The sequence below is a fragment of the Pongo abelii genome, chromosome 1 (genome assembly GCF_028885655.2).
Source record: "Pongo abelii isolate AG06213 chromosome 1, NHGRI_mPonAbe1-v2.0_pri, whole genome shotgun sequence".
Taxonomy (NCBI): Eukaryota; Metazoa; Chordata; class Mammalia; order Primates; family Hominidae; genus Pongo; species Pongo abelii.
The window spans coordinates 232,626,499-232,686,746 of NC_071985.2; the positions used below are offsets into that span (position 1 = coordinate 232,626,499).

Below are 60,248 nucleotides of genomic sequence, written 5' to 3' on the forward strand. Positions count from 1 at the left end.
CAGCTGAGAAAAGTTAACATTCGAGTGCTACTTCTTTTGTGACACCGAGAATTTAGATAAAACACAGTGAGCCGCTGAGATCTCGCCACTGCACTCCAGCCTGGGCGGGAGTGGGACTCCGTCTAAAAAAAACAAACAGGCCGGGCACGGTGCCTCAGGCCTGTAACCCCAACACTTTTGGAGGCTGAGGCAGGAGGATTGCTTGAGCCCAGGAGTTGGAGACCAGCCTGGGCAACAAAGAGAGACCTCATCTCTACCAAAAAAATAGGAGGAGAAAAACCAAATGAGTTCCCCAGCTGTACCCCCTCCCCCCAAAACCCATCCCAACCCCCCGCCATGGCCATCATCAAGGGTTTGGTTTTATTTTTATTTTTTAATTTATTTTGAGACAGGGTCTCACTCTGTCACCCAGGCTGGAGTGCAGTGGTGCGATCTCGGCTGTCACCTCTGCCTCCCATGCTCAGGCGATCCTCCTAGCTAAGCCAACAGGCTGAGACCGCAGGCACATGCCACCAGGCACCGCTTTTTATTTGAGACACAGTTTCACTCTCGCTGCCCAGGCTGGAGTGCAATGGCGGAGTCTTGGCTCACTGCTACCTCTGCCTCCTGGGTTCAAGTGCTTCTCCTGCCTCGGCCTCCTGAGTACCTAGGATTACAGGCACCTGCAACCATGCCTGGCTAATTTTTGTATTTTTAGTATTGACGGGGTTTCACCACATTGGCTGGGCTGGTCTCAAACTCCTGACCGCAGGTGATCCACCCGCCTCAGCCTCCCAAAGTGCTGGGATTACAGGTGTGAGCCACAGCACCTGGATTTTTCTTTTGGGCTTCATCAAGGCTTTGTTTTTGTTTTTTTTTTTTTTCAAACAGTTCCGTTGCCCAGGCAGGAGTGCAGTGGTGCGATCTCGGCTCACTGCGACCTCCGCCTCCCAGAGTTTCGCCATGTTAGCCAGGATGGTCTGGAACTCCCGACCTCGTGATTCACCTGCCTCAGCCTCCCAAAGTGCTGGGATTACAGGCGTGAGCCACCTAGCCCGGTCGAACTTGGCTTAATTTTAAATACAAAGTATCGATTGCTGGTTTAAGATTTAGGCAATTCCTTTACAGAGGAACTGAGGCCAGGCTTGGTGGCCCATCCTGTAGAGGTGGGAGGATCTCCTGAGACCAAGAGTTGGAGACAGCCTGGGCGATATAGCAAGACTTGGTCTCTACAACAAATTTTTACCATTAGCAGGTGTGGTGGTGCACGCCTCTGGGGCTAATTCGGGCTTAGTAGGGTGTGGCTACTGGACAGGCTGAGGCAGGAGGATCACTTGAGCCTGGGAGGTCGAGGCTGCAGTAAGCTATAATGACACCACTGCACTCTAGCCTGGGCTCAGAGTAAGAACCCATCTCTAAAAGGAAAAAGAGAGAAATGGAGAGAGCGAGCAGAGATAGAGAGACAAATGGAGAGAGTGAGCAGAGGTAGACCGCCTCCCTCCAAGCACTGCAGCTCCGAGGGGTCTGCTCTCCGATGGGCCCTGTTGCGTGCCCAGGCCGAGGGGTCTGCTCTCCGATGGGCCCGTTGCGTGCCCAGGCCGAGGGGTCTGCTCTCCGATGGGCCCGTTGCGTGCCCAGGCCGAGGGGTCTGCTCTCCGATGGGCCCGTTGCGTGCCCAGGCCGAGGGGTCTGCTCTCCGATGGGCCCGTTGCGTGCCCAGGCCGAGGGGTCTGCTCTCCGATGGGCCCGTTGCGTGCCCAGGCTCCTCTTCTGTTTCCTACTTCAACCAACAGCCTACACCCTTCCTAAGGACACAAAGTTCAGAAAGCATTGTTTCATCGACCAGTATGAGGCTCTGCGCCATCACACTGTGCTGTTTCGCTGTGATCCCCCCGACCCCTGCACCCCGCCCTGCCCCCAAAGCAAAGGTTTCCTGTCTGAGAGAGTCCTCCAGCAGTGAGGACCTGGAGGAGTGACCGTGCAGGTTCCAGAGGCAGGTGGACAGCCTGGCCTCCAGCCTGACCTTGAGCCAAGACAGGGACGCAGCTGCCTCCGGAAGCCCGGGCCAACGGGGACAGGGGCTGGAGTCCCAGAGCAGGCCCCAGCCAGGCAGTGGGTACCACGCTCTGCTCCCACAATTCAGGCAGCGAGTGTGGTTCCTGAGCTCTCTGCATCTGAGCAGACCTCTGGGGACAGGGAGCTGCATGGCCCGCCAGGACTGTGGTCTCCCAGTGTGGCCTGTGGCCCCCAGTCACCCAGCCCCAGGGCATCCCAGGACCGACGCTGCAGTGGCTGGCTAAGTGTCTTCCATGGACGATGCCTGGGCAGAAGCGTGCCCTCTTACACCTGAGCACAGTGTGGTCATGAGGTCACCGCTGGCCCCCACATCACTCTGCAGCCTCGTTCTTCTTGGGGTGCCCGTCCTTCACGAGGGAGAGGCTGGTGGGGCGCAGGCGGCTGGTCCTGGGTAGCATTCAGATCCCAACCCAGCCGTGGCGTGAGGCTGATGTGAAGCGCACCACTTTGTGATCAGTAGATTCTCCAGAAAGCTCCAGCCTCTGCCTCTTATGTCACCTTTGACCCCAGGAGGACGCTAGGGTGCCCCTGAAACCCCGAATAGTGTCAGGCAATAGAGAGACACGGCAGTGAGGCACCTGTGGGACTTTATTAGATAAACAGACACCAGCTCCAACCACAGGCTTGGACCGGCCAGCTGACAGTGTGGCCTCAGACACCCCTGCCAGGTTCCCTGCCCTCTGGCAATGGCTGGAAGCAGGGTTCAGGCTGCCCCACCTCTGTCTAGTCCTGGCAGGCCCCCCTCACCTGGCTCTGCTGTGGGAGCCGAGGACAAAGACCCCGCCCGCCCCACTCCTTCTGCCCCAGGGGCTCAGCCAGCACCCACCCTCCCAGTGGCCTGGGCAGGGGCTGGGGTGCAAAGCCTCACCCTCCGCCTCTGAGCGAGGGAAAATGCATCTCCCAAGAGTGTCTCGAGGGGCGGGAACGAGGCCTGCCCCTTCCTAGCCAGTGCCTACAACAGGGGGTGTCCTGGGGGGCAGAACGGCTGACCCCCACCACAAGACATCCTGGTGCAGAGGCCCCGAGTACAGCCCAGTCCCCACCGAGGAGCATATCCTAAACGTGCAGGGGCAGGAGGGGTCCGCTGCCAGGCTCCATGAGGTGCCGGCCTCGCCTTGGACTCGGGATAGGGGGCGCTCAACCCCGCGCCCAGGCCCCTCTGCCTTCAGCCAGCGCATCTTCTGTCGGTACTGCCGGACAGCATCTTGCACACAGGCGTCCATCATGGCCTCAGTGAGGATCCCGTCCTTGGAGGCATACGCCGTGGCCTAGTGGGGAGAGAGGGAGCTGAGGGAGGCCGCCATGGGAACCCCCCACCCCAAATGCACACCAGGGCCCCGAGGTGGGGAGGGGCCAAACCAGGGGCTCCAGCATGGCCTGAGGGTGAAACACAGGCTTCCCGCACCTCGGCAGAGCCCAGCACATGTGTGGACACCGGGGGCGGCCCCTGCAGTGCCCACAGCCCTGCCTGCGTCCTCAGCACTGCTGTTGCTCAATGACTTTCTAATAATAAAAAAGCCCAAGGCGGAGCCTCACTGAGGGCCGACCCAGGGCAGCTTCCGAGAAGCAGGTGGGAATTGCAGACCCTCTGCGAGTCTCAGCCGTGGCCAGGCAGCGCCTCCGGGTCACAATGCACCTCAGACCCTCAGACCCTGACCCTCACAGGCCTCCAGGGCAGAGGCAGCCACTGCCCACCTTGGGACATCAAGGCCACCTCTGCCTCCATTTCCCTGTCCTCCTGGGCACAGGGCTTGGCATCTAGCACGCGGAGGCTGGAGCTGCTGGGGCTGTGGCCCTCGGTGTAGCTTCAGGCAGCCTCAGGTCCAGCCCTTCTGCCACAGACAGGTCACTCTCCATCCCAATGCCAGCAAAGGGCATGGAGTCCCCAAGGTGAGGCACCCGTGGGTCACGGTGAGGGTGTGGGGACCCCCACTGGGCGCCGTGCTCAGGAGCGCACCAGGACGCCTGGAGGAAGCACAGGACAGGGGACCCTTCCCGGACAGCTGAGTGGGTCCCTCGCCCCATCCCGGCTGTGCCTCCCAGAGGCAGGATTCATCTCACGGGGTGCAGGGGCAGCAGCACACCGTCCTCCCACAACACCGTCGCCACGACGGAACCTGCCATGGGGATGACCCCATGGTGCCTGTCCCCTCTGCCAGCGCCCACCCCTCGCCAAGCCACTGTGTGGGGAGACACTGACCAGAGCCGGACCGCCACCGTGGGTCAGGGGCCCGGGAGCGCAGGAGACACTGACCAGAGCCGCACCACGACTATGCATCAGGGGCCTGGGAGTGCTCAACATCATTTTTGGTCTTGAGCCCACCCAAGAGAGGGCAAACAGGTGCAGGGACCCTCAGGGTCCACCCGAGTGGCTGCACCTCACCCAGGGCCCAGCGGAGGAAAGGGGCTGAGCAGATGCTCACGGGGCCAGCCCTCCGGGAAGCACGGGGACCTGGCAGGAGCCCACCAGAAGTGACAGCTAAATGTCACGTGGCCTCCTGGGTGGGATTCTGGGGCAAGACCCAGTAGCGGGTGGGGCCAACAGTGACACATGATGTTCACCATGTGGCAAGGCCCCGGGCCCGGGAGCTCTCTGTGCTATCCTTGCAATTTTTCTGGGAACCTAAAATCTTCAAGCTATAAAGAGGTCAGCATTACCCTCATATCAAAGCCAGACAAAGACACCACAAGAAAAACCGCAGGTCAACATCCCTGATGAGCATCCCTGGGAAAGTCCTCAACAAAATGCCAGCAAAACGAATTCAGCAGTATAGTTAAAGGACTCTACACCCTAACCAAGCAGGATTCATTCCTGGAACACAAGGATAGTTCAACATATGAAAATCAATCAATAGTGGCAGAGTGGAGGAAGGAAATCACATGACCCTCTCATCTGATGCAGGAAAAGCATTTGACAAAATTCAACACACTTTTATGATAAAAAAAAAAAAAAATTCAACTGGTCGGTTGCGGTGGCTCACACCTGTAATCCCAGCACTTTGGGAGGCCGAGGTAGGCAGGTCACCTGACGTCAGGAGTTCGAGACCAGCCTGGCCAACATGGTGAAACCCTGTCTCTACTGCACTCCAGCCTGGGCGGCAAAAGCGAGACTGGTCCTCCCCCAAAAAAAAGAAAAGAAAGAAAAAAATTAACAAACCAGGAATTGAAGGACATGCCCTAAACACAAAGACGGCCAGCGATCACAAGTCCACAGCTGACATACTCAGTGGTGAAAAACTGAAAGCTTCCTCTGAGAAGGAACCAAGCAAGAATTCTTACCACTTCTCTTTCACACATCGCTGGAAGCTCTGGCCAGAGACAGGAGAAAAAGAAAAGTCATCCAAACTGAAAAGGGAGAGGTAAAATCACCCGTTCTCAGGTGACATAATCTTATATGTAGAAAATGCTACATATAAGAGCCACCGTGCCCAGCCAAATTATTATTGTTATCATTTATATTTTGAGACAGTTTTGCTCTGTCACCCAGACTGGAGTGCTGTGACGTGATCTTAGCTCACCGCAACCTCCACCTCCCGGGTTCAAGCGATTCTCCTGCCTCAGCCTCCCGAGTAGCTGGGACTACAGGCGCCCGCCACCACGCCCGGCTAATTTTTGTATTTTTTAGTACAGATGGGGTTTCACCATGTTGGCCAGGCTGGTCTCAAACTCTTGACCTTGTGATCTGCCCACCTCGGCCTCCCAAAGTGCTGGGATTACAGGAGTGAGCCATGGTGCCCAGCCTTTTTTTTTTTTTTTGAGATGGAGTCTCACTCTGTCACCCAGGTTGGAGTGCAGTGGTGCAATCTCGACTCACTGCAACCTCCACCCTCTGAGTTCAAGCAATTCTCCGGCCTCAGCCTCCTGAGTAGCTGGGATTACAGGTGCCTGCCACTGTGCCCAGATAATTTTTGTATTTTTAATAGAGATGAGGTTTCACCACGTTAGCCAGGCTGGTCTTGAACTCCTGACCCTGTCATCTACCCGCCTTGGCCTCCCAAAGTGCTGGGATTACAGGAATAAGCCACCACACCCGGCGCCACACGGTTAATTTTTGTATTTTTAGTAGAGATGGGGTTTCGCCACACTGGCCAGGCTGGCCTCGAACTCCTGAACTCAGTTGATCCAACGCCTTGGCCTCCCAAAGTGCTGGGATTACAGGCATGAGCCACTGTGCCCAGCCCAAATTATTATTATTATTATTACTATTATTTTTTTTTTTGAGACAGAGTCTCACTCTGTACCTCAGGCTGGAGTGCAGTGGCCTTATCTCAGCTCACCGCATCCTCTGCCTCATGGGTTCAAGCAATTCTGCCTCAGCCTCCGGAGTAGCTGGGATTACAGGCGCCCACCACCACACCCAGCTAATTTTCGTATTTTTAGTAGAGGTGGGGTTCATCATGTTGGCCAGGCTGGTCTTGAACTCCTGACCTCAAGTGATCCTCTCTCCTTGGCCTCTCAACATGCTGGGATTACAGGAGTGAGCCACCGGGCTCATTCCAAATTATTCTTCGTTTTTAAGACAGGGTCTCGCTCTGTAACCCAGGCTGGAGTGCAGTGGCACAATCACAGCTCACTGCAGACTGGACCTCCTGGACTCAAGTGATCATCCCACCTCAGCCTCCCAAGCAGTTGGCATTACAGGCATGTGCCACTAGGTCCGGCCAATTTTTTCATTTTTTGTAGAGATGGGGTCTCGCCTTGCTTTCTAGGCTGGTCCTGAACCCCTGGCTTCAAATAATCTGACTGACTTGGCCTCCCCAAATGCTGGGAATACAAGCATCAGCCACCACCATACCCGGCCTCTGCTTTCTTAGTTGTGGAAACAGACCTGGTTCCAAGTAGAGATTGCCTGGAACAGAGACCTCAGCTGACCCACAAGGACGGGGTTTGAGATCTGGGGCTCTTTGTCACAGCGGCATAACCCAGCCTGTACTGACTAGTACAGCTCCCTACATACCTCAGCTCCAGCATTCAAATCAAGGTACTTGGCTACTTCATTAAACTGTCACACATTCATTCAAAAGCACTGCTAGATTGAGGAACTAGGTTGTCACACAGACCCTGCGGACCCCAGAGGCGGCGATACCTGTGCGCGGCGAGGGCGCCTTCTACCCCACAGACCTGGTTTTGCTTTTCCAGCAACCCCCAAAGACTAAAGCTTTCTTTTATTTTGAGATGGAGTCTCAATCTTTGGCCAGGCTGGAGTGTGGTGGTGCGATCTTGGCTCATTGCAACCTCCAACTCCCTGGGTCAAGCAATTCTTCTGCCTCAGCCTCCTGAGTGGCTGGGATTACAGGCATGCACCACCAAGCTCAGCTAACTTTTGTATTTTTAGTAGAGACGGGGTTTTGCCATATTGGCCAGGATGGTCTCAATCTGACCCCGTGATCCGCCTGCCTCAGCCTCCCAAAGTGCTGGGATTGCAGGCGTGAGCCACTGCGCCCAACCTCATCAGAACTCTCTGTATGGCCGTGCCCACACTCCTGTGAGTCTCGGTTCCTCGGCCCTGGAGTATCTGCGGAGGAGCAGGAGGGGTGCCTCCGAGGAACAACTGGCTGTGGGACAATCAGAGGCCACTCCCACCGTGTGTCTGAGCCCGTCAAGCAGGACCAAGCCAAGGGACCTGGTCCAGGAAACACAACGTCCCTCCACCCCCACCACCCAACTCACACGGGGCCTGTCCTGACGACCATTCGCACTAGGAGGTGCCTGTTGACCAAGATGAGAGTCAGAAACCTCCCAACACACGCGGAAGAGCTCGGGCACCTGGGATGCTGGACTGGCTTCCAGAGAGCCCCGTGTGACTGTCAGCCGCCGACGCGGCCCCACCCTCCTGAGGGCATGAGCGGGTGTGCGATGCCGTGTGGAGTGGCCCGACTGGGGCAGGAGGCCCTGTGTCATGTCTGTGCACAGAAAACCCCTTAACAGAAGCTCCCGTGTGACACCGGTGCTGGGATAGGCCTGGCGCAACCGAGCATCTCCACAGCAGCTGGGGTCCCGTCTGGATGGACGCGCTGAAGCCTGACTCACCTGCCAGGACACGGCCAGCTGAGCGATCTCCCGTCCCGACATGCCCTCCGTCAGCCGAGCGACCTCCGAGCACTTCCTCCCGAAGTCAAACTGGGCCAGCTTCAGGCGCCTGCGGAAGGAGGTCCCAAGTGGGCCGGCCGAGGCCGCGGATCCCATACCACGAGGTGGAGGCTAGAAGGCAGGCAGCCGGGCCCACACCCACGCCATATGGAGCCTGGATTGGGGGCCAGGTGGGGTGGGACACTCACCGTTTTCCCTCTGTGGCCGGCTTAAGAACGTAGTTGTCAAAATACATTCTCACCAGGCGCTCCCGCTCCTCCTGCTGCGGCAGGTCGAAGTGGACCATCACGTCGACGCGGCTGTTGATGGCGCAGTCGAACTGCTCAGGCAGATTGCTGGCCAGGACCAGCATGAATCTGTAGGACAGGGATGGGGAAGGAAACGCTGGGGCTGCCGGCTGAGCTGCCCCGAGGGCAACGGGGGCTCCTCAGCCCCCTCAGGGAGACTTTTTGGGAGAAACTAAAGCGGCAGCTTGTGAGCACAGGAAACACGGGGAGAACGCGGCCACAACCCTGGTCACCCGCCTGCCTGCCCCACCATGCCCAGCTGTCCCCCCGCCCGGCTTCCTGGGCCTCTGTTCTCCCCGTGTGCCACTTCCCTGCTGACCCTCACCCAGCCTGGTAGGCAGCACGGGGAACACCACTCCCTCCTGCTACCTGAGCCCCACTGTGCTTGGAGCAGGGATGCGGGACCCAGAGTCCATATGTCAAGATTACGGCCATGCAAGCCAGGAGCAGGACCTCGGGGGCCCGGGTTCAGCGGAGGCTCAGTAGGGCCCCAGCCTTGCTTCTCTGGGAAGGACCTGAGTCAGGGCTCCAGGGAGCATCAACCGGCAGCAGCTGAGCCAGCAAGCCCAACGTGCCCGAAGAGTCAGTCATGGCCAACCGGCAGGACTTGATCCTCCGTGTGACATGTGACTGGGGCTGGAGGGGCCCAGGAGACTAATAAAACTCAAAATTGAGGGATTTGGGAGGGACGAGGGAGCCTGGACATAGGGCCGGTCACCCTACTGGAGATCTCTGGGCGGCAGCAATCAGACCACCTCCCTTGCAGGCACAGGACCGCAGAAACCTAGGGGCACGGGGACCTGCAAGCTGGGGCGGCGCACAGGGCTGTGAGGACAGGACTGACCCCAGCTCTGCCCAGGAGGCCCCCGCATGTTCCTCAGTGACACCCCGCGCTGTCCCGAGCTGGGCCGTTCCCGGGGGACATCCGAGGTGGGCACACTGAGGCCACGGCAGCTGCCCAGCACTGTGAGCCAGGGACCCTCAGTGGGAACCAAAGGCGACGGCTGCACAGCCGTGCCCGGGGGCCCAGGACCCGAGGGGCTCCCTCACTTGTTGCTGTGCTGGCCCGTGCGGTACAGGAAGGCGTTCAGTGTGGCCCTGAGGTCCTCGCTGATCTTCTCCTGCAGAGAGAAGGTTCCAGCCTTAGGCACCAGGAGCAAAGCCTTGTAAACAGCCACAGCAGAAAGTCCCACAGGCCTCCCTCCTGCAGGGAGCAGGGACGTGGCGACACTTTCATGAAATCTAAACTCAAAATCCTGACCAGGGCCAGGGGCAGTGGCTCACACATGTAACCCAGCATTTGGGAGGCCGAGGTGGGCAGATCACCTGAGGTAGGGAGTTTGAGACCAGCCTGGCCAACATGGTGAGACCCCGTCATGTACTAGAAATTCAAAAATTAGCCACACATGGTGGCACACCTGTAATCTCAAGCTACTTGGGAGGCCGAGGCACGAGAATTGCTAAAAAATAAAAAATATATTTAAAAACAAAGCCTGACTGAGGGCTCACGTCTTTAATCCCAGCACTTCAGAAGGTCGAGGTGATCAAATCTCTCGCTTTTTTTTTTTTTTGAGACGAAGTCTTGTTCTGTCTCTCAGGCTGGAGTGCAGTGGCACGATCTCAGCTCACTGCAACCTCTGCCTCCTGGGTTCAAGCGATTCTCCTGCATCAGCTTCCCAAGCAGCTGGGATTACAGGCGTGCCCCACGATGCCCGGCTAATTTTTGTATTTTTACTATAGACGGGGTTTCACCATATTGACCAGGCTGCTCTTGAACTCCTGACCTCGTCATCCACCTGCCTTGGCCTCCCAAAGTGCTGGGATTACACACGTGAGCCACTGTGCCAGGCCAAGGCCGGTAAATCTCTTTAGTTCAGAAGTTTGAGCCCTGCCTGGACAATGTGGGGAAACTCCATCTCTACTAACGTTACAAAAAAATTAGCCGGGCGTGTTAGTGTGCCTCTGCAATCCCAGCTTCTCGGGAGGCTGAGGCAGGAGAACTGCTTGAGCTCGAGAGGTCAAGGCTGCAGTGAACTGTGTCGCCCCTGCACTCCAGCCTGGGCGACAGACACCCTGTATTAAAATAATAATTGTATGGCTGGGCGTGGTGGATCATGCATGTAATCCCAGCATTTTGGGAGGCCAGGTGGGCAGATCATTTGAGGTCAGGAGTTCTCGACCAGCCTGACCAACATGGTGAAACTCCATCTCTACTAAAAATACAAAAAACTTAACTAGGTGTCGCGGCAAACACCTGTAATCCAAGCTACTCAGGGGGCTGAGGCAGGAGACCAGCTTGAACCCAGGAGGCAGAGGTTGCAGTGAGGCAAGATTGCGCCACTGCAAGCCAGCTTAAGGGCTGCAGCCTGGCCCAGGATGACAGCCGCACCCACCCGACCACCCTCCTGTGGCCAGACAGAGGCTTAGTGACACTCACAGTGGCTCGCTTCTGAAGGAAGGCGTCCGCTTCATCCATGAAGAGCAGGAGGCTGTGAATGAGAGGGAGGCCAAGCAGGGCGAGAGTGACGCCAGGAGCAGCCCACAGCAGCGTCCGGCCGCGGTGGCAGCAGTCCAAGCAGGCAGATCCCCACGGGGTACAGGCCGAGTGGGCAGATCCCCACGGAGTCAAGCTCTGCCCCATCAGGAGCCATAAGTCCTGGACTCAACAGAAGCCGATCAGCCTGGCCTCTGGGCAGCTGACCACGACCCGGCCTCATAAGGCCATGGGAAACCAACCACACAGGGGGCGACAGACTCCGCCCTGCAGGCTTCACCCACACAGCGACCCAGTGCAGTGCACAAGAGTCCACGCAAGGGGCAGGGTCTTCTTTTTTTTTTTCTTTTTGAGACAGAGTCTCGCTCTGTCGCCCAGGCTGGAGTGCAGTGGTGCGATCTCGGCTCATTGCCAGCTCTGCCTCCCGGGTTCACGCCATTCTCCTGCCTCAGCCTCCTGAGTAGCTGGGACTACAGGTGCCCACCACCACACCTGGCTAATTTTTTGTATTTTTAGTAGAGACGGGGTTTCACTCTGTTGGCCAGGATGGTCTCGATCTCCTGTCCTCGTATCTGCCCGCCTCGGCCTCCGAAAGTCCTGCGATTACAGCCGTGAGCCACCACTCCTGGCGCACGGGCAGGGTCTTCTAAAGTGAAAGGTCAAAGGCCAGAGGGGAGGGTGCCAGCCGTGAGGATCGTGGTTCCAACGAGAACAGCCGAGGCCGCAACGGTGCCCAAACTGTGCCCTGCATGGGGTCACTGTGGGGCCTATTGAAGGGTGCGTGCCATGCTGTCTTCAGCTAACTTTCAAATGGTTCTACAAAAGGGAACCAGTGCCCACGTCCACCTGCACGCGTGTTGGAGGGAGGGCGGCTGTGGAGGAGCCTCCCCTGCAGCTGTGAAGACCCCTCTCCCCCTGCACCCACCCACCTCCCTTCTGCCCTAAGTATCCCACTGGCAGCTTCCACACGCTGGGGGCCTCGTGTTCACCAGGGTCCACACTCAGGGGACTTTCCCTCCGAGGGACCCTCCACTGGGCCTCCTGCGTGGCCACAAGGACAGAGCTGCAGAAAGACAAGGTCCCCAAAAGACACCTGGACCCCCTTCCCAGAACGCAGCCTGCTGGGCCGCAGCAAAGGGCCTGGTGCGTGCTGTGGGGACGTCTCACCCGCGCCGGCTGGTATTGGCCCAGTCAAAGAGCTTGTGCATGGCGGTCACGCCTTCCCGCCCCATGGGGGCCACGTCCCCGCCTGTCATGATGGCGTAGTCCATGCCTGAGTGCAGGGCGAGTTTCTGGACAGGAAGGGTGAGGGGAGACAGAACAGATGTTCCCTCCGCCTCTGCAAAGCCTGCACACTCTGCCTGGAGTGTGGAGCCCCTGCCGGCGTCCCTCCCTGGAAGGCACCGCCTGCCAGACAGGAGACGTCCCCTGCCTGGAAGATGGGAGGCGCTGCTGCCCACACCAGCACCCTGAGCCTACATGAGGGTGAGCAAAGGCCTAAGGGGGGTCCATTCCCCAGGCGGCTGAGCCCCCCAGACACCTGCAGGCAGGTAAGACCCCAGCGGCCCCTGGCCCACCTGCGCAGCCAGGCGCTCTCACCTTGGCAAACAGCGTCTTCCCGGTGCCTGGTGGCCCGTACAGCAGGACATTCCCGTACAGGCCCCGGTTCTTCTTGGTGTTCCTTGTTGCTATGGCGATGTCGCGCACCCGTGCTTCCAGGCTGGGCTGCCAGGGAAGACGGGGGCTTGGGGGACACACATTGCACCCACAGAAGCCTCGGGGGCAGGGGCTGCGGGAATGCCCGGGTGCGGACTCCGCTCCTCGGAGAGCCGCCCAGCTCACGGGCAGCCTATCTATCCCCGGCACGATCCCAGCAGTCACATCTCAGGAGCCAGAAGCTCCTGGGCGCCACCACGAGCGCCAGCAAGGGCCACAGCCCGGCCCAGCTGCGGGGTCCCCTCCCTGCGCCTCCCCAGTCCCAGGCACACCGACTTACACTGAGCACAACACCCTCCAGCGCGTCCTGGGGCCGACTGAGGAGCCGCCGGCTGACCTGCCAGAGGGGAAGGGGAAGCACCATTGGGTCACCTGCCACAGCCACGGGACAGCCACCAACGCACAGACACACTCAGTAACACACAGAAACGGAGCTGCCCTGAAGCACAGCCAGGACTGGCCTGGAGCTGGAACCCCGCCCCGCCGGGAGACCAGGCAGCTATTGCTGGGATTAGGGACATTTTCCGGTTCCTTATTGGCTTTTATTTTCTTAACCACCCACCGAGTGACCTGTGGAGACCCCGCCACCCCTGTGTGGAGAGCAGGCACCTTGGGGGCTGGCGAGTGGCGCAGCTCCCCAGGGAGGCCACCAGACACCGTGGCCTGTAGCAGCTTCCCCGACAGACGGCCGCACACCCAAGTCCCGGATCTTGCAAGGACCCCAACGTGCTCCCAGGCCCCATCAAGAGCCCTGAGCAGGGGACACCAAGGCAGACAGGTGAAGGGTCTCACTGATGCAGACCCCTAAGGTACAGTGCCAGACAGGAAAACCCACCCGTGAAGCAGCGTGCGGGTGCCCGTTATCTGGGAAAAGGGAAGGGACAGGAGTGTATGCGTGGGCTATGCTCGTGGGGCAGAAGGGACTCAGCCAGGAACTGCACTCAGGGAGGGCCAGGCCCGCGCCGCTACCTGGATGGGGTGCCGCAGCGCCTCCAGCACCGTGATGCGGGACGTCTCCCTCACCAGGGACGGCTTCCCCAGCCGAGCTTCGATGAAGCGACCGGCGACAAGCGTGGCATTCTTGGCTGAGTAGACCCCGACAGCCAGCAGCGTCAGCCCAGCCACCTGCAGCAGAGACACCGCACTGGCGCACCAGCCCCCACCCTCCCTCCCTCCTAGAGTGGGAGATGCACGGGGCTGCCCCCACCCTCTCTCCGCCCGAGGGAGAAGCACAGGGCCGTGCGCTGGCCCCACAGGAACCCGAATTCTCGGCCCCGAATCCCACAGCCACGTGGTTACAGGAGGCAGGTGGGGCAGTCATAGCGCCCTCACTCAGGGCCATTTTCTCTGCAACTGGCAGCATAAATCCTACAAAGCCCCGGTCGCTGAGCAGGGCCCTGGGCAGACCCAGCCGGATATGTCACAGGGCCACACCCTCTGGTACATTCTTGGCCACTGAAAATGGTACTTTATTCCTGGAAAACAAGACTAACCCAAAATCTCTAACTCATTTTAAAACTCGTTTAGGCTGGCCGGGTCTGTAATTCCAGCACTTTGGGAGGCCAAGGCCAGTGTATCACCAGAGGTTGAGAGTTCAAGACCAGCCTAACCAACCTGGAAAAACCTCGTCTCTACTAAAAACATGAAAAAATTAGCCGGCTGTGGCGGAGCACGGTGACTCACGCCTGTAATCCCAGCACTTTGGGAGGCCGAGGTGGGCAGATCATGAGGGTCAGGAGATTGAAACCATCTTGGCTAACACGGTGAAACCGTGTCTCTACTAAAAATAAAAAAAAAATTAGACAGGCATGGTGACAGACGCTGTAGTCCCAGCTACTCAGGAGGCTGAGGCAGGAGAATGGTGTGAACCCAGGAGGTGAAGCTTACGGTGAGTCAAGATCGCGCCACTGCACTTGAGCAGCGCACTGGAGAGTGAGACTGTCTCAAAAAAAAAAAAAAAAAAAAAAAAGACCCAGAAAGTGAACCCAACTCCATTTTGCAAAAACCTTTATTCGGAATAAAACCCTGAGAGTTTCACGCTGACAGATTCTTCTCTCATTTAAAACCTCACTCTTTTGTGCGCAGTCTTTGGCCTGCTATGGTGACGCACCACGTCGCACATGGCTGCATCCTCCGTCCCCCACCCACCCAGCACACAGTGGGTGCCTGGCACTCAGTGGGCACTTGCTCTGCCGTGGTGCCGGCGCCCAGTGCTGTGACTGCAGCACCTGCTGGTAGCCTGGTCAGTGTGACGGTGAATGTCGCAGGTGGTGTTGCCGTGTTGGTGAGATGGTGTCACGTGAGGACATGACGGAGCTGCTTAACGCACCCTTGACTTTGTTTTTAGAGACAGGGTTTTGTTCTGTGGCCAGGCTGGAGTGCAATGATGCCATCTTGGCTCACTGCAACCTCCGCCTTCCGGGTTCAAGCAGTTCTCCTGCCTCAGCCTCCCATGTGACTGGGATTACAGGCTCACTTCGCCACGCCAGCTAATACAGGTGTGTGGCAACACACCTGGCCAATTCTCCTATTTTTAGTAGAGATGGGGCTTCACCATGTTGGCCAGGCTGGTTATGAACTTCTGACCTCAAGTGATCTACCCATCTTGGCCTCCCAAAGTGCTGGGATTACACGAGTGAGCCACCGGGCCTGGCTTTTTTTTTTTTTTTTTGAGACAGAGCTTTCCTCTTGTTGCCCAGGCTGGAGTGCAATTGTGCGGTTTCAGCTCACTGCAACCTCCCCCTCCTGGGTCCAACCAATTATCCTACTTCAGCTTCCCAAGTAGCTAGGATTCCAGGCACACACCACCTTGGCCTGCTAATTTTTGTATTTTTAGTAGAGATGGGGTTTCACCATGTTGTTCATGCTGGTCTTGATCTCCTGACCTCAGGTGATCTGCCCGCCTCGGCTTCCCAAAGTGCTGGTATTACAGGCGTCAGTCACCGCCCCCAGCCACTTTTTTTTTTTTTTTTTGAGATGGAGTAGGCTGGGGTGCAGTGGCTGGATCTCGACTCATTGCAACCTCCACCACCCGGGTTCAAGTGATTCTCCTGCCTCAGCCTCCCGAGATTACAGGCACGTGCCACCAGACCCAGCTAATTTTTTTTTTTTTTTTTTTTTTAGTAGAGACAGGGTTTCACTCTGTTAGCCAGGATGATCTCGATCCCCGGACCTCATGATCCGTCCACCTTGGCCTCCAAAAATGCTGGGATTACAGGCCTGAGCCACCACCGCCTGGCCATTTTTTTCTTGAGACAAGGTCTTATTCTGTCGCCAAGAATGGAGCGCAGTGGTGCAACGTCAGCTCACCGCAGCCCAAACCTCCTGGGCTTAAGTGATCCTCCTACCTCAGCCTCTCGAGTAGCAGGACCACAGGCGCCGCCATCACACCCAGTTAATGCTTTATTCTTCGTAGAGATGGGGTCTCACTGTGTGGCCCAGGCTGGCAACTGCGTTTTTTTCTCCCAGCTCAAGGAGGGAGGAGCAGCCGAGGCCAGCAGATCCAACGTGGGCTTGCTCCGTGCTGGGAGAGCTACAGGGCTATGCAGACCCGGCAGGGACAGGACCTGGGGCTCCAGGAGGCCCACACATGCTGCTCCTCAGCCACCTGCCAGCCCTGTTTTACGAGTATGTTTACCGTGGCTGTCACTTTGTCCCGGTCTGTCACAAAGGCACGGAATCCTTCCCCAAACAAGGTGCCAGCCGTCCTGCGGGGAAAGCAGTGGTGTGACCAGGAAGGACACGAAGATCCGTGCCACGCAGCAAGAGCAGGTTGAGGGTGAGGCCCTGACATGGCGGCCCGGCCTTGCCAGGACAGAGAGGCAGTGCCCCCACCAAGGAGTCAGCCTACGGCGGCCAGGCCTGGAAGAGCTGGAGAGCGCCCTGGGACCAGCGACTCACACCTGCGGGACTCCGTCTGTGGCTGGCCCGGGCCTCGGCAGTGCTCACCTGATGGACTCCAAGACGGTCTGACGGTGCTCGGCCGCCTTCAGGCGGATCTGCTCGCGGATGATGTCTGCATTCTCCCGCTCGGCCTTGGTGCGCGCCCGGGCCTCGGCCTCCACTCGCAGCAACTCGTTCTTGTGCCGCAGCTCCATCTCCCGCTCCACGGTGGCTGCCCCAGAGAGTCAGGGCAGCTCAGCGCCATGCAGTGCAGCACGTCCACCTCCGCCCACACTGTAGACCGGCCCACGCTGCTGACAGGCTAAGGCCACCGAGAGGCCCACACCACAGACAGGCCCATGAAATGGAACGGCCCACACATGGACAGGCCCATGCCACGGACAGGACCATGCCACAGACACACACAGACCTCGGCAGGGACAACACCACAGGCCGGCCCTGCCCATGGATTAGGGCAGAAATCTGACCCAGAGGCCTAGGCAACTTCTCAGGACGAGCCCTTTAAAGCAAAACACCAGAATGTGGAGTTCCGAAGGAAGCCCCCCTCACACAGAAACACAGCTGTCAGAACTCAGAGACGCGTGACGTGCCATGTGCCTGGCTACTGAATATTAAACACACACATCTCGCCACAAGCCCACGCGCGGTGAAAAGTGGTGACAGACGTTTGCCTGGAGCACTCGCCAACAAATGCCACATGGCACCAAATACCTGTGGATCCCCACTAGAGACCAGGACAATAAAGACCCATGTTCTAGGCAGAACACAGCGGCTCACGTCTGTAATCCCAGCACTGTAGAACGCCAAGGCAGGTGGATAATGAGATCAAGAAGTTCAAGACCAGCCTGGCCGACACGGAGAAACCCTCTCTCTACTGAAGATACAAAAAAATTAGCTGGGCATGGTGGCAGGCGCCTGTAATCCCAGCTACTCGGGAGGCTGAGGCAGGAGAATTGCTTAAACCCGGGAGGCAGAGGTTACAGTGAGCTGAGATCGTGCTATTGCACTCCAGCCTGGGTGACAGAGCGAGACTCCGTCTCAAAAAAAAAAAAAAGACCTATGTACTTCCCATGAAGTGAAGCAGCTCCTGCCCTCCCCGCACAGACCCTGGCATCCACTCGCAGACAGAGGTGTCTTCCGAGAGGGAGCCCCACCCCACGGAGCCCCAGCAGGCCTCACCCACTGCACTGGTAGCTATGAGGGGCCGGGCCGCAGAACTCAGGCTCAGAGTACACGCCGGGTAAGCGTCTGTCGGGCACTGAGGTCCACAAGCAGCCCCTGCCACCTCCGACCCAGCCAGGAGAGCAGACAGCCTACCTCGCCGCATGGCCTCCTGCTTCTGCACGGACTCCTCCTGCTTCCGTAAATTCTCCTCATTGAGAAGTTGCTGAGAAGCCGCAGAAAAAGAGAAAGGTCTTTAAAACCAGAAAAATGCTCAACACCAATCCAGAGGTTGTGCCTGCCCCAGGACCGCAGGGCTCCAAGCGTCCCGGGCACCTGGGGGCTGCAGACGCCACACCCTGACACAGACACGGGTGACGTTGGCCGGGACGGCAGTCGCTGAGAGGCTGGGTTCAGGGGCCCAAACTCCCCAGCGGCAGAAACAGCCCCCGCTGTGGCTTCCCTGACAAGGGCCACTGCGGGCTGACCTCCCAACACCACTGCCCTGATTCAGGCTGCGCTTAAGGAAGCCTCTGTCTTCTGCCAATTAAACGTTAAAGCTACAATGCCCACTACAGGCAACATGTGAACCCTGCCTGTGAGCTCAGGAATGAAGGTGACAAGCCCTAAGGAGCAGGGAACAGATGTCACCCAAGCTTTTCTCATAGACCCAGAGACCCGCCCACCACCACTAACCAGCCCTCAAAAGCAGAACATCCCACACTGCGAGCTGGGCGCCCGGGTGGGAGACAAGGAGGCTCGGCATGCCTGGAGAGCCACTGCTATGGAATCCACACAAGGGGTCTGCGTGCGGGGTGTGCAGGGAGTGTGTGTGCATGCCCTCATGTGCAGTAATATGCGTGTGTGTGCCCATGGGTGCGGGGGTGTTTGTGTGCGGTGGGGCTGTGCCCTCGTGTGCGGGTGCGTGCCCGTATGAGGCACACTGTGAGCTGGGGTGCGTACAAGTGCCCAAGTGTGTCTGTTTGGGGGGGTGTGCGCGTGTGCCCATATGTGGGACTGTGTGCATGACCGTCTCCGCAAGGGGGTGTGTACTTGGGTTGTGTATGTGTGCCTATGTGTGAAGGGGTGTGTGTGTGTGTCCATGCCTATGGGGGGTGTGTGTGCCCACGCGTGCAGCGTGGTGTTTGTGCATGTCCATGTGGAGGTGCGTGTGTGCCCGTGTGTGTGTGTGTGTGCCCGTGTGGGGGTGTGTGTGTGGGCCCGTGTGTGCAGGGGGGTGTGTGTGCGTGCCCATGTTGTGTGGGGGTGTGTTTGCGAGTGTCTGTCCATACCCGTGTGGGGGTGTGTGCGCACAGGGGTGTGTGTGTGCGGGCCCATGTTTCCCTGTGTGTGCAGGGGTGTGTGTGCCTCTGTGTGTGCCGGGAGTGTGTGTGTGTGCGCGCAGGTGCCTGTGTCTCCGTGTAAACGTGTGCACACGTCTCTGCATGTGTGCCTGTACACGTGTGCCGGTGCGTGTCTGTCCGAGTAGTTTCCCGTGCTCTAGCACCCACCATCAGCAACCCCGGCATTCTTGCCCCGTGGCCTCTGACCCACTGACCGGTCCCACAAAGCCGCCTACGTTCTCAGGGACGGAGGCACCTTGCAAGGGAGGCTGAGCTCACCTGCTGCTTCAGTTGGTCCTCGTAGCGCTGCCGGGCCAGCTTGTCTTGATACTGGGCCCTCTGGGGGAGAAGAGGGCGGCAAAGACACATCTCAGCCAGGAGCTGCAGTCTGGGCCGACTGGGCGGAGCGCCGGGAACTCCAATGCGCCATCAGCCTCACACAAATGTGGGGAGGCGCAGGGACCTCCCGTCTGGCTCAGCACTGAGGGACCTTACAGGTCTTAGACATTTGTGCAAGGCTGTTCCAAGGGCAGCTCCAATGGCTGACTCCAGAGCACCCTGGGGCCGCATCCAGCTCCCAGTCCTGCCCCAGGCCGTTCCCCCGAGCCGGGCTGCCTCCCTCGCGGCCTCTTGCGTTCTTACAGCCTGGTGCTGCCGGGTCTCCTCGCTCAGGGTCTTCCTCCTCTCCTCGGCCTGCGCCCGGATCTGCTCGATCTTGAGCTGCTCCACGGCGGCCTCATACTCCTGCAGAGCACAGCACTCACCAGCTGGCACTTGCTCAGGGCTGGCGCTGCCTGACAGCCGCTCCTGTGTCTGCACGGCTCCGGCACGGCAGAGACTCCGTGCCCAGACTAGTGTGTGCAGCAGGCTCCGGGCTTCCAGCCGCATCTGCACCCAGGCTCAGGCCCTGGAGGAATCCAGACCCACAGGCACAGAAGCACCAGCAGAAGCCTGCGAAGGCCCCCGGGGAGGGAGGCCGGACACCAACCTCACCCGCAAAGGCTGTTTCTGGGCAGCTCCAGGCAGGTGCTCACTTTTGGACTGTGATGAGGGCAGAGCTCGTGCCTATTCTAGGAATCCTGGTGAGTGGGCAGGGCGCGATGGCTCTCGCCTATAATCCCAGCACTTTGTGAGGCTAAAGTGGGTGGATCACCTGAGGTCAGGAGTTCAAGACCAACCTGGACAACATGCTGAAACCCCATCTCTACTAAAAATACAAAAATTCGCCAGATGTGGTGGCAGGCTCCTGTAGTCCCAGCTGCTCGGAAGGCTGAGGCAGGAGGTTGAACCCGGGAGGTAGAGGTTGCAGTGAGCCGAGATCACACCATTGCACGCCAGACTGGGGGACAGAGTAACACTCTGTCTCAAAATAAAATAAAATAGGCCAGGCATGGTGGCTCATGCCTGTAATCCCAGCAGTTTGAGAGGCTGAGGCGGGTGGATCACCTGAGGTCCGGAGTTAGAGACCAGCCTGACCAACATGGAGAAACCCTGTCTCTACTAAAAATACAAAATTAGCCAGGCGTAGTGGCACATGCCTGTAATCCCAGCTACTCCAGAGGCTGAGGCAGATGAATTGCTTGAACCCGGGAGGCGGAGGTTGCAGTAAGCCGAAATTGCGCCATTGCACACCAGCCTAGGCAAGAGTGAGACTCCATTTCAAAATAAATAAAATAAAATAAAATAAAAAATCCTGCTGAGTGAAAAGAAACGAGGTGAGAATGTGAAGACGACCCCCTCCCTCAGGACGACCAGACGCCCTCACCAACACTGGCCCTCCCTCTTGGGCTGCTCTGTGGCAGTGTCTCTCACCTTCCCTTGTTTCCTTCTGTGAAACGAGGCGCCCAAGCTCGGCCCTGGCCTCACTGCTGCCCATGTACACGCCCCTGGCCCTACCCACCAGTAGTAGCCCCACCAATCTCCACACCCGAACCCCATGTGCGCCCCGGCCTCCTCGCCCACATCGGCCCCACTCACCTTCAGCTTGGACTGTTGCTCCAACTGCAGCGTCTGCTCCTGCATCTGCGCCAGATTCAGGGCATCCTTGGCATAACCTGTGGGCGCATGTGGCAGGTGTAGGACACGCAGATGCGAAAGCCTGGCCAACATGGTGAAACCCAACCTCTACTAAAAATACAAAAACCCAGCGGGAAGCGGTGGCTCACGCCTGTAATCCCAGCAACTCAGGTTGAGGTGGGAGGATGGTGTGAACCCCGGAGGCAGAGGCTACAGTCACCCAGATCACACAGCTGCACTCCAGCTGGACAGAGTGAGACTTAAGAAAAATAAAATCTCCAACCTGGCCAACATGGTGAAATCCCGTCTCCACTAAAAACAGAAAAAACAGCTGGGTGTGGCGGTGCACGCCTGTGATCTCAGCTACTGGGGAGGCCAAGGCTGGAGAATTGCTGGAACCTGGGAGGCGGAGCTTGCAGTGAGCCGAGATCGCACCACCGCACTCCAGCCTGGGTGACAGAGCGCAACTCCGTCTCTAAAAAAAAAAATTATTCTAGCCAGGCGCAGTGGCTCACGCCTGTAATCCCAGCACTTTGGGAGGCTGAGGCGGGTGGATCACGAGGTCAGGAGATCGAGACTATCCTGGCTAACACAGTGAAACCCCGTCTCCACTAAAAATACAAAAACTTAGCTGGGCGTGGCGGCAGGTGCCTGTAGTCCTAGCTGCTCGGGAGGCTGAGGCAGGAGAATGGCGTGAGCCCGGGAGTCGGAGCTTGCAGTGAGCCGAGATCGCACCACTGCACTCCAGCCTGGGAGACAGCAAGACTCCGTCTCAAAAAAAAAAAAAAAAAAAAAATTCTAACACAGAAAGACGCGTAAAGTAGGCAAGGACCTCCGATGCTCCTGGGTTGGTGCGTTGTTCCCGTCTCTCTTCCTCCCGCAGCCCATCTCACTTTTTTAAGCCTTCAGAGTCAACTGCAGCAAACACGTCACTAACTAGAGCCCAGCGTCTGTTCTCAGCTCAGGTGTAATTTCTGGAGGTGACTGACGCAGGCGGGAAGTGCCATGGGGAGCACTTGTTGCATTTAGACTGAGCCAGCGACACTTTGGTGTTTGGGGTGGGTCTGCTTGGGCCTGTGGTTAGGCACGAACTGGGCTGATGGGCATCAGCGTCAGATTTCAGGAAGCGCCTTGGTAGCCAACCTCGGGGGCCCCAGTGAACAGAGCACAGATGAGACCGGGACCTGCCTCTCAGGGAAGACAGTGCCAGGTCAAGAACGGGTTTGGCTGCTGAGCTCGGGAATCCAAGGGCTGAAGCGGCCCAGGGCCCTCAACCACTCTCACTCTGACCCCGAGGGGGCCGAGGGTGTGTCAGTCCCCCAGGGTCTTGCCGCAGAGCAGTGACAGGAACGTGGGTGTCACAGTGAGGCGCTCTGCCTATTTCCTCCCGAGGAGACCTTTGGCTGGATTAAGCTGAGGCCACTCTCTCCCCTGAAAATGGCTCATTGACAGTTCCCACCCCCGATGACTCTGGGGAGGAGAAGAGGGGAAAGAGCAGGTCAGGTGCCCATGTGGCCTCTCGGTTATTAGAATGAGAACAATCATTCACCACCTTGGAGTGACCCTGTGCCAGGGACATGCGTCCCAGTGCGTGAATTCACACCTACAGGGCACGAGGGTCTCCTCCAGGAACGTACGTCCCAGCACGTGAATTCACACCCACAGGGCACGAGGGTCTCCAGGGATGCGCGTCCCAGCGCGTGAATTCACACCCACAGGGCACGAGGGTCCCCGAGGATGTGTGTCCCAGCGCGTGAATTCACACCCACAGGGCACGAGGGTCTCCTCCAGGGACGTGCGTCCGAGCCCGTGAATTCACACCCACAGGGCAAGAGGGTCTCCAGGGATGTGTGTCCCAGCGCGTGAATTCACACCCACAGGGGACGAGGGTCCCCGGGGACATGCGTCCCAGTGCGTGAATTCACACCCACAGGGCACGAGGGTCTCCTCCAGGGACGTGCATCCCAGCACGTGAATTCACACCCACAGGGCACGAGGGTCTCCTCCAGGGACGTGAGTCCCAGCGCATGAATTCACACCCACAGGGCACGAGGGTCTCCTCCAGGGACGTGCGTCCCAGCACGTGAATTCACACCCACAGGGCACAAGGGTCTCCTCCAGCCACCCCCTCTGTGGAGTGCAAGGTGAGCGCTGGTGCTCACAGACAGTTCTGGGACAATGTGCTGCTCTGGCTTCCAAGGACAGGCCGGAGGAGGGGTCAGGGAAGACTCTGGGAACGAGGCAGCATGGGGCTAGTAGCCTCCAGGGACAGAGGCAGCCAGTCTGTGAGGAGGAACCGCCCGTTTGCCTGGAGAGCAGCAAGGCCAAAGCAACCGGCTCCGGCCGAATCTCGGCGACCCTGCTGCCAGGAAAGGGGCACGGAGGAAGCCAGGAGCGTCCGGAGGGGACGGACTTGCAGAGGGGCTACCAGGCAGACAGGCAGGGCAGGGAGCGCCCGGGGAAAGGCGGCGGTAAACTCTGGAGAAACCTCTTTCACCAGCCAGCAGTGAGGCCAGGAACGAGGGAAGGGACCAACACGAAAGAGCCCACACCTGGAACACAATCCACAGGAAACAAACACTGACGGAGGGCTCCCCACGGTGCACCTGGAGACCCTGCCGCAGGCCCCGCTCCACCACAGAGAGGGCAGGCCAAGGCACAGGCAACACGGGCAGAGCGGACTGCGGGTCAGGAGCTCTGTCTGGGGCCGCCAGGACTGGAGCGACTCAGAGGCACAGGTCTGCACCATGGGGAGGCGGTCCTCGGCGGCCTGAGGCTGCTCAACCAGGCCTGTACCACTGCAGGGGGCTGCAGGCTGATAACTACGATTTAGCTTCTGGAAGTGGGAGAAGTTTCAATCTCTAAGTGAAGTTAGCGGGTGAAAACCTCCAGGAACTAGGACAGAAAGGAACCCTCCAAATAAGCCTGCAGCAAGAAAGTCAGTCACCAACGTCCGCTGTCCTCCGAGGTGCCCTGAAGTCCAGCCCTCCATTCCCATCCTCACCTGATCATTAAAATTACTATGAGCAGCGGCTCACGCCTGTAATCCCAGCGCTTTGAGAGGCCAAAAGGGGTGAATCACCTGAGGCCAGGAGTTCAAGACCAACCTGGCCAACATGGTGAAACCCCGTCTCTGGTAAAAAACACAAAAATCAGCCCGGTGTGCTGGCGGGCGCCTGTGATCCCTGCTACTCGGGAGGCTGAGGCAGGAGAATCGCTTGAACGCCAAAAGGCAAAGGTTGCAGTGAGCTGAGATGATGCCACTGAATTCCAGCCCAGGAGGCAGAGCCAGACTCCATCTCAAAAACACATACACAGAAAAATTACCGAGCAAGTCTGCAGTCCCCTCTCCTCAGGAGGCTGAGACAGCTGGATGGCGTTTACCCAGGAGGTAAAGGCCAGACTGGGCGACAAAGCAAGACCCCATCTCTTCAAAACAGAACACACAGTGTCAGTGGGGCCCAGCTCGGACTATCCATGTTAGCCTGGGCCCAAACCTGAATGTCCCTCTGGGGTTATGAGATCCAGCCGGGGTCAGAGACCTCTGCTCAGGATGTTCCACGCACCCCAGGGAAGGGTACAGGATGGAACCACAAGTACCACCAGGCCATCCCTCCTTAACTGGGAAACTCGGTTTATATCTCCTTCACACAAAGGTGCTTCACACCAGGGATTCCCTAAATGATCTTTTTAAAAAGGAACCCCTGCTGGCCGGGCGTGGTGGCTCAGGACAGTAATCTCATCACTTTGGGAGGTCTAGGTGGGTAGATCACGAGGTCAGGAGGTCAAGACCACCCTGGCCAATGTGGTGAAGCCACGTCTCTACTAAAAATACAAAAATCAGCTGGGCGTGGTGGCGCGTGCCTGTAATCCCAGCTACTTGGGAGGCTAAGGCAGCAGAATTCTTTGAACCAGGGCGTTGCAGTTTGCAGTGAGACAAGATGGCGCCATTGCACTCCAGCCTGGTGACAGAGCAAGACATCATCTTAAAAAAAAAAAAAAAGGTGGCACGCGGTGGCTCACAGCTGTAATCCCAGCACTTTGGGAGGCCGAGGCAGGCAGATCACAAGGTCAGGAGATGGAGACCACTCTGGCTAATACAGTGAAACCCCATCTCTACTAAAAATACAAAAAATTAATCACGAGGTCAGGAGATCGAGACTATGCTGGCTAACATGGTGAAACCGTCTCTACTAAAAATACAAAAAATAAAATAAAAAATTAGCCGGGCGTCGTGGCGGGCGCCTGTATTCTCAGCTATTCGGGAGGCTGAGGCAGGAGAATGGTGTGAACACAGGAGGCGGAGCTTGCAGTGAGCCGAGATCACATCACTGCACTCCAGCCTGGGCGACAGAGCAAGACTCGTCTCAAAAAAAAAAAAAAAAAAAAGGAATCCCTTCTGTCTGGGTGCTGTGGCTCATGCCTGTAATCCCAGCACTTCAGGAGGACGAGGTGGGTGGATCACGAGGTCAGGAGATCGAGACCATTCTGGGCAACGTGGTGAAATCCCGTCTCTACTAAAAATACAAAAATTAAATGGGAGTGGTGGCACGTGCCTGTAATCCCAGCTACTCGGGAGACTGAGGCAGGAGAATCGCTTGAACTAGGGCATCGGAGGTTGCAGTGAGATAAGATGGGGCCACTGCACTCCAGGCTGGCGACAGAGCGACACTCCATCTTAAAAAAAAAAAAAAAAAAAGGAACCCCTGCTATCTGGGCGCGGTGTCTGACGCCTGTAATCCCAGCACTTTGGGAGGCCGAGGCGGCCGTATCACGAGGTCAGGAGTTGGAGAGCAGTCTGGCCAACATGGTGAAACCCGTCTCTACTAAAGTTGCAAAAAAAAATTAGCCGGGCGTGGTGCTGCGCGGCTGTAATCCCAGCTACTCGAGAGGCTGCGGCAGGAGAATCGGAGGCGGAGGTTGCAGGGAGCCGATATCGCACCACTGCACTCCAGCCTGGGCGACAGGGCGACCCTCTGTCTCAATAAATAAATAAATAAATAAATAGAAAGAACCCCGGCTTAAACAAGAGTTGAGAACCACTGTATTCTTTCAGTGAATTCAACACCTTCTACGTTCCAGACTCGTAGCCATTTGAACTGCATCGTGCTACAAATCGTTAAAGCCACAGGGCAAAGGAAGGCTGGGGGAAGAGACCCGAGCTTAGAGAAGGTGCAGTCAGTGCTCACACCCTGAGGGCCTTGGGTCAGGGATTTACTCCAGCTGGGCAGCACGGCCTGACCCGAAGCTTCACAGACTTCGCGGTGCAAATGCTAACGTCTTCCAACAAGAAGTACAAATCTGCTAGAGTCTCGTTAGAACCAAGTACCTCTCAGATACGCTTCCCTTGTTATGTGGAAACTGCTAGCAACCACCCAACAAACCCATCTACCGATCTGGACACGCCTTGGCCTGTGCCACGTGGAGGCAGCAAGAGCAGAAGGATCCCACACACTCGGCGGTAACTGAAGACCACGGCCAGCCCCAGGCCCTGACCCCTGTAACCTATGAGCGCCACCTCCGCACCGCTTTCCGCACCTGACCCGCTCCTCACAGCTGGAGAGCTGCAAAAGGGTGACGGCAAGAGTCCGATCCTCCCGGCACGCGAGACGGCTCCGGCCGGGGGTGCTCCGGGGGCGCAGTCTCGCCCGGGAAGTGGCTGCCGACAGCGGCGAGGAGCAGCAAGGGCCAGGGTTCCCGCTTCCCCAGCCCGTCCCGCCCGTCCCGCCCGCCCCGCTCCGCCGCACTCACGCGAGTGCTCCAGCTCGCGCGCCGCCTTGGCGGCGCGCTCCAGGCCGGTGGGGTCGAAGTTGCTCCATTTGTCCTTGGGCGCCGGACGGTCTCCGAAGCCGCGGTCCCCGCCGCCCTCGGCCCCGGGCTGCGCGGGCGGCAAAGGCGGCGGCGGCCCCGCGCCTTCACCCTTGGGGCCTCTGTTAATGCCGAAAAGCCACGACATGCTCGCACCGCCGCCGCCGCTACCGCCGCCGCCGCCGGGACCCCAACCCGAGTCTGACTCGCGCGCAGCAGGGAACAGCCCCCACTCGCAGCGAGCCGGTGGCCAGGACCACTGCGCAGGCGCCACACACACCCCTTCTTCCCGGCGACGGAAATGCGTAAGGGTCACAAGCGCGCAGCCCTTGGATTGGCCGCGAGGGCAGTGACGCCATAGCGACTGCGCCGCAATTGAGGAGCGTGCTCCGCGGCGGCGGGAACCGGGGTGAGCGAGTGGAGGGCAGGGGGCGGGGTGAAGCGTCTGGGTACCGGAGCCACACCGGGACAAAACTCCGGAAGGGAGTACTCGAACCCGGGGCAACGTCAGTTCCGCCCCGCAACCGCGTGGGCACCAACCCGGAGCCCACGGTTCACGCGCTCGCAGCGGCCCCGACTCTCTCCTTGATAGGAATGGTTGACTTCACGGAAGATGGAGTGACTCGTCCCACTGGATTGGGAACTATTTTAAGCCTGAATAATGTTATGTACGATGAATTCCAAATATCCCTTCAAAGAACCGGTATGTCAGTATGTTCAGTCTTTGTTCTGCATTTTAAAATCTAACTTTCTCGCAGTTGCAGTAAACTTTTTCCACCAGTTCTAATCAGTATTTCATGTCACGTGCGTCCGTGTAAAGAGACCACCAAACAGGCTTTGTGTGAGCAGTAAGGCTGTTTATTTCACCTGGGTGCGGGCGGGCTGAGTCCGAAGAGTCAACGAAGGGAGATGGGGTGGGGCCGTTTTCTAGCATTTGGGTGGGTAATGGAAAATTACAGTCAAAGGGCGGTTTTCTCTTGCAGACGGGCGGGGGTCACAAGGTGCTCAGTGGGGGAGCTGCTGAGCCTGGAAGTTAAGGTGGGGTAAGAACAAATCACAATGGTGGAATGTCATCAGCTGAGGCAGGAACCAGACATTTTCACTTATTTTGTGATTCTTCACTTGCTTCAGGCCATCTGGACCTATACGTGCAGGCTTGGGCTCAGAGGACCGACAGTTCACATCTGTTCCCCTGGTCATTTGACTTTAGTTACCTGTCGCATAACTGTTTTTCCTGCCAAACCACTCATCCCGCCACTCTGGCCCATACTCCTGCTCTCTTTAAAGCCAATGGGCGTTACTTTAGACTGCGGTCTAACCCTAGCCAATAGGGGAACCACACAGCAGTAGAGGCTACCTGCGTCAGGAATAAGAACCCCTTCCCCTCTCTTGTCCAAGCGCTCGCCATTGCTTCATCTATGAGACAACCCCCTTCCATAGAAGTAAATTATCTAGCTGAGAAAAGTTTATATTTGAGTTCTACTTCTTTGGCGGCACAGAAAATTTACATATAACACAGTGAGCCGCTGAGATCTCATCACTGCACTCCAGTCTGGGCGACAGTGAAACTCTGTCTCAGAAAAAAACAAAAACAAAAAACAGAAGCCAGAAAATGCCGGCCAGGCACGGTGGCTCACACCCGTAATCCCAGCACTTTGGGAGGCCGAGGTGGGCAGATCACCTGAAAACAGAAGTTTGAGACCAGCCTGACCAACATGGTGAGACCCCCGTCTCTGCCAAAAATACAAAAATTAACCTGGGCATGGTGGCGTGCACCTGTAATCCCAGCTACGCCGGACGTTTAGTCATGAAAATTGCTTGAACCCTGTGTCACGCGCGTCCGTGTGAAGAGACCACCAAACAGGCTTTGTGTGAGCAACAAGGCTGTTTATTTCACCTGGGTGCGGGCAGGCTGAGTTCAAAAAGAGAGTCAGCAAAGGGTGGTGGATTATCATGAGTTCTTATAGATTTTGGGATGGGCGGGGGAGTTAGGGGCAATGTTTTGCGGGCAGGAGGTGGATCTCACAAAGTATATTCTCAAGGGTGGGGAGAATTACAAAGAACCTTCTTAAGGGTGGAGGAGATTGCAAAGTACATTGATCAGCGAGGGTGGGGCAGAAACAAATCACAATGGTGGAATGTCATCAGTTAAGGCTATTTTCACTTGTTTTGTGGGTCTTCAGTTGCTTCAGGCCATCTGGATGTATAAGTGCAGGTCACAGGCGATATGATGGCTTAGCTTGGGCCCAGAGGCCTGACACCCTGGAGGTGGAGGTTGCAGTGAGCCGAGATCCCACCACTGCACTCCACCCTGGGTGAGCAAGACTCCGTCGCCAAAAAAAAAAAAAAACAAAAAAACAGGCCAGGCACGGCGGCTCAAGCCTGTAATCCCAACACTTTGGGAGGCCAAGACAGGAGGATTGCTTGAGCCCAGGAGTTGGAGACCAGCCTGGGCAACAAAGAGACCCCGTCTCTACTCAAAAAAATAGGAGAGGAGGAGAAAAACCAAATGAGTTCCCCAGCCATAGTCAGACGCCCCCGACCCCACCCCCACCCCACGGCTGTAACCAAGGTTTTGGTTATTTATTGAGAGGGTCTCACTCTGTCACCCAGGCTGGAGTGCAATGGTGCGATCTTGGCTCAGTGCAACCTCTGCCTCCCATGCTCAGGCGATCCTCCTACCTCAGCCTCCAAGCCAAGAAGCTGGGACCACCAGCACGGGCTCACCTGGCCTTTTTTTTTTTTTTTTTTAAAGAGGGAGTTTGACTCTTTTTGCCCATGCTGCAGTGCAATCGCGTGGTCTCGGCTCAGTGCAACCTCCACTTCCCGGATTCAAGTGATTCTTCTGCCTCAGGCTCCTGAGTACCTGGGATTTCAAGCACCTGCCACCACGGCCAGCTAATTTTTGTAATTTTTTTTTTTAGGAGAGATGGGGTTTCACCATGTTGGCCAGGCTGGTGGAGGACACCTGACCTCAGGTGATCCACCCTCCTTGGCCTCACTGAGATTCCAGGCATGAGCCACCGCCCCCAGCCCCATCATCAAGGTTTGCAGGGACTAGCTGCAAAGCGGGGGTGGGGGTGCATCTGTTTGAAGACGCTGTGTCTGTTTCCTGTGCACTTCCTCCACCTTGTGTGTGGCCGGAGCCAGCTCTGGCGGAGGGGAGGGAGGCAAAGGGGTACCCGCGTCTGCACGGCCTCAGGATGGGGCATGGGCAGCCGGTCCCGGGCGGCATTCAGGCACCTGGCCCCGCCGTGGCAGGCACCTCATGTGAAGCCCACCCCTCTGTGGTTAAATTCTCCAGAAAGCTCCAGCCTCTGCCTTTTCTGTCACCTTTGACCCCAGGGGGACATTAGAGGGCCCCAAATCCCGCCCCGCGTCAGCCAATACACAGACACAGCCGTGTGGCCCTTGTGGGACTTTATTATGGGGAGTATTTTCTAAATGTGCAGGGCCGGAAAGGCAGGGGTGGGGGGGTCCACGGCCAGGCTCCCTGAGGTGTGGTCTCGCCATGGACTCAGGATGAGGGTTGCTCGTCCTCCGGCCCAGGCCTCTCCCCCTTCAGCCAGCGCATCATCTGCTGGTGCTGCTGGACAAAGTCTTGCACACAGGCGTCCATCATGGCCTCGGTCAGGACCCCGTCCTCGGAGGCATACGCCGTGGCCTAGTGGGGAGAGAGAGAGCTGAGGGAGGCCGCCATGGGAACCCCCCACCCCAAATGCACACCAGGGCCCCGAGGTGGGGAGGGGCCAAACCAGGGGCTCCAGGATGGCCTGAGGGTGAAACACAGGCTTCCTGCACCTTGGCAGAGCCCAGCACATGTGTGGACACCGGGGGCAGCCCCTGCAGTGCCCACAGCCCTGCCTGCGTCCTCAGCACTGCTGTTGCTCAATGACTTTCTAATAATAAAAAGCCCAAGGCGGAGCCTCACTGAGGGCCGACCCAGGGCAGCTTCCGAGAGGCAGGTGGGAATTGCAGACCCTCTGCGAGTCTCGGCCGTGGCCAGGCAGCGCCTCCGGGTCACAGTGCACCTGAGACCCTCAGCCCCTGACCCTCACAGGCCTCCAGGGCAGAGGCAGCTACTGCCCACCTTGGGACATCAAGGCCACCTCTGCCTCCATTTCCCTGTCCTCCTGGGCACAGGGCATGGCATCTAGCACGTGGAGGCTGGAGCTGCTGGGGCTGTGGCCCTCGGTGTGGCTTCAGGCAGCCTCAGGTCCAGCCCTTCTGCCACAGACAGGTCACTCTCCATCCCAATGCCAGCAAAGGGCATGGAGTCCCCAAGGGGAGGCACCCGTGGGTCACGGTGAGGGTGTGGGGACCCCCACTGGGCGCCATGCTCAGGAGCACACCAGGATGCCTGGAGGAAGCACAGGGCAGGGGACCCTTCCCAGACAGCTGAGTGGGTCCCTCGCCCCATCCCGGCTGTGTCTCCCAGAGGCAGGATTCATCTCACGGGGTGCAGGGGCAGCAGCACACCATCCTCCCACAACACCGTCACCACAACAGAACCTGCCATGGGGATGACCACGTGGTGCCCGTCCCCTCTGCCAGCGCCCACCCCTCGCCAAGCCACTGTGTGGGGAGACACTGACTGGAGCTGGACCATCACTGTGGGTCAGGGGCCCAGGAGTGCAGGAGACACTGACCAGAGCTGGACCACCACTGTGGGTCAGGGGCCCAGGAGCGCAGGAGACACTGACCAGAGCCGCACCACCACTGTGCATCAGGGGCCCGGGAGTGCTCAACATCATTTTTGGTCTTGAGCTCACCCAATAGAGGGCAAACATGTGCAGGGACCCTCAGGGTCCACCTGAGTGGCTGCACCTCACCCAGGGCCCAGCAGAGGAAAGGGGCTGAGCAGATGCTCACGGGGCCACCCCTCCAGGAATCACAGGACCTGGCAGGAGCCTACCAGAAGTGACAGCTAAATGTCATGTGGCCTCCTGGGTGGGATTCTGGGGCAAGACCCAGTTGTGGGTGGGGCCAACAGTGACACATGATGTTCACCATGTGGCAAGGCCCCGGGCCCGGGAGCTCTCTGTGCTACCCTTGCAATTTTTCTAGGAACCTAAAATCTTCAAGCTGTAAAAGGTGAAAGACAAGACCTGTACCTGAGTTCTTCACATGTGAATTCACAAAACATTAAGGAGAATCAGCACCACTCCTCAAACTCTTGGACAAATTGAACATTTCCTCACTCATCCTAGGAGGCCAGCATTACCCTCATATCAAAGCCAGACAAAGACACCACAAGAAAAATGACACGCCAATATCCCTGATGAGCATTGTTGGGAAAAGTCCTCAGCAAAATGAATTCAGCAGTATAGTAAAAGCATTCTACACCCTGACCAAGCAGGATTTATTCCTGGAATGCAAGGATAGTTCAACATATGAAAATCAATCAATGTTCCACATACGAAATGTTCAACATACAAAAATCAATCAATATCAGCAGAGTGGAGGAAGGAAACCACATGACCCTCTCAACTGTTGCAGGAAAAACATTTGGCCAAATACAACTTTTTTTTTTTTTTTTTTTTTTTTTGAGATGAAGTCTCGCTGTGTCGCCCAGGCATCTCAGCTCACTGCAACCACTGCCTCCCACGTTCACGCCATTCTCTTGCCTCAGCCACCTGAGTAGCTGGGACTACAGCTACCCGCCACCACACCCAGGTAATTTTTTATGTTTTTAGTAGAGACAGGGTTTCACACCATGTTAGCCAGGATGATCTCAATCTCCTGACCTCGTGACCCACCCGCCTCAGCCTCCCAATATGCTGGGATTACAGGCGTGAGCCACCGCACCCAGCCATTGTTTTTTGTTTTCTTGAGACAGAATTTTGCTCTTCTTGCCCAGGCTGGAGCACGATGGCACGATCTCGGCTCACTGCAATCTCTGCCTGCCGCATTCATGCGATTCTCCTGCCTCAGCTTCCCGAGTAGCTGGGATTACGGGTATGCACCACCACACTGAACTAATTTTGTATTTTTAGTAGAGACGGGGTTTCTCCTTGTTGGTCAGGCTGGCCTCGAACTACCAACCTCAGGTGATCCACCCACCTCACACTTTTATGATAAAAACACTCACCAAGAATTGAAGGATACACCCCAAACACAATGAAGGCCATATATCACAAGCCCACAGGTGACAACTCAGTGGTGAAAAACTGGAAGCTTTTCCTCTGAGTAAGGAACCAGGCAAGAATGCTTTACTGCTTCTATTCCACATACCACTGGAAGTTGTGGCCAGGGCCATTAGACAAGAAAAAGAAATCATCCAAACTGAAAAGGGAGAGATAAAATCACCTGTTCTCAGATGACATCATCTTATATGTAGAAAATCCTAGAATCCATATTGGAAAAAACAACCCCTTGACATCAGCAAAGTTACAGGATACAAAATCAACAGCAAAAACAGCTGCAATTCTACATACTAACAATGAATAATCTTTTCTTTTCTTTTTTTTTTTTTTTTTTTTTTTTTGAGACAGTCTCGCTGTGTCGCCTGGGCTGGAGTGCAGTGGCACAATCTCGGCTCACTACAAGCTCCGCCTCCAGGGTTCACGCCATTCTCCTGCCTCAGCCTCCCAAGTAGCTGGGACTACAGGTGCCTGCCACCATGCCCAGCTAATTTTTTGTATTTTTAGTAGAGACAGGGTTTCACCGTGTTAGGCAGGATGGTCTCGATCTCCTGACCTCATGATCTGCCCGCCTCGGCCTCCCAAAGTGCTGGGATTACAGGCGTGAGCCACCGCACCCGGCCCACAATGAATAATCTGAAAGGGAAATTATGAAACCATTTCCATTTACAAGAGCATCTGAAAGAATAAAATACTTGGAAATTCACTTAACCAAGAAGGTGAAAGACTTGTACAGTGAAAACTGGCCAGGCGTGGTGGCCCACACCTGAATCCCAGCACTTTGGGAGCCAGAGGCAGATGGATCACCTCATGTCAGGAGATCGAGACCAGCCTGGCCAACATGGCGAAACCCCGTCTCTACTAAAAATACAAAAATTAGCTGGGCATGTTGGCACGTGCCTGTAATCCCAGCTACTCAGGAGGCTGAGTCAGGAGAATCACTTTAACCCAGGAGGCTAAGGTTGCAGTGAGTTAAGATCGCAACACTGCACTCCAGCCTGGGTGACAGAGCGAGACTCCATCTCAAAAAAACAAAATAAGAAGACCACACAATATTGCTGAGAGACATCAAAGCAACATAGAGACTAAATGCAATCCCTGTGAAAACCCCAATTATGTTTTACAAAAATAGGAAAACCATTCCTAAAATTCATATGGAATCTCAAGGGATCCTGAATAGCCCAGACTGGAGTTCAATGGCACCATCTCAGCTCACTGGAACCTCCGCCTCCAGGGTTCAAGCGATTCTCGTGCCTCAGCCTCCTGAGTAGCTGGGACTACAGGCACACACCACCATGTCCAGCTAAGTTTCATATTTTTAGTAGAGACAGGGTTTCACCATGTTGGCCCGGCTGGTCTTGAACTCCTGACCTCAGGCAATCCACCCACCTCAGCCTCCCAAAGTGCTAGGATGACAGGTGTGAGCCACCGTGCCCAGCACAAAAAGAAAAAAACTCTTGAAGGACAAAGTTGGTGCTGGGCGCGGTGGCTCACCACCACCGCTGTGAGCAGTGCAGGATGAGCGTCCTTATAAGGGACACCAGAGAGAGCTGAGTTGCTCTCTCTGCCACATGAGGACCCAGCAAAGAACACTCCACAGGGAGGGACCAAGCTGACACCCTGACCTTGGGCCTGTAGCCTTCAGAGCTGTGGGCACACACGCCCCAGTGGTTATGGCAGGCCCAGCAGTCGACCACACTCCTGGTTGGTTGGTTTGTTTTTTGAGACAGTCTCACTCTGTTGCTCAGGCTGAAGTACAGTGGCACGATCTTGGCTCACCGCAACCTCCACTTCCTGGGTTCAAGTGATTCTCCTCCCTCAGCCTCTCGAGTAGCTGAGAATACAGGCATGCACCACCACCATGCCCGACCAACTTTTGTATTTTTAGTAGAGGTGGAGTTCGACATGTTGGCCAGGCTGGTCTCGAATTCCTGGCCTCAAGTGATTCTCTCTCCTTTGCCTCCCAGCATGCTGAGATTACAGGCATAAGCCACCGTGCCCAGTCCAAATTATTCTTATTTTTTAAGACAGGGTCTCGCTCTGTAACCCAGGCTGGAGTGTCGTGGCACAATCACATCTCACTGCAGCCTCCGCCTCCTGGACTCAAGTAATCCTCCCACCTCAGCCTCCCAAGCAGCTGGCATTACAGGTATGCACCACTAGGTCTGGCTAATTTTTTTATTTTTTGTAGAGATGGGTTCTTGACTTGCTTTCCAGACTGGTCCTGAACTCCTGGCTTCAAATAATCTGACTGACTTGGCCTCCCCAAATGCTGGGAATACAAGCATCAGCCACCACCACACCCGGCCTCTGCTTTCTTAGTTGTGGAAACAGACCTGGTTCCAAGTGGGGACTGCCTGGAACAGAGACCTCAGCTGACCCACAAGGACGGGGTTTGAGATCTGGGGCTCTTTGTCACAGCAGCATAACCCAGCCTGTACTGACTAATGCAGCTCCCTACATACCCCAGCTCCAGCATTCAAATCAAGGTAATTAGCTACTTCATTAAGCTGTCACACATTAAAGCGCTGCTGGATCAAGGGACCAGGTTGTCACACAGACTCTCCGGACCCCAGAGGCAGCAATGCCTGTGCATGGCCTCTGCGCCTTCTGCCCCACAGACCTGGTTTTGCTTTTCTAGCAACCCCCAAAGACCAAAGCTTTCTGGATGGCCACGCCCACACTCCTGTGAGTCCCAGTTCCTCGGTCCTGGAGCAGCCATAGAGCTGCAGGAGGGGTGCCCCCGAAGAACAACTGGCTGTGGGACAATCAGAGGCCACTCCCACCCATGTGTCTGGGCCCATCAAGCAGGACCAAGCCCACAGACTTGGTCCAAGAAACACAATGTCCCTCCACCCCCACCACCAAACTCAGGTGGGGCTTGTCCTGATGACCATTCACACCGGGGGGGTGCCTGTCTGCCAAGGTGAGCATCAGAAGCCTCCCACCCCACCTGGCAGAGCCCGGGCCACTAGGATGCCGCACTGGCTTCCTGACCTGTCACCGTCAGCCACCGACATGGCCCCACCCTTCTTGCTGGAGCAGGTGCGTGCCACTGTGTGGAGCGGCCCAACTGGGGCGGGGGCCCCGTGTCACATCTGTGCACCGAAAACCCCTCAACAGAAGCTCCCGCATGACACCGGTGCTGGGACAGGCCTGGCGCAACCGAGCATCTCCACAGCAGCTGGGGTCCCGTCTGGGTGGGCGTGCCCGAGCCTGACTCACCTGCCAGGACACAGCCAGCTGTGCGATCTTCCAGCCCGACATGCCCTCCGTCAGCTGAGCGACCTCCGAGCACTTCCTCCCAAAGTCAAACTGGGCCAGCTTCAGGCGCCTGGGGAAGGAGGTCCCAAGTGGGCCGGCCGAGGCTGCGGATCCCACACCACGAGGTGGAGGCTGGAAGACAGGCAGCCAGGCAGACACCCATGCCAGATGCCCCCTTAGGAGGGACTCTACCTGTGACAACCAAGTTCCACCCCCTCCCTGATGCAAGCCAGGCCTGGGCTGAGCAGGAAGGGGGCAGCTGTGGGGCCTGGAGATGGTCACACCCCCCCCTCACACCAGCCCTGCCCGCTCAGCACCCCCGGGGCACATGGCCGTTATGTTGGCAGTGGCGGAGCCCTGAGTTCTAGCAAAAGCTTCTGCCTGGAGGCCACAGAAGCCGGGTCATGGTGCCAGAGCTATGAGCAGCCATGGGGTGGGGGAGCCCAGGGCAGGGGAGGGCATAGGGAAACTGAGGCCCGGAAAGCTGGGCTGGCATGGAGCAGGCGGCAGTGGAGGGGTCGGCAGGGGAGAACTAGGCTCTTTTTGGAACAGAGCAGCTTTTGTCGTCACTGGAGACAGCAGACATTTAGGTCAGGTGCACAGAAGGACTCAGAAACCGGAGACCTGGAGACGCCAAGAAGTGGAGCAGCCTCTGCTCATCTGGAGTGTTCCTGAGGCAGCTGGTGTGTGGCGCCAGGGCCCCTCATCACCTGGAGGGCTCTGCCCACCGTGCCTGCTGCACCCACCGCCAGCAACGGGGAGCCTGACAGCCTCAAGGCACATGTGCAGCAGGAGCCGCGCCCCACACCATGAGGCTCCAGGGCCGGGTGTGGCAGCTGGAGGGAGGCCAGGCCAGAAGCCAGCAGTGGACCATGAGGAGCCTCTCCCTCCAATCCCTACACGGGGGTCTCATGAGGAGCCTCTCCCTCCGGTCCTGACACGGGGGTCTCATGAGGAACCTCTCCCTCCAATCCCTACACGGGGGTCTCATGAGGAGCCTCTCCCTCCAATCCCTACACGGGGGTCTCATGAGGAGCCTCTCCCTCCAGTCCCGACATGGGGGTCTCATGAGGAGACTCTCCTTCGAATCCCGACATGGGAGTCTCAGAGCAACACTCCGCGTTGCGTCACCTCCCCTCACAGCCAGGGCGGCCTGGGGGTGGCCGAGCACAGGATTTCCTCACAGCCCTCCGCGTAGTGAAGAGGAACGTAAAAGAGGCCGGGCGCGGTGGCTCACATCTGTAATCCCTGCACTTTGGGAGGCTGAAGCGGGTGGATCGCCTGAGGTCACGGGTTCGAGACCAGCCTGGCCAACATGGTGAAACTGCATCTCCACAAAAATACAAAAAGTAGCCGGACATGGTCGTGGGCACCTGTAATCCCAACTACTCAGGAGGCTGATGCAGGAGAATGGCATGAACCCAGGAGGCAGGGGTTGCAGTCAGCCGAGATCGTGCCACTGCACTCCAGCCTGGGGGACAAGAGCGAGACTTCGCCTCAAAAAAAAAAAAAAAAAAAGTTAAAGGTTTGTAAGTGATAGTGGACTGTGCCTCCAAACTGGAAGACACGCCACCAGGCTGTTCTCAGGTGGGGATGAGGAAAGGGTGGCAGGACCTCCCTGGATGCAGCCTCTGGGACCCTTGGGGCCCACAGGGCTCCTGCACGAAACCGCAGGTCGGGGAGGTGGTGCCCACCCTGGAGACAGGGCCTGCTGGGTGTGTCCGGAGAACAGGAGCAGGGGTGGACCCTGAGTGAGGGCCCCTGGATGGGGGGCTGCTGGGACAGGGGGCTGGTGGGGCGGGACACTTACTGCTTTCCCTCTGTGGCCGGCTTAAGAACATACTTGTCAAGATACATTCTCACCAGGCGCGCCCGCTCCTCCTGCTGCGGCAGGTCGAAGTGGACCATCACGTCAATGCAGGCATTGATGGCCCAGTCGAACTGCTCGGGGTGGCAGCTGGCCAGGACCAGCATGAATCTGCAGGACGGGGATGGGGACGGGGATGGGGACGGGGATGGGGACGGGGATGGGGACGGGGACGGGGACGGGGATGGGGACGGGGACGGGGACGGGGACGGGGACGGAAACGCTGGGGCTGCCAGCCGAGCTGTCCCGAGGGCAAGGGGGCTCCTCAGCCCCCTCAGGGAGACTTTTTGGGAGAATCTAAAGCAGCAGCTTGTGAGCACAGGAAACACGGGGAGAACGCGGCCACAGCCCTGGTCACCAGCCTGCCTGCCCCACCATGCCCAGCTGTCCCCCCGCCCGGCTTCCTGGGCCTCTGTTCTCGCCCTGTGTGCCACTTCCCCACTGACCCTCGCCCAGCCTGATAGGCAGCGCGGGGAACACCACTCTCTCCTGCTACCTGAGCCGCACTGTGCTCGGAGCAGGGATGCGGGACCCAGAGTCCATGTCAAGATTACGGCCACGCTGGCCGGATGCAGTGGCTCACGCCTGTAATCCCAGAACTTTGGGAGGCCGAGGCGGGTGGATCACCTGAGGTCTGGAGTTCGACACCAGCCGACCAACATGGTGAAACCCCATCTCTACTAAAAAAGAAAAAATACAAAAAATTAGCCGGGTGTGGTGGTGCATGCCTGTAATCCCAGCTACTTGGGAGGCTGAGGTAGGAGAATCGCTTGAACCGCAGAGGCGGAGGTTGCAGTGAGCCAAGATCACGCCATTGCACCCCAGCCTGGGCAGAAAAAGCAAAAACTCCATCTCAAAAAAAAAAAAAAAAAAAAAAAAAAAAAAAAAAAAAAATCACGGCCATGCAAGCCAGGAGCAGGACCTCCAGGGCCCGGGTTCAGCGGAGGCTCAGCAGGACCCCAGCCTTGCCTCTCTCGGAAGGACCCGAGTCAGGGCTCCAGGTAGCATCTACCGGCAGCAGCTGAGCCAGCGAGCCCAACGTGCCTGAGGAGTCAGCCACAGCCGACTGGCAGGACTTGATCCTCCGTGTGACACGTGACTGGGGCTGGAGGGGCCCAGGCAACCAAGAAAACTCAAAATTAGGGGATTTGGGAAGGACTAGGGAGCCTGGCCACGGGGCGGTCACCCTACCGGGGACCTCTGGGCAGCAGCCCACAGAGGCCACACAAAGTTGGGTGGGCCCCAAGCCTGGAGGGTGCAACCCTGGCCAGCATCCGGGCGGGGGACCAAGGCCCCAGGTTCCGCCCCGACACACAGGACCTGCTCGTGCCCAGCTTCCCATGGGAGCAAACGTGTCTCCATCTCCCACCCCAGGGCACCCACACCCTCCAAGGGAGACCCAGCAGAGCCTCACACGATGAGACCACCTCCCTTGCAGGCACAGGACCGCAGAAACCTAGGGGCACGGGGACCTGCAAGCTGGGGCGGCGCCGCACAGGGCTGTGAGGACAGGACTGACCCCAGCTCTGCCCGGGAGGCCCCCGCATGTTCCTCAGTGACACCCCGCGCTGTCCCGAGCTGGGCCGTTCCCGGGGGACATCCGAGGTGGGCACACTGAGGCCACGGCAGCTGCCCAGCACTGTGAGCCAGGGACCCTCAGGTCCCTCGGTGGGAACCAAGGACGACGGCTGCACAGCCGTGCCCGGGGGCCCAGGACCCGAGGGGCTCCCTGACTTGTTGCTGTGCTGGCCCGTGCGGTACAGGAAGGCGTTCAGTGTGGCCCTGAGGTCCTCGCTTATCTTCTCCTGCAGAGAGAAGTTTCCAGCCTTAGGCACCAGGAGCAAAGCCTTGTAAACAGCTACAGCAGAAAGTCCCGCAGGCCTCCCTCCTGCAGGGAGCAGGGACGTGGCGACACTTTCATGGATCTAAACTCAAAAGCCTGACCAGGGCCAGGGGCGGTGGCTCACGCACGTAATCCAGCATTTTGGGAGGCCGAGGCGGGCAGATCACCTGAGGTAGGGAGTTTGAGACCATCCTGGCCAACATGGTGAGACCCCGTCCCTATTAAAAATACAAAAATTAGCCAGACGTGGTGGCACACCTGTAGTACCAGCTACATGGGAGGCTGAGGCACGAGAATCACTTAAACCTGGGAGGCAGAGGTTGCAGCGAGCTGAAATTGCACCGCTGCACTCCAGCGTGGGCGACAGAGTAAGACTGTCTCCAAAAAAAAAAAAACAAAAAAAAAAACAAAACAAAAAACCCTGACTGGGCGTGGGGGCTCATGTCTGTAATCCCAGAACTTCAGAAGGTCAAGGCGGGAGCATCTCTTTAGCTCAGAAGTTCGAGCCCAGCCTGGGCAATGAGGAGAAACTCCATCTCTACTAACATAACAAAAAAATTAGCTGGGGCTGGGCGCGATGGCTTATGCCTGTAATCCCAGCACTTTGGGAGGCCGAGGTAGGCAGATAACCTGAGGTCGGGAGTTCGGGACTAGCATGACCAAAATGGAGAAACCCAGTCTCTACTAAAAAAAATACAAAATGAGCTGGATGTGGTGGTGCATGACTGTAATCCCAGCTACTTGGGAGGCCAAGGCAGGAGAATCGCTTGAACCCAGGGGGCGGAGGTTGCGGTGAGCCAAGATCGCGCCATTGCACTCCAGCCTGGGCAACAAGAGCAAAACTCCATCTCAAAAAAAAAAAAAAAATTAGGCATGGCACTGTGCACCTGCAGTCCCAGCTACTCGGGCGGCTGAGGCAGGAGGATTGCTTGAGCTCGAGAGGTCGAGGCAACAGTGAGCTGTGATCATGCCACTGCACTCCAGCCTGGGCGACAGAGACCCTGTTTTAAAATAATAACTGTATGGCTGGTCGTGGTGGATCAGGCATGTAATCCCAGCATTTTGGGAGGCAGCAGCGGGCAGATCATTTGAGGTCAGGAGTTCTCAACCAGCCTGACCAACATAGTGAAACCCCATCTCTACTAAAAATACAAAAAACTTAACTGGGTGTGGTGGCAAACACCTGTAATCCCAGCTACTCAGGGGGCTGAGGCAGGAGACTAGCTTGAACCCAGGAGGCGGAGGTTGCAGCGAGCCAAGACTGCGCCACTGCAAGCCAGCTTAAGGGATAGAGTGAGACTTTGTCTCAAATAAATAAAAATAAAAATAGATTGGGTGCAGTGGCTCACACCTGTAATACCAGCACTTTGAGAGGCTGAGGTGGGTGCATTACAAGGTCAAGAGATCTAGACCATCATGGCCAACATGTTGAAACCCCATCTCTACTAAAAATACAAAAATTAGCTGGGTGTGGTGGCGGGTGCCTATAATCCCAGCTACTTGGGAGGATGAAGCAGGAGAATAGCTCGCACTGGGAAACAGAGGTTGCAGTGAGCCGAGATCATGCCACTGAACTCCACTCTGACAGAGCAAGGCACCATCTCAAAAACAAAACAAAACAAAACACCCTCAAAAGCCAAACCTTAACTTTAAGCTGACCTAAAAAAATGCTGTGTTTTTTGTTTTGTTTTTTTTTTGAGACGGAGTCTCGCTGTGTTACCCAGGCTGGAGCACAGTAGCGCGATCTCGGCTCGCTGCAAGCTCCGCCTCCCGGGTTCACGCCATTCTCCTGCCTCAGCCTCCTGAGTAGCTGGGACTACAGGCGCCACCACCACGCCCGGCTAATTTTTTTTGTATTTTTAGTAGAGACGGGGTTTCACCGTGTTAGCCAGGATGGTCTTAATCTCCTGACCTTATGATCTGCCTACCTCAGCCTCCCAAAGTGCTGGGATTACAGGCGTGAGCCTCCGCACCTGGCCAAAAATGCTGTGTTCTTCACACAAAACTTTGAGAAAAAGAAATTGAGCAGTGGGCTGCGGCCTGGCCCAGGATGAGAGCCGCACCCACCCCATCACCCTCCTGTGGCCAGACAGAGGTTTAGTGTCACTCACAGTGGCTCGCTTCCGAAGGAAGGCGTCTGCTTCATCCACGAAGAGCAGGAGGCTGTGAATGAGAGGGAGGCCAACCGGGGCGAGAGTGACGCCAGGAGCAGCCCACAGCAGCATCCGGCCACGGCGGGAACAGGCTGAGCAGGCAGATCCCCACGGGGTCAGGCTCTGCCCCATCGGAGCCCTAAGTCCTGGACCCGACAGAAGCTGATCCACCCGGCCTATAGGCAGCTGACCACCGCCCGGCCTCAGAAGGCCCTGGGAAGCCAACCACACAGGAGGGCAACAGACTCCGCTCCACAGGCTTCACCCCCACCCTGCCCAGTGTAGCACTGGTGGCCGCTCAGAGTCCACGCCAGGGGCAGGGTCTTCTAAAGTGAAAGGTCAAAGGCCAGAGGGGAGGGTGCCAGACGTGAGGAACGTGGTGCCAATGAGGACAGCTGAGGCCGCAAGGGTGCCCAGGCTGTGCCCTGCGCGGGGTCACTGTGGGGCCTATTGAAGGGTGCGTGCCATGCTGTCTTCAGCTAACTTTCAAATGGTTCTACAAAAGGGAACCAGTGCCCACGTCCACCTGCACGCGTGTTGGAGGGAGGGCGGCTGTGGAGGAGCCTCCCCTGCAGCTGTGAAGACCCCTCTCCCCCTGCACCCACCCACCTCCCTTCTGCCCTAAGTATCCCACTGGCAGCTTCCACACGCTGGGGGCCTCGTGTCCACCAGGGTCCACATTCAGGGGACTTTCCCTCCGAGGGACCCTCCACTGGGCCTCCTGCGTGGCCACAAGGACAGAGCTGCAGAAAGACAAGGTCCCCAAAAGACACCTGGACCCCCTTCCCGAGAACGCAGCCTGCTGGGCCGCAGCAAAGGGCCTGGTGCGTGCTGTGGGGGCGTCTCACCCGCGCCGGCTGGTATTGGCCCAGTCAAAGAGCTTGTGCATGGCGGTCACGCCTTCCCGCCCCATGGGGGCCACGTCCCCGCCTGTCATGATGGCGTAGTCCATGCCTGAGTGCAGGGCGAGTTTCTGGACAGGAAGAGCCTGCACACCCCACCTGGAGTGTGGAGCCCCTGCCGGCGTCCCTCCCTGGAAGCCACTGCCTGCCAGACAGGAGACGTCCCCTGCCTGGAAGATGGGAGGCGCTGCTGCCCACACCAGCACCCTGAGCCTACATGAGGGTGGGCAAAGGCCTAAGGGGGGTCCACTCCCCAGGCGGCTGAGCCCCGTAGACACCTGCAGGCAGGTGAGACCCCAGCGGCCCCTGGCCCACCTGCGCAGCCAGGCACTCTCACCTTGGCAAACAGCGTCTTCCCGGTGCCTGGTGGCCCGTACAGCAGGACATTCCCGTACAGGCCCCGGTTCTTCTTGGTGTTCCTTGTTGCTATGGCAATGTCGCGCACCCGTGCTTCCAGGCTGGGCTGCCGGGGAAGACGGGGGCTTGGGGGACACACTCTGCACCCACGGAAGCCTCGGGGGCAGGGGTTGCGGGAATGCCCGGGTGCGGACTCCGCTCCTCGGAGAGCCGCCCAGCTCACGGGCAGCCTATCTATCCCCGGCACGATCCCAGCAGTCGCATATCAGGAGCCAGAAGTTCCTGGGTGCCACCACAAGCGCCAGCAAGGGCCACAGCCCGGCCCAGCTGCGGGGTCCCCTCCCTGCACCTCCCCGGTCCCAGGCACACCGACTTACACTGAGCACAACACCCTCCAGCGCGTCCTGGGGCCGACTGAGGAGCCGCTGGCTGACCTGCCAGAGAGGAAGGAGAAGCACCATTGGGTCACCTGCCACAGCCACGGGACAGCCACCAACGCACAGACACGCTCGGTAACACACAGAAACGGAGCTGCCCTGAAGCACAGCCAGGACTGGCCTGGAGCTGGAACCCCGCCCCGCCGGGAGACCGGGCAGCTATTGCTGGGATTAGGGACATTTTCCGGTTCCTTATCGGCTTCTCTTTTTTCTGTTTTTTTTTTTTTTTGGAGACGGAGTCTGGCTCTCTCGCCCAGGCTGGAGTGCAGTGGTGTGATCTCGGCTCACTGCAAGCTCTGCCTCCCGGGTTCACGCCATTCTCCTGCCTCAGCCTCCCGAGTAGCTGGGACTACAGGCGCCCGCCACCACGCCCAGCCAATTTTTTGTATTTTTTTTAGTAGAGACAGGGTTTCACCGTGTTAGCCAGGATGGTCTTGATGTCCTGACCTCATGATCCACCTGCCTTGGCCTCCCAAAGTGCTGGGATTACAAGCGTGAGCCACCGCGCCCGGCCAGCTTTCATTTTCTTAACCACCCACCGAGTGACCTGTGGAGACCCCGCCACCCCTGTGTGGAGAGCAGGCACCTTGGGGGCTGGCGAGTGGCGCGGCTCCCCAGGGAGGCCGCCAGACACCGTGGCCTGTAGCAGCTTCCCCGACAGACGGCCACACACCCAAGTCCCGGATCTTGCAAGGACCCCAACGTGCTCCCAGGCCCCATCAAGAGCCCTGAGCAGGGGACACCAAGGCAGACAGGTGAAGGGTCTCACTGATGCAGACCCCTAAGGTACAGTGCCAGACAGGAAAACCCACCCGTGAAGCAGCGTGCGGGTGCCCATTATCCGGGGAAAGGGAAGGGACAGGAGTGTATGCGTGGGCTATGCTCGTGGGGCAGAAGGGACTCAGCCAGGAACTGCACTCAGGGAGGGCCAGGCCCGCGCCGCTACCTGGATGGGGTGCCGCAGCGCCTCCAGCACCGTGATGCGGGACGTCTCCCTCACCAGGGACGGCTTCCCCAGCCGAGCTTCGATGAAGCGACCGGCGACAAGCGTGGCATTCTTGGCTGAGTAGACCCCGACAGCCAGCAGCGTCAGCCCAGCCACCTGCAGCAGAGACACCGCACTGGCGCACCAGCCCCACTCTCCCTCCCTCTTAGAGTGGGAGATGCACGGGGCTGCCCCCACCCTCTCTCCGCCCGAGGGAGAAGCACAGGGCCGTGCGCTGGCCCCACAGGAACCCGAATTCCCGGCCCTGAATCCCACAGCCACGTGGTTACAGGAGGCAGGTGGGGCAGTCATAGCGCCCTCACTCGGGCCATTTTCTCTGCAACTGGCAGCATAAATCCTACAAAGCCCCGGTCGCTGAGCAGGGCCCTGGGCAGACCCAGCCTGATATGTCACAGGGCCACACCCTCTGGTACATTCTTGGCCACTAAAAATGGTATTTTATTCCTGGAAAACAAGACTAACCGGAAACCTGTAACTCGTTTTAAAAATCGATTAGGCCGGCTGGGCGCAATAGCTCAGGTCTGTAATCCCAGCACTTTGGGAGGCTGAGGCAGGCAGATCACCTGAGGTCAAGAGTTGAAGACCAGCCTAACCCACATGGAGAAACCCTGTCTCTACTAAAAATACAAAAAGTTAGCTGGCCCTGATGGCACATGCCTGTAATCTCAGCTACTTGGGAGGCTGAGGCAGGAGAATCACTTGAACCCGCGAGGCGGAGGTTGCAGTGAGCCCAGACCGCGCCATCACACTCAAGCCTGGGCAACAACAGTGAAACTCCATCTCAAAAAAAAAAAAATGGTTTATGCCAGGCCTGGTGGCTCATTCCTGTAATCCCAGCACTTTGGGTGGCCAAGATGGGCAGATCACTTGAGACCAGGAGTTCGCAACCAGCCTGGCCAACATGGTAAAACCCCATCCCTACTAAAAATACAAAAACTGGCCAGGCATGGTTGTACACATCTGTAATCATAGCACTTTCTGAGGCCAAGGCAGGTGGATCACCTGAGGTCAGGAGTTCGAGACCATCCTGGCCAACAGGGTGAAACCCCGTCTCCACCAAAATAGAAAAATTAGCCGGGCATGGTGACCTGCACCTGTAATCCTGGCAACACGAGAGGCTGAGGCAGGAGAATCGCTTGAACCCGGGAGGCGCAGGTTGCAGTGAGCCGAGGTGGCGCCACTGCACTCCAGCCTGGGAGACAGAGTGAGACCCTGTCTCTAAATACAAACAAAAGCCAACGGTGCATTAAGCAGCTCCCTCATGTCCTCATGTGACACCGTCTCACCAACATGGCGGCAACACCACCTGTGACATTCACTGTCACACTGACAAGGCTACCGGCAGGCGCTGTAGACACAGCACTGGGCGCCGGCACCACGGCAGAGCAAGTGCCCACTGAGTGCCGGGCACCTACTGTGCGCTGGGCAGGGGGGCACGGAGGACGCAGCCATGTGCGACGTGGTGTGTCACCACATCAGGCCGGAGCCTGGGCACAAAAGAGTGAGGCTTTAAAGGAGAGAGAAATTTGTGAACATGGAACTCTCAGGGTTTTCTGAGGAATAAAGAGGGTTTTTGCAAAATGGAGTCAGGGTCGCCTTCTGTTTTTTCTTTCTTTTTTTTTTTTGAGAAGGAGCCTCGCTCTGTCCCAAGGTTGGAGTGCAATGAGGGGATCTCGGCTCACTGCAACCTCTGCCTCCCGGGTTCAAGTGATTCTCCTACCTCTGCCTCCTGAGTAGCTGGGACTACACGCACGTGCCATGTGTAGAGATGGGGTCTCACTGTGTGGCCCAGACTGGCAACTGCATTTTCTTCTCCCAGCTCAAGGAGGGAGGAGCAGCCCCTACCAGCAGGTCCACTTTGGGCTTGTTCTGTGCTGGGAGAGCGCCAGGACCTGTGCAAAGCCAGCAGGAACAGGACCTGGGGCTCCAGGAGGCCCCCACATGCTGCTCCTCAGCCACCTGCCAGCCCTGTTTCACGAGTATGTTTACCGTGGCTGTCACTTTGTCCCAGTCTGTCACAAAGGCACGGAATCCTTCCCCAAACAAGGTGCCAGCCATCCTGCGGGGAAAGCAGTGGTGTGACCAGGAAGGACACGAAGATCCGTGGCACGCAGCAAGAGCAGGTTGAGGGTGAGGCCCTGACACAGCAGCCCGGTCCTGCCAGGACGGGGGGGCAGTGCCCCCACCAAGGAGCCAGCCTACAGTGGCCAGACCTGGGAGAGCTGGAGAGCGCCCTGGGACCAGCGACTCACACCTGTGGGGGCTCCATCTGCGGCTGGCCCGGGCCTGGGCAGCACTCACCTGATGGACTCCAAGAAGGTCTGATGGTGCTTCTGCACGGACTCCTCCTGCTTCCGTAAATTCTCCTCATTGAGAAGTTGCTGAGAAGCCGCAGGAAAAGAGAAAGGTCTTTAAAACCAGAAAAATGCTCAACACCAATCCAGAGGTTGTGCCTGCCCCAGGACCGCAGGGCTCCAAGCGTCCCGGGCACCTGGGGGCTGCAGACGCCACACCCTGACACAGACACGGGTGACGTCGGCCGGGACGGCAGTCGCTGAGAGGCTGGGTTCAGGGGCCCAAACTCCCCAGCGGCAGAAACAGCCCCTGCTGTGGCTTCCCTGACAAGGGCCACTGCGGGCCGACCTCCCAACACCACTGCCCTGATTCAGGCTGCGCTTAAGGAAGCCTCGACATTTGGGTGTCCTGGGACAGAAGTACGTATTCTCCGAGCTGCTGAGGCCTAAGCATCAGGTCTCAAAATTTTCTGGGATGAGTTTTCCCATCACAAAATTTTACCATAAAAATCTTCTGGCCGGGCTCGGAGGCCCATTGAGAAAATATGTAGGACCTTAGGAAGTTAATCATAAATGGGATTAAAGAATCCGTGCCCCGAACCCAGAATCTTACCCGAATATTTAACATACAGCAGGGAAAAGATAAAGGGCCTGTAACAATTTTTAGACAGATTAAAAGAACAAACGAGAAAATCTGCTGGTCAAGGTGTCGAAGATCCTCTTGGGCAAGGAATTTGTCACTAACAATTGGCCAGATATTAACCACAAATTACAAAAGAAAGAACTAGAAAAATAAGCCTATAGAAGATATTCTAGAAGAAAGGAAAAAAAATCTTAGAGGAAAGAGAAAGACTGACAGAGGGAACACAGAAAGTCAGAGAGAGAGAGACAGAGTCAAAGAGAGAGACAGAGAGAGAGACACAGAGTTAAAGAGAGAGGGAGAGACAGAGAGAGAAAGAGACAGAGTTAAAGAGAGAGAGAAAAGGAGAGATAGACGTAGTCAAGAAAAAGCAATGTGCCCCATTCTTTTAAAAGCCAGAGTACACCCGGCGTGGCGGCTCACGCCTGTAATCCCAGCACTTTGGGAGGCCGAGGCGGGCAGATCACGAGGTCAGGAGATCATCCTGGTTAATATGGTGAAACCGTGTCTCTACTAAAAATACAAAAAATTAGCCGGGCACGGTGGTGGACGCCTGTAATCCCAGCTACTCGGGAGGCTGAGGCAGGAGAATTGCTTGAACTCAGGAGAGACGGAGGTTGCAGTGAGCCGACACAGTGCCACTGCACTCCAGCCTCGGCGACGAATGAGACAGTGTCTCAAAAAATAAAAAAAAGAAATACTTACCGAAAGGCACGGAGGCCACTGACAACAACCCTTAATGTGGTAACCCACGGACGGCCGTAGTGCATTACGGGATGACACTTATTTAAAGATAGTTCCTCCCAGGTGATTCGAGGAAAAAGACACAATGCGTAATCAGTAACTAACAGGAAAAACTCTTGTGGAAATAGAGTTAAGAGGCTGGGCTCTGTGGCTCACACCTGTAATCCCTGCACTCTGGGAGGCTGAGGCGAGTGTGGATCACCTGAGGGCAGGATCACCTGAGGTCAGGAGTTCGAGAGCAGCCTGGTCAACATGGTGAAACCTCGTCTCTACTAAAAATACAAAAATTAGCTGGGCGTAGTGGCGAACTACTCAGGATGCTGAGGCAGGAGAATTGCTTAAACTCAGGAGGTGGAGGTTGCAGTGAGCCGAGATCACGCCATTGTACTCCAGCCTGGGCAACAGAGTAAGACTCCGTCTCAAAAAATAAAACATAAAAAAATAGAGTTAAGAAAGTTTCCTAATAATTGGTCTGCTCAAGCATGTGAGCTGTTTGCACTCAGCCAAGCCTTAAAGTACTTACAGAACCAGGAAGGCACCATCTATACCAATTCTAAGTATGCCTTTTAACTGGCTTTTTTTGTTGTTGTTTGAGACGGAGTCTCGCTCTGTGGCCCAGGCTGGAGTGCAGTGGCGTGATCTCGGCTCCCTGCAAGCTCCACCTCCAGGTTCCTGCCATTCTCCTGCCTCAGCCTCCTGAGTAGGTGGGACTACAGGCGCCCGCCACCACGCCTGGCTAATTTTTTGTATTTTTAGGAGACAGGGTTTCACCGTGTTAGCCAGGATGGTCTCGATCTCGTGACCTGGTGATCCACCCGCCTCAGCCTCCCAAAGTGCTGGGATTACAGGTGTGAGCCACTGCGCCTGGATTTTTCTTCTGTATTTTTTGTAGAGATGGGGTTTCACCATGTTGGCCATGCTGTTCTCAAACTCATGAGCTCAGGAGATCCACCCACCCAGGCCTCTGAAAGTGTTAGGATTCCAGGCGTGAGCTGCCGTGCTGGGCTCCATCAAGGTTTTGGTTTTTGTTTTTGAAACACTTCTGTTGCCCAGGCCGGAGTGCAATGGTGCGATCTCGGCTCACTGCGACCTCCGCCTCCCGGGTTCAAGCGAGTCTCCTGCCTCAGCCTCCCGAGTAGCTGGGATTACAGGCACCCACCACCATGCCGGCTAATTTTTTTGTATTTTTGGTAGAGACAGGGTTTCGCCATGTTAGCCAGGTTGGTCTGGAACTCCCGACCTCGTGATTCACCTGCCTCAGCCTCCCAAAGTGCTGGGATTACAGGCGTGAGCCACCTAGCCCGGTCGAACTTGGCTTAATTTTAAATACAAAGTATCGATTGCTGGTTTAAGATTTAGGCAATTCCTTTAAAGAGGAACTGAGGCCAGGCTTGGTGGCCCATCCTGTAGAGGTGGGAGGATCTCCTGAGACCAAGAGTTAGAGACCAGCCTGGGCGATATAGCAAGACTTGGTCTCTACAACAAATTTTTACCATTAGCAGGTGTGGTGGTGCACGCCTCTGGGGCTAATTCGGGCTTAGTAGGGTGTGGCTACTGGACAGGCTGAGGCAGGAGGATCACTTGAGCCTGGGAGGTCGAGGCTGCAGTAAGCTATAATGACACCACTGCACTCTAGCCTGGGCTCAGAGTAAGAACCCATCTCTAAAAGGAAAAAAGAGAGAAATGGAGAGAGCGAGCAGAGATAGAGAAATGGAGAGAGTGAGCAGAGGTAGACCGCCTCCCTCCAAGCACTGCAGCTCCGAGGGGTCTGCTCTCCGATGGGCCCGTTGCGTGCCCAGGCCGAGGGGTCTGCTCTCCGATGGGCCCGTTGCGTGCCCAGGCCGAGGGGTCTGCTCTCCGATGGGCCCGTTGCGTGCCCAGGCCGAGGGGTCTGCTCTCCGATGGCCCCGTTGCGTGCCCAGGCTCCTCTTCTGTTTCCTACTTCAACCAACAGCCTACACCCTTCCTAAGGACACAAAGTTCAGAAAGCATTGTTTCATCGACCAGTATGAGGCTCTGCGCCATCACACTGTGCTGTTTCGCTGTGATTCCCCGACCCCTGCACCCCGCCCTGCCCCCAAAGCAAAGGTTTCCCGTCTGAGAGAGTCCTCCAGCAGTGAGGACCTGGAGGAGTGACTGTGCAGGTTCCAGAGGCAGGTGGACAGCCTGGCCTCCAGCCTGACCTTGAGCCAAGACAGGGACGCAGCTGCCTCCGGAAGCCCGGGCCAACGGGGACAGGGGCTGGAGTCCCAGAGTAGGCCCCAGCCAGGCAGTGGGTACCACGCTCTGCTCCCAGAATTCAGGCAGCGAGTGTGGTTCCTGAGCTCTCTGCATCTGAGCAGACCTCTGGGGACAGGGAGCTGCATGGCCCGCCAGGACTGTGGTCTCCCAGTGTGGCCTGTGGCCCCCAGTCACCCAGCCCCAGGGCATCCCAGGACCGACGCTGCAGTGGCTGGCTAAGTGTCTTCCATGGACGATGCCTGGGCAGAAGCGTGCCCTCTTACACCTGAGCACAGTGTGGTCATGAGGTCACCGCTGGCCCCCACATCACTCTGCAGCCTCGTTCTTCTCGGGGGGCCCGGCCTTCAGGAGGGAGGGGTGGGTCCCATTCCTATTCCTTCTCTCCAGCTTCCAAAAGGACCCAGTAGTTCTGGTCTCAGCCTGGGCCAGCATGGGCCCCCTGCTCCTTCCCCACTCATTCTGGTCTCAGCCTGGGCCAGCATGGGCCCCCTGCTCCTTCCCCAACGGGCAGGCCCTCCCACAACCAAAAGAAGAGCTGCCCAACTGGACCCTCCGGAGCCACGGCCCCCAGTGTATGGCCCTGGGCTGCTGGTCCCCCCCAACTACCCACCAAAAGCAGGGCTCCCAGTTCTCCATAGGGCTCCCTGAAAGCCGTCAGCCCCTGCCAGCGCTCCTCAAAGTGCACTGATTCTCGAGAGGCAAAGGAAAGCAGCAGTGCCAGGCCGGGCGTGGTGGCTCCTGTCTGCAGTCCCAGCACGGTGGGGAGGCCAAGCCAAGAGAATCCTTTGTGGTCAGGAGTTTGAGAACAGCCTGGGTAATAAAGGAAGACCTTTATCCCGAAAAAAAAATTTTGCCAGGAGTGGTGACTACACCTGTAATCCCAGCACTTTGGGAGGCCGAGGTGTGTGGATCACTTGTGCCCAGGAGTTCAAGACGAACCCGGGCAACACGGCAAAATCCCATCTCTACTAAAAATACAAAAATTAGCTGGGCGTGGTGGGGTGCGCCTGTAGTCTCAGCTGCTCGGAGGGCTGAGGTGGATCATTTGAGCCTGGGAGATGGAGGCTGCAGTGAGCTATGAGTACATTACTGTACTCCAGCCTAAGAGTGAGATCCTGTCTCAAAAAAAAAAAAAAAAAAAAAAGCAGGGGGGACCAGGCAGGGTGCTCACACCTGTAATCCGAGCACTTTGGGAAGCTGAGGCGGTTGGATCACCTGAGGTCAGGACTTCGAGACCAGCCCAGCCAACGTGGTGAAACCCCGTCTCTATTAAAAATACAAAAATTAGCCGGGCGTGGTGGCACCTGTAATCCCAGCTACTCAGGAGGCTGAGGCAGGAGAATCGCTTGAATCTGGGAGGCAGAGGTTGCAGTGAGCGGAGATCGCCCCACTGCACTCCAGCCTGGGTGACAGAACAAGACTTTGTCTCCCCGCAACCCCCCAAAAAAGCAGGAAACACACAGCTACTGCCCTGGAGCTGACAGTCTTAAACTGTCCTCTCTCCGGCAGGAGGCTGTCATGTGGGCTGTGCTTCAGGGATTTGACTTGGTTTATTACCGTCACTATAGAAACAGGCGACCAGCTTCCCTAGGTGGCTCACAGCAGTGTGGCCCACGCTTGGACACCCCACTTCCCAGAAATCTGGACTGACACCCCAGGCCTCTGTCTGGCTTCTCACGAACAGCTGTCTGGAGAGCTTCACGTGCTGGAGAGCTGTTGGTCCGTCATCGCTCACGGAGGCATAGGCCCGAATTTCAGCCCCCTCTGCCTCTCCTTCCAGTGGCCAGCAATGGGCTGTCCAGCGAAGGGCCTCGCATAACCTATCAGGGACTGGTCTCGCACGCAGTCAGCGTGAAATCCTCAGGTTGGTTCTCTTCAGATGTGGGAGCTAACAGCAGCCCTGCTCACACAGAGGGTGAAAACTGGCGCAGGTATGAGAGCAGCCTCCCTTCGGGGTCTCCTCGAAGTGCCCAGGGCTCTCCCCAGCGCTGCCCACCCCTGGCCTTCTGAACACCTGCCACAAGGATCACAACCTTGTCACTCTTCTTGTCTCAACTAGAAGCAACCGCAGCACGGCACTTCCTGATTTCCATGTGCATGTCAAAAAGCGTGCAGTGGCCTTGTGACATGGCCGGGCCCTCGGCAAGGAAGTCCTGGCGGGTATCAGCCTCTGCACAGCACCCTGAGTGGACTGAGTCGGGGCCAGGATTGTATCAGGGGAGGTGGAGGATCCGCGGGGACAGCCGGTGCACAGAGGCCTGGAAGGAGCACTCCGGGGCCAGAGCTGTTCCGAGACTTGGTGCAGACTCAAAGACTTTAAAATGCTTGGGGCTATGTAAGGGGCAGCACTTGTCAGACGAGGGCTTCTGGAAGGGGCATTCCTTGGCACTGAGATAGAGGCGGCAGTGCCTTTTCACACTCTCCGTGAGGCCTTGTGCTGTGCTCGGCCTTGGTGTGCAGAGATGGGCAGAGGGGAGGCAGAGCCTCTGCCAGACGGGTATGTGGGGAGCAGGGTTGTGGCCAGGACCCCTGCTCTGCCCTCTCGGGATTGCAGAGCTGGAGATCCTCCCAGCTTCTCATGTGAGTCTGAGTCGTCCACAGAAGCCACCGAGGCCACCAGGAATGAGCCCCTGGTGCCCCACTGCCACCCGCAGGGTGCTCCGTGAGCTGGGCCTGGGCTCAGTGTGCAAGAGGCATCTCCTCTCGGGTGACCGTGGGCTCAGATCTGCCAACACCTCAGAGAACGGGGTAGGGGGCAGGGACCGCACGAAGGAGATCCTACCCGAGAGCAGGTGGGGCCCGAAGCCCGGGCCTGCGACCTGGTCACCTGCTGACCAGCAGTGCAGTTGTGAGCACGCCGCCTGCAGTGACACACAGCCCCCGGGTCCTGCTTAGGCCTCCGTGGCCTGACTTGGGGGCTAAGGGGAGCTCAGGAGAAACCCAAAGTCCAGCCAGCAGGGCCCCCCCACAGACACCCCCTGCACACACAGGCAGGGGGGCCTCCTGTGTCTCACGCATCATCACACCGGAGCGCAAATTCTGGGTGGTGAGCCTGACCCCAGCCGGCCTTCCATGAATGGTGACCACACCCAGCTGGTGGGCTTCTGGCGGGGCCACGGGATGCAGAGAGCTGGGTTCTTGGGAGACGGTGCCAAGGCCAGCTGTCCCGAAGGCGGCCCCTGGCACAATGCCCACCAGGCCTGAGGGAGGGACTGAGACAATCTCAATGCTGCAGTTCCTGGGGTCACACACAGTCCACGTGGGGAAAGGGGCAGTGGACCCCACATGGTGCACGGTGTGGCTTTGCCAGCAGAGGGAGCCCGCGTGGCACTGGGCCCAGGGCTATGGGCCGTGGCAGAGGCTGCGGTGGGAATGGCCCTGCAGAGGCCCCAGCCCCCTTGTCCTCTGCATTCCAGCCACCTGCCCTGGGCCCAGCCCCACAGGAAGGGGGCCCAAGCTCTCTGAATAAAAGGTGCACAGGGGGACCAAGGAGGCCTGACACTGGGAGGGGAGAGCTCCACCTCCTCTCCCCGGACACCCCAAAAGGCAGAGACCTTCACAAGCTGTCCATTGCATGGCTGCTGTTTGTGGAGGAGTAAAGCATCCTAGCCAGACTGCAGGCTCGGTGTACATCTGATTTACTGAATTTTAAAGTCTGGGATGTTAGTGGGGAAGAGACGAGGTGAGCATTGCGTGACGCCACAGTCCTGGGAGCCGAGGACTAGGCGGGGCGGGGACTGCACCTGGCTAGGCACTCCCACCCTGGCCAACTCGCCCACGGACCCCAGGGCAGTGAATAGTGACAGGAGGTAGCCCAGGGGTGAGATCTCTCACAGCCAAAAGATGGTGTGGTCGCTGGGGCCTCCCTGGAGAGCGGCGTCCCTACAGCTCCTGGGACGTGCTCCCACGCGACGGAAGGCTTCCCGTCAGTGTGGTCCTGGGGCCTGATAGTGGCGGTGGGTGGGTGGGGTCACCTGTCCTCAAGGTCCTGAATGCCTGGCTCTGCCCCATTCCTCTGATTCCCAGTGGCTGCTAGCTGGACCCAGCTGGTGTCCTGGGCATGAAGGCAGGGCCACCGTCCCCAGCAGGTGCTGCCCTCCCGGCCGGCTGAGCATCTCTGGCCACCATCAGCGTCCGGGTGCCCCTACTCACCCTTCCTTTTCTTCAGAAGCCTTTGGGGACCTGACCTGGGCCAGCTTCCCGCGATTCCCCCTTCCACTTCCTATCAACGTCCAGGACCCAAGCTGCCCGCCCCAGGCCAGCCCTTGCCACCTGGGGCCGGGTCTTCACACGTGGGAGTCTGACCGGGGCTCCTCCCTGGACAGTCCTGGGTCTGATGCTCTCAATTATCACGCACGGACCCACACCACGCCCGACTCTGGGCGGGGATGGGGCCGGAGTTGCTGCCGGGTCCCGCCAGGCGAGGCCCCAGCCCTGGAGGGCAGGCGCCAGGCGGGGAAGCCCTGCGGCCGCAGGGAGGGGACCGGGGTCGCGCGGAGCCCGCGTGGGGAAAGGCCGGGCCTGCACCCGTCTCCCGGGTTGGGCGCCTCCGCACCGGGTTCGGGACGCACGGGCCCTCGGGTAGGCGCCGGCCCTCTCGGCTGGGCGGGGACGCCGGCTCACGGCTCACGGCTCGCGGTCCCCGGGGTCGGGGCGCGGGGCACGGGGCGTGGGCGCGGGCGCGGGCCGTCGGGCGTGCAGGCCTTGGCGGACAGCGCGCTCTCGCGGCCCGAGCGGAAGGCGGCGGTCACGGTCACCAGGTAGGCGGTGCCCGGCGCCAGGCCCTGCAGCGTGGTGCAGTTGTGGCCCGCGGGCACCTCCACCCGCTGCGCCGCCCCGCCCCCCAGCGGCCCGAACTGCACGTGGTAGCCGAGCGCGGCGGCCGAGCCCGGCGCTGGGGCCCAGCTCACGCGGAGGCTGCGCGGCCGGGCGTGGGAGATGACGATGCGCTCCGGCCCGGCCTCCTCTGGGGCGGGGAGGGCGGCGAGCTGCGTGGGGGCCGGCCCAGCCCCCGACTCCGGGCCCCAAGCCCCCGGCCCTGCCTCACCGGGCCGCCGCGTGCGCACCCGCAGGTTCTGGGGCCTCAGGAGGCGCACGTTGGACTCAGGCACTAGCGCCACGTCGTAGTCCGTGTCCGGGTCGAGGCCGGCCCAGGTCCAGTCCGTGGCGTTCCCTGGCAGCTGCCGGCGTCTCGCAGCCCCCGGCTGGGCACTGGGCACCAGCTCCAGCACATAGTAGCCTGAGTCTGCGGTCAGCAGGGGTGGCCAGGCCAGGCGGAAGCCGCTGGACGTGATCTCCGTGGCATGGAGCTGCTGCGGCCGCATCGCGTCTGTGGGTGGTGCAGGGGGTCAGGGAACAGCGGTCAGTTCCTCCTCCGCTCCTGGAGGGCGGCCCTGGCTGATGGGGAAGATCTGGAGATTGGAGGCCCCGCTAGGAGAGACGGGGCCCCGCGGCCAAGGAGCTGCTGGAGCCATGCCCCGCAGATGCTGGAGATTCTCAGAACGTGCCTTGGCTGGGGGAGGACGGAGGAAAGGGAGCAGCCCCCTCAGGCCCTGTCAGAAGCGCCCCTGCCTCCCTCAGCCCCAAACCCAGTCCTTTGTGGAGAGGTGCAGTGGCCAGATGGGTGACCAGGACAAAGGTCCTCAAAGACGGCAGAGTCCACGGTGGTGCCTGAGAGCAGAGGACCAGCCCCAGCCTGAGTGGCCAGGCCCGGGTCTGAGGTCAGCCCGGCTCTCTGAGCTGCAGCCAGGAGATGGGAGACCACAGGGGCAGGCCCTGGGGTTCTGGAGGTGCTGCCTGCCCTGGGTCCCCAGGAGAGTGTGGGGTGGGGTACTTCAGAGGGGGACTCCTGGGCCCGTGACACCAAGCCCCACATAGCCCTCTGAGTGACCCTGCTGTGGCGAGGCTCATAAATGTCTGCGCTGGGTTAAAGCTATCAGGATCTTCCTCCTGTGGTGCTGGGTGCCTGGGCCACTTTCTTCCCATGCCCCAGCCTCAGACCCGGCCTCTTTCTCAGGAGCCCCCACCCTGCTGCCTGGCCCCTCGGCACTGCAGCCTCAGGCTTTTCCTTTCCCGCTGCTTAAGGCAGCCTTTCCTCCTGGTCCCCTCCAGGCACAGCTGCACTGAGTGACCCAGGGGCCACTAGGGGCCAGATGTCCCTGGGGAAACCTTGGGGAGGGCCGTCCACCCCTCTCCAACCCACAGTCCAACCCCTTCCGGCTCTGGGTGGATGATTAACCCACAGACCGAGACTTGGTGAGATCCCCAGGGTTGGCATTTTTCAGTGGCTGCAGCAGGCTGAGCCAGTGGCCAGGTTCCTCATCTCCAGCCCCAGCTCCTTCAGGGCTTGGCTGGGGCATGGAGGTCCAGAAATAAGCCAATGGGAGCTGCTCAGCTCCTGCCTCAGGCCTTCCCTGGTCTGGCCTCTCAAGAAATCCTCACAGTGGGCCTGCAGTCCGAACCAGTTCAAAGTCCTCAGTGGCTGTCCCCAGCCAGGAGAGGTGCCCTGTGCTCTCTGGGGGGCAGTCCCTGACCTTTCTGGCTCACCCCTCTCCAGGTATGGTGGGCATGCTCAGGAGCACATGCTGCCCATCTGCAGAGTCCCCAGACTTGGAAGCTTCTTCCTGGGCCTACGCCTGGGCTCTGCACTCCATGGGGCCTCGAGGTCTGGGCTGGACACATCAGCAGGGAGCTACACCTGGAGGTGGCTACTCAAGCCTGCCCCCGTCTCCACAGGGCACACGGGTCGCCCAGTGGAGAGTGTGCACAGAGAAGCTGCATCACTCAGCCCTGCACCCTAGGGGTACCACAGCCCCACAGGCCCTGGCCGCTGCTCCGGGGACATGAGATCTTCCCAAAGTCTCAACCCAGCCTCTCCTGTGGCTCCCAGCTAGGGCTCCCTGGGCCCCGCCTCCTCCCACATACCGAGAATGGAGCCCCTCAGCTCTTGGACGATGATGTGCAGGTCATCCACGTCCACAAAGTGCAGGTGCTTCTCAGCAGGGGCTGAGGCAGCAGCTGACAGCTCCAGGAAGTTGCCTCGGCCGGTGCTGACAATGAACACGGTGACGCCCAGGTCCTTGAGCTCCTGCATGGGGGGCCCCACAGGGTCGCTGGAGCCACCATCTGTCACCCACACCAGCACTTTGGGCACCCCTGGCCGGGCACCTGATGCTTCAGCAAACAGCTGTTCCTTGGCATACACCAGCGCCAGGCCAGTGTGGGTGTCGCCCATGCGCTGGGCTGAAGCGCGCACCGCATCCTGGGCAGCCTCGCCCGAGCTGTGCTGGCCGAAGGGGAACTCGGTGTACGGCCGACTGCCCACGTGCACCAGGCTGGCACGCAGGGCCCCGGTGCCCAGGGGCAGTGGAGCCACCAGCTGCCCCACAAACTCCCGAACCCGGGAGAACTCGTAGTGAGAGACGCTGGCTGAGCTGTCCAGCAGGAACATCAGGTCCCCTCGGGGGGCTGATGGTGGTGGACCTGGGGGAAAGGAGGAATACTCAGCCTCAGGTGTGGGCCCCCCCAGACAGCCCCACAGCAAGGCAGGGTCCCCCAGGGCCCCAGCTTTCCTTAAGTGGATGCTCGCCTTCCCCCAAAGGTCCTAGGTTGGGGGAAAGAGGAACTCTAAGCAAGAGGCCTGTACTTTTGGGGGTTTCACTGCACATCGGCCATGGAATCTGGGCTTCTCTCTGGGCTTGTGTTATCCCATCTGTGAGCGGGCGACTCCCCGCTCCAAGCCCCCACACTTTCCCATTCCTCACAGACCCTGCAAGCAGGTGGAGCCAAGAGTCCTGGCCTAGGCCCCCAGGACAGGCCTGAGCCGTGGGGCTGCTCCCTCCGAGCCTGGCTTTCAGAGGAGCAGCCTGAGGCTGGAGTTCAGCCACGCAGCTCAGCCTCCAGGTGAGGCACCCTGGGCGTGCACACAGCAGCAGGGGAAGGTGTCGGAGGCAGAGCAATGACCACGCCGGACGGCCTGGCTGGAGCCCAGACCCCGCTTACTAGATTGACGGCCCCTCCCCCGGCCTCCATCCTCCAGCCCACCTGGACTCACACAAGATATACCCCCTAGCAGCCTGAAAGCCCGAACAGCCCCTCGCAGGCTTCCCCCTTCCTCCGGGCACCCCCGGGGTGGAGGCTGATGCGCCCTACACCGCCCCTCCCCACCAAGCCAGGGCACCAGCGTGCCTCAATTCTAGTCCGGGCCTTGCGGTTTTCCCCAGTGCGGTGGGGCGACTCCAACTTCCCTACCATCCCTCCACTAAGGGCCCTCGCAAGGGTAGGGAAACTGAGGCAGGGGTGCCCCTTTGACAGACATCTCCCTCTTCCCGTCCAGGCCCGCGATCCCGCAGAGATGCGGGCCGGGGCGGCCCCTACGCCCCGGCGCTCACGGGCGGTGTCGCCTGGAGCACCTGGGCCGCCAGCCTCAGGTGAGCAGGACGCTCCGCCCGCGCCCCCGCCCGGCTCCCGCAGCCTCCAAGCCCGCCCGCCCGTCCGGAGCAGGGGACAGCGACGGCCTTGCGCGGGCAGCGGCGCAGAGCCGGCACCAGAAGCCCCAGCCCCGGCCCGGCCGCGCGCCGCACTCACCGCGCTCCGCGCCGCTCCGCGCCAGCGCCAGCCGCAAGCCCAGGGCCAGGCCGAGCGCCGTCCAGGGGAGCATCGCGCGCGAGGGACGGGGCGCGCTCGGCAACTCGCTAGCTAGCTCGCTCGCTCGGGGCTGCAGGGCGCGTCACCGCGCGGAACAGGCCTGCCCCGCCCCCGGGAGGCCCCTCCCCGAGCGGCCACGCCCACGCCGAGGCCACGCCCACGCCCTCCGGCACGAGCGGAGGGCCACGTGCACAGACCCCGGAGAGGCGCGCACGAGCGGACCCCGACACGCAGGGACACGCAGCACCAGCCGAGATACGACCGAGGCACGCACGCGCACACACACACTCCAGTCTCCCTCTCCCGGCCGAGGCTGTGCGGTCCACGCTCTCCACCCCTCTCGGACCCCCAGCCGCGGGAGCCGAACAGGGAGGTACCAGGCTAGGCCCTCCCCGTGCTCACCACTGCCGTGACTCTGGGTGCTGGGGTCCCTGCAGCCAGGCCCAAGAGAACCCCAGGGGCTGGCGGTGGCACCAAAAAAACACGTCCAGACCCTGGTTTCACCTTGGCCACAGCGCTGGAGGCGGGTAGGTGTCTGGAGTAATAGGACATGTGTGCCAGGGACTGACCAGCAGGGATGGGAAGGGCCATGGGGTGGAACTTACAAGGACACAGTGCCTTGAAAGGGGACGGAAGACAGGAATTCGAGAGAGACTCGAAGCACCCACCCCACCTGGGCTTCTTGGAGGAAGAGGCATGGGAGTAGGAGATGGTTGGTTGAGGCCCTGTCCAGTGGGACCACACTGGGCCTGTTACCCATATACCCTACCCAGTGAGGGGCCCAGACTCCAGGACCCAGGATACACCCCCAGCAGGACTGGAGGGGCCCACTGGTGAG

At 58.5% G+C, this 60,248-nt stretch overlaps 3 protein-coding genes and 1 long non-coding RNA gene across 4 annotated transcripts in view; 1 reads left to right on the forward strand and 3 right to left on the reverse strand.

Annotated features, from left to right (window-relative positions):
- Window positions 1-2,624: 2,624 nt before the first annotated feature.
- Window positions 2,625-27,142, reverse strand: ATAD3B (ATPase family AAA domain containing 3B). The gene is given in 17 exon segments (XM_009235894.4): window positions 2,625-3,068; window positions 3,070-3,323; window positions 8,086-8,194; window positions 8,334-8,501; window positions 9,483-9,553; window positions 10,870-10,921; window positions 12,094-12,218; window positions 12,526-12,651; window positions 12,923-12,979; window positions 13,612-13,767; window positions 16,280-16,349; window positions 16,591-16,756; window positions 17,863-17,932; window positions 19,329-19,388; window positions 19,692-19,793; window positions 21,027-21,103; window positions 26,817-27,142. Coding segments are annotated over 17 exon segments (1,929 nt in total). The 5' UTR covers window positions 27,022-27,142; the 3' UTR covers window positions 2,625-3,007.
- Window positions 27,143-30,289: 3,147 nt separating this feature from the next.
- Window positions 30,290-47,244, reverse strand: ATAD3C (ATPase family AAA domain containing 3C; the record flags this gene model as incomplete). Its single annotated transcript, XM_054549688.2, has 11 exons — window positions 30,290-30,537; window positions 36,242-36,350; window positions 38,091-38,258; window positions 39,882-39,952; window positions 42,102-42,153; window positions 42,992-43,116; window positions 43,383-43,508; window positions 43,780-43,836; window positions 44,786-44,941; window positions 46,835-46,904; window positions 47,147-47,244. Coding segments are annotated over 11 exons (1,179 nt in total), but the record flags the coding sequence as incomplete, so codon positions are not given.
- Window positions 47,245-51,892: 4,648 nt separating this feature from the next.
- VWA1 (von Willebrand factor A domain containing 1) lies at window positions 51,893-59,502 on the reverse strand. Its single transcript, XM_024255403.3, has 3 exons — window positions 59,351-59,502; window positions 57,689-58,246; window positions 51,893-56,093 (listed from the first exon to the last, which is right to left on the reverse strand). Exons 1-3 carry the CDS (start codon window positions 59,421-59,423, stop codon window positions 55,384-55,386), a joined length of 1,341 nt encoding a protein of 446 aa, XP_024111171.2. The 5' UTR covers window positions 59,424-59,502; the 3' UTR covers window positions 51,893-55,383.
- A 70-nt stretch (window positions 59,503-59,572) lies between these two features.
- The window catches only part of LOC112135459 (uncharacterized), a 6,497-nt gene continuing 5,821 nt past the window's right edge, over window positions 59,573-60,248 (forward strand). The window contains exon 1 of the long non-coding RNA XR_002916752.3: window positions 59,573-59,937. This is a non-coding gene — a long non-coding RNA (uncharacterized LOC112135459). The remainder of the gene's footprint in view (window positions 59,938-60,248) is intronic.

Excerpts from the sequence above, each read along its gene's own strand:
- VWA1 (XM_024255403.3), bottom strand. The coding sequence starts at position 59,423 with ATGCTCCCCTGGACGGCGCTCGGCCTGGCCCTGGGCTTGCGGCTGGCG. Across the intron at positions 58,247-59,350 it reads GCGGAGCGGCGCGGAGCGCG|GTCCACCACCATCAGCCCCC; the intron begins GTGAGTGCGGCG and ends CCTTTCCCCCAG. Across the intron at positions 56,094-57,688 it reads GCTGAGGGGCTCCATTCTCG|ACGCGATGCGGCCGCAGCAG; the intron begins GTATGTGGGAGG and ends CACCACCCACAG.